This window comes from Crassostrea angulata, chromosome 8 (assembly GCF_025612915.1).
Source record: "Crassostrea angulata isolate pt1a10 chromosome 8, ASM2561291v2, whole genome shotgun sequence".
NCBI classification, from domain to species: Eukaryota; Metazoa; Mollusca; class Bivalvia; order Ostreida; family Ostreidae; genus Magallana; species Magallana angulata.
Genome location: NC_069118.1, coordinates 13,204,664 through 13,263,984, shown reverse-complemented (window position 1 = coordinate 13,263,984; position 59,321 = coordinate 13,204,664). Strand labels below are relative to the sequence as shown.

General features: G+C 33.1%; 5 protein-coding genes and 2 pseudogenes across 5 annotated transcripts in view; 6 read left to right on the top strand and 1 right to left on the bottom strand.

Moving 5' to 3' along the window:
• Positions 1-15,452: 15,452 nt before the first annotated feature.
• LOC128159428 (uncharacterized) lies at positions 15,453-21,189 on the bottom strand. Its single transcript, XM_052822522.1, has 4 exons — positions 20,780-21,189; positions 20,231-20,353; positions 17,465-17,692; positions 15,453-16,793 (listed from the first exon to the last, which is right to left on the bottom strand). The coding sequence occupies exons 1-4, from the start codon at positions 21,021-21,023 to the stop codon at positions 16,378-16,380; spliced, it is 1,011 nt and encodes a 336-aa protein (XP_052678482.1). The 5' UTR covers positions 21,024-21,189; the 3' UTR covers positions 15,453-16,377.
• Positions 21,190-23,486: 2,297 nt separating this feature from the next.
• LOC128161462 (uncharacterized) lies at positions 23,487-27,264 on the top strand. The gene is made up of 3 exons (XM_052824739.1): positions 23,487-23,673; positions 24,090-24,158; positions 26,804-27,264. Exons 1-3 carry the CDS (start codon positions 23,490-23,492, stop codon positions 27,262-27,264), a joined length of 714 nt encoding a protein of 237 aa, XP_052680699.1. The 5' UTR covers positions 23,487-23,489.
• A 2,447-nt stretch (positions 27,265-29,711) lies between these two features.
• Positions 29,712-33,371, top strand: LOC128161459 (uncharacterized). Its single transcript, XM_052824738.1, has 3 exons — positions 29,712-30,108; positions 30,333-30,401; positions 32,914-33,371. Exons 1-3 carry the CDS (start codon positions 29,712-29,714, stop codon positions 33,369-33,371), a joined length of 924 nt encoding a protein of 307 aa, XP_052680698.1.
• A 2,665-nt stretch (positions 33,372-36,036) lies between these two features.
• Positions 36,037-36,514, top strand: LOC128161460 (uncharacterized; annotated as a pseudogene).
• A 3,522-nt stretch (positions 36,515-40,036) lies between these two features.
• Positions 40,037-42,805, top strand: LOC128157982 (short-chain collagen C4-like; annotated as a pseudogene).
• Positions 42,806-48,217: 5,412 nt separating this feature from the next.
• On the top strand, positions 48,218-49,728 carry LOC128159315 (uncharacterized). Its single transcript, XM_052822371.1, has 2 exons — positions 48,218-48,396; positions 49,271-49,728. The coding sequence occupies exons 1-2, from the start codon at positions 48,222-48,224 to the stop codon at positions 49,726-49,728; spliced, it is 633 nt and encodes a 210-aa protein (XP_052678331.1). The 5' UTR covers positions 48,218-48,221.
• Positions 49,729-57,329: 7,601 nt separating this feature from the next.
• Positions 57,330-59,321, top strand: part of LOC128160427 (short-chain collagen C4-like) — a 4,683-nt gene continuing 2,691 nt past the window's right edge. The window contains exons 1-2 of the mRNA XM_052823744.1: positions 57,330-57,640; positions 57,872-57,940. Coding sequence (XP_052679704.1) covers positions 57,331-57,640; positions 57,872-57,940 — 379 coding nt within the window. The 5' untranslated portion in view covers position 57,330. The remainder of the gene's footprint in view (positions 57,641-57,871; positions 57,941-59,321) is intronic.

Sequence of the window (59,321 nt, the reverse complement as noted above, 5' to 3'; positions counted from 1 at the left end):
TAGCCTAATCGCATCTTAGTGATACACATTAGATAAATATCCTCGTTAAAAACATGATATTTGTTAATAGTTGATTATTGTTCTCATAAAATAAAGGCGTCAGTTTCATTTTAGCAAGTTTATTTTTTTAAGATGATGTTAGATGGTTGCGTAAGTAAATCAATTTTTCCACTTTAAAATTCAAAAAATTTGGTCAAAACTAATTTCTCCGATTTTAATATTTACAGTGCTTCTTCAGAAAGGAATTTGTTATAATCAACACTGCCACTCAAATTTTGGTTGATCATTAGAAATGCGTTACTGAAGCATTATAAACAATAAAGATAAAAAATAAATTTTGACTTATATCGTGACCATGCCCCTTTAAACACAGACTTTAGAAAAGACTCAAAACATACTTTTCTTCTAAAATGACAAAGTAATTTAAAACGTAGAGCCAGAAATATGCCACTATTCCCAGATATCCCGAAACTGTATTTAAAAAAACCCACACCATTTACCACTTTGACCTAATAGCCACTAACCAGCTGCGCCAGTTCCTATTCCCGAGTGGACAAGCAGACAGGTGAGCAATGACGATTGTATTGTGGATCAAGTTCACTTCTAAATAAGAATGCATTATGTAATATGTATTTACAATGCATGTTATAATGGACATTTAATTCCTATTCTGCACAGCAGTTAAGCGGATACAATACTCTGGGTATCCTCCATATGCCAAAAGCAGATGGCACTTAACGCATTGATTGGTCTAAGAGTTGCAGATGATAGAGCGATCAGGAACGTAGAGTCTCGATTCTTAATAAATCACAATGAAACTACATAACCTGTGGTGCAGGTGTGCCGGCATGGGTAATATTTTTTAAAGATTAAATGAAAAACTATTTTCTAGATTAAAGGAAAGGGGGCATTGATGTTTGTGGAAAAACTGTAGACGATTTTTTCAATGATGAATGAGATAAGTATTAAATATATTTTAGGTGTCAACCAAGCATTCCCTTCTTTCACAAATAAAAATCTTTGTACAAGAAATATAACTCCATATGTCATAAAAGAACTTGTCCACCCATTTATGCACTTGATTTTGTAATATACATGTATATCCTGTATTCAAAAACAACCATCCCACGTAAATTTTTGCTTTCTGAACTCAAGTGTTTAAGATACGTCAGCAATTTATTATTTTCTTTAAAACAGGTTTTAAAAATTCGAAATATTTAAACCTTCTATTCAATAAAAAAATATAATGCCTCTCGATTTAGTAAAGATATAAGTGATTAAATGTATTCATATGAATACCGTAGGTCCTTCGTTACACTGCACACTTATTAGCTGCGCGGATTTAGAGGGGGCCAGGGGGTCCAGACCCTCCTCAAAAAATTCAATTTTTTTTAATTACAATATAGAATTACCAGAAATATGCCTCGGACCCCCTTGGCCAACTCAAATAACCGTCGGAACCCCCCCCCCAACCTGGAAACACTTTCTGGATCCGCTCTCTCTCTCTCTCTCTCTCTCTCTCTCTCTCTCTCTCTCTCTCTCTCTCTCGTTAAAATTAGTACGAGAAATAGCCGCGTATTCTAGATATACATTTATGGAAATTTAATACAAGTTATTACTTTAGATGTCACACCCCTGTACTCCGTGCTTCAGTTTCGATACATCTCAAGATAATCATCTTAACGTCAATCTTAAGCTTAAAAGTATGATAAATCAAAGTACTTATAGTTCTGAAAAGCGCTATATATGTATATAACATTTCAGCTTCTGTATATTTCCTTATCAGTATGTGGCAGCTCCTGCAATGATGTATGTAAGTCCCCTACGTTAAATTCACAATATCCCGCGTGCAGTTATGTGCATAAACCCCTGGAACTGGTTCCCTAACCAGTTTAAATGATGTATACTTCTGCTCATAGGGCGCGGTTGTTCGATGCACCGAAAGTAGAAGTCCAACGACAATAAAGCGCCGAGCTATGTTTAGCGCTTTAAAAAGACAGCGATAATCGATTTTCATGTTATTTAAGATATATAGGTATATTTCGCTGGTGATGGAACAAAAGAAGTTGTTATTTCATACAAAGATTGTTTATGACCTGGTGTGGGTGTGTCATGACTTTGACCCAAGGTCATTTGGCAAGGTCAAGGTCATTAGCAGGAAAAGTACAAAATTCTTGTGCGGTCCATATCTTTCTTATGGAGGAGCATTGGAAGTTGTTACTTCATACAAAGATTGCTTATGACCTGGTGAGGGAGTGTCATGACATTAACCCAAGGTCATTGGGCAAGGTCAAGGTCACTGGCAGGAAAAGTACAGAAATCAAAGCATTCAAAATAGTGATTTACTTCTGTTTCATTAAGTGTACTTTAACTTTTTTAAATGTTAACTGGCATTGTAATATGTACAACAAGGAGAGGACTCTCTAAGTTTTTGGAACTTTTGCCTAATCCTTTTGGTATCATTAATCAATGAAATATGTTTAACTCATTTTCACCACGCGATTGAAGAATAGACTCACATCACATCATCATCGATGATGAGAAAATGCAAAGCTCATGCATTTAGGTAATGCATATTTGCATTTAATATTGTAGTTTGATTACTTTTTGGGAGTTTTGTTTTGTTTTTTATGTGGTTTTTTTCCCTTTATTTTGCAGTCCTAGAATTTAAATTAGCCTGGATGAAAAAGTTATGCAAATACATTTTTTAAAAAAATCAGATAAATCTTCCACACTTCTGTATAAATGTATGAACTTCTTTAAATATTTTTACATTTTCATCATAAGATAAAGTTTTGTTATCCCAAAGTATTAAATGTACATCAATTATATTTTAAAAGTTCAACGATAAAAGATAATACATAAATGATTGTCTTAATAATGAATATTTTTTATAAACGAAGAACAAGTTATGTGCATCTTCTAAACTTTCACATAAACACATTTGGCTATTATATTACATTGAAAAAGATCATAATTGAGAATACAATTATGCCTTGATTTCGTATGAATGATATTTAAAAATCTTTGGAAAACCAACAGAGAAATACTTAAGAGGCTTTGTTAAATCGCTCTGTAGGTGTTTTTTTTTTTAAAAATAACTAATGAAATAGCTTCCCTGGTATCAGTAATCAGACTATTCCACTTACGAATAGTGTCAAGAAAAATACGACTTGTTAAAGGGACATGGTCACGATTTTGGTCAAAAATTGTTTATCCGATTTGAATAATTACAATGCTTCAGTGAGGCATTCTTATTAGGCAAACAAAATTTGAGTGTCATTTATTGAGTTGTAAGCGAGTTACAGAGCTTACAATTCTTTGACATATAAACAAAGCTTTTGTTTACATTTTGAATGTTGAAGTAAAAATTTCAAACTTAAACCTAAAATGAATGTGTTAAACGTAAGAAACTGTTTATCTATGCTTAAAATGAATAAGAAGATAGAAAAATCAGCTTGAAAAAGGTTTTTAATTGGGAAATTGAACCTATGTAAACAAAAACAGGGCACGAGCCTTGTTTACATGACACAGATTTGTGAGCTCTGCATCTTGCTTAAAACTTTTGGAATGACTCTCAAATTTGATTTGATCATTAGAAATGCATTTCTAAAGCATTGTAAATAATAAAAATAGAAAAATAGAATTTGACGAAAAACGTGACCATGCCCCTTTAAAAACTTCTAATCTACATTTAGGCAAAGAGTAGTTTGAGGAGTTTCTAGTATTATAGTAGGAAGTGGGATTTCTAATTCCGAGAGTTATATCTTTTCGTTAAGAAGGAACATGATTATTGTGAATTTTGGACATACTTGTATCAAATCATGATAAGAAGAAAATGCAAAGCTCGTGCAATCAGTTCATGCATACTATTAATTAAAAGCAAATTCAATTATTTTATTTTTTCCGACACTTTAATAAATGTAAAAACTATATACATTTGTGGAATAATATACTTCGTGTAAGTAAACGGGTTCATGTAGTTTAAATGTTCTACCACTGGTCGCAAAACTAATATGTTTAATGGTGAGTAACTCAAGCATAGAAGATCAGAACGAAATGCAAAAATGTAGATAGTACTATCATAACGGAAATTAAACAGAAATTGGTTAAAGGACATGCGGTAAATAGATAACGTATGTTTATTTAGGTTCATGGAGAAATGTGTTATTAAGTCCAGTGATGAGCCTGTCGATGCCGGGTCAGAAATCTAAATAAAACGCTTCTACTGACCACGGTGCGTCAGATCATTAGTATGCACTTAATCGCATTTACTTATAAGGTCCGGAGATCGGAGGTAGTGTCCGTGCGTATAAAAAGGAGGTGCGGGGAAAGCGGCTCTCCAGTAGTCAACTGGAAGCTGTCTTTTGCCTCCTCTTTTTATACAGGTAAGATCATAGTAAGATACTTGCGCGGTTTTAATAAAAGTTAACAAAAATGATTCAGAAGGTTCAAGTAAATATAATATCTTATTTTCAGAGTTTTTGTAATCAGTGTTTATTGTTATTAATTATACATTATATTATATTGTGGAATTTGATTGGAATGTTTTATTAGTAAACTTGAATAAAAGAAGTAGTCAACTGGAAGCTGTCTTTTGCCTCCTCTTTTTATACAGGGAAAGGGCTACTCCCCAGGTTGAGGAGGAGAGAATTCTGGGTTAGATAACGTGGCACAGACAACGCCAGGTGTCTGGTCAAGGACGAATAAGATCCCGAGGATCAAATTAACGGAAATATCGTATTCAGCAAAATCCTAGTACGATATAGTGGTGGAAATCCGGTCTTCGTCCAAGCCACGGTAACGTCAATTCTTCCAGTTAGAGAACTTTGTTAATGGCCAAATTAACGCCGTTTCAAAAACTTAAAAGAGCTGTGTCGAGACTTTCGGTAACACCTGGCTCGAAATTTATTCAGCCTGATTTTGAAGATTCAGACATTGAATTTAACGCTAACACATATAGACCAGATTTCGTATCATAATCGAGACCAGATTTTGCATCAGGATCGAGCAAGAACTATAAAAACATTTTGCAAACTTCCCCGCCTTTGTTTTATTCTAATGATGATTTAAATTTCAACTATCCATCTGTGGTACTAAATCCACACGAGGCATCTTCATCCCAGGCGGCTTCCTTCGGAGGGACTACATTTCCACCCTTCGATAGACACGAAATCAGCAGAGGCCCGGACCCGTCGAACGCACACAACGCTACGGACGAATATAACATATTGGAGGATGGATATACACCTCTGCGATTTAGAAAAAATAAATTAAAAAAATCGGTGAGAGAACAATTAAGGTCATCTTGGTATGATCAACCTACGGATGATAGGTTTAACATTCATTGTGCTGTGTGTATGTTTGGTTGTCCAGCAACACAGCTGTGTGCAACAACCGAATGCTGTTTTGCACGGGTGCACAGGCAGTGTCTAGACAAAATTAACGCAGACACGCCGTGTGCATTCTGTGGGACAATACCCTTCTGGCACCTTATTTATCATGTGCCAAGGCCAATGCTCAGGACAACGATTGTTTTACACAAATCAGAGTTTTTAAAATATCATCCGGACACTGTTCAATTTCCTGACCTTGATCATTTTTATTTGGAAAATCTATTCACGGAATCTTGAGGACAAGATTTTTTTGTTAGTAGGGGGAATTTATCACAACGGAAATTATACAGAAATTGGTTAAAGGACATGCGGTAAATAGATAACGTATGTTTATTTAGGTTCATGGAGAAATGTGTTATTAAGTCCAGTGATGAGCCTGTCGATGCCGGGTCAGAAATCTAAATAAAACGCTTCTACTGACCACGGTGCGTCAGATCATTAGTATGCACTTAATCGCATTTACTTATAAGGTCCGGAGATCGGAGGTAGTGTCCGTGCGTATAAAAAGGAGGTGCGGGGAAAGCGGCTCTCCAGTAGTCAACTGGAAGCTGTCTTTTGCCTCCTCTTTTTATACAGGTAAGATCATAGTAAGATACTTGCGCGGTTTTAATAAAAGTTAACAAAAATGATTCAGAAGGTTCAAGTAAATATAATATCTTATTTTCAGAGTTTTTGTAATCAATGTTTATTGTTATTAATTATACATTATATTATATTGTGGAATTTGATTGGAATGTTTTATTAGTAAACTTGAATAAAAGAAGTAGTCAACTGGAAGCTGTCCTTTGCCTCCTCTTTTTATACAGGGAAAGGGCTACTCCCCAGGTTGAGGAGGAGAGAATTCTGGGTTAGATAACGTGGCACAGACAACGCCAGGTGTCTGGTCAAGGACGAATAAGATCCCGAGGATCAAATTAACGGAAATATCGTATTCAGCAAAATCCTAGTACGATAGTACTGCAGCCCTGTAACTTCGACATAAAATACAAATACGAATTTCAATTAATAGAAAGTAATTACTTTTGATTTGTTTTAAAAATTCAATGTCAGTCTACATATGCCGATTGATTCAGGGCGAAGTTCATTCGACAATAATATAAAATGTTCCCACGAAATGAAGGCATATTGATATCGACATGTTTATAAAGCATTAATTTTATTGTTTTTTATCTAAATTTCTATCTCAATATAATTAAAAACACATTCTTAAATCAACATTTCAAACGTCATAATTTGCGAAGTCGAAACGTAGAATGCAATAAAACTAAAAAAAAAATCAAAACTTAAAAAATCAACAAAGTGATTTCAATATATTTGCATAAATAAGAGGTCACAATAATTTATATGTTGAAAATACAATAAAAAGAAGGACAGTTTATAACTTGAAACACAACAAGTGTAGGTCCCGATACGCTTCCGTACTTATTTCTGAATTGATTCTTTAGATATATAAGTGCGTCAGTATCCGACTCACTCACCACATTTTCCTTTATCATATTTTTTTTTCAAGGTGTTTCCTGATGATTCTGATGAATTTACGTATGATATCTCCCTCCCATGAGTGTTTCTTTTCAAGATGTTTGGAACGATAGTTTCATTTTCGATGTTTATCATATATTTTTTAAAATTCATTTACATTTTGTTTAAAGGAACTTATTGCAAGTATTTATTTAGCACATTCTTTAAAAGAGATGAAGTACTTCGTTTCTTTTAATGTCTTATTAGCGGAAAGAGATAGAATTAGTTTGTGTTGTTCAGATTTACATTAAAAAAGCCAGATTATATTACGATAAAGAAATATATTAATAGGTCTAACGATTAAACAGATGGAATCTAAGTTTCATAATCTTGATATTTCTTTCCAAAAGTATATACATCCCCTTGGGTCAAAAAACGGTTCAATAAAATATTTTTGTGTATAGAATATAGGATAGACTCATCATTTGACTTGATCGATGATTTTAATTTATCACCATTTCTTCCACCTATGTAAGAACTAAGAATCTTTATATAACATCAGTTTCATTGTGCTCAGCAAGTGCAAGATTTTTGGCTAGCAATGAGAAAGGTGTGACGATCTATATATTGACCAGGTTAAATTTTTAAAGTACGAATGCTCAAAATACAGTTAGAAAGAATTGTGTTTATTTTTAAATGTTTGTCATAGATTGGTGTGGAATAACCATGATAGTATATGATGCAATACTAAGGGTTTTCCCTTCGTTTTTAAAAGATATATCAATATTAAAATGACACACCCACTCCATCCCAAAAACCATCACTTGAAACCCATTCTGAAAGTGACTTCTTTTAAGCTTCTTATCTTGACATAATAATAATAAGAAGAATCTATTTTGTGAAGAGCAGCGAAATAGCATTAGCATGTGGCTTATTTTAACAGTGAGAAAGAGGTGATTTAAAGACGTTATATTTTTCAATCAGAATTTTTAATAATAGAAATATAAAGTAAGGATGGCAATCGGTTACAAAATTACTAATCGGTTAATCGCATGACGTTCCGACCTATTAACCGGTTAATCGTATCAGAAATTACTTTCTGGAAAAATATCTTCGTTATTTTATGTTCAAATAAACATTATTTTTACGTGCAAGAGGAAAGTACTTTAATTTGTTCAATGATCATGTTTAGTGAGAGCATTTCCATAGTTTTTAAATGATAAAATAGTAATTCACATGTATTGAATGAACATGCATTAAAATCATGGGAAAATATTTTTTATATACTTAATTGTGCCAAATATACCAAAAAAATAATATTGGGAAATACCATCAATGTATAAATTTATACAGCAATTATGTGTAAACAGTGTCAAAGAACTCCGTAACTTAAGGAAGTTCTTGCGTCATGCCTTCAAACTACATGTACGTTATAATTGATATACTATTCAACAATTGTTGTAATTAAATCTACGTGTTGTACATTCTCCTATAATGATATTATTACTCTACTACACATTCATTGTTGCTATTACCGGATTGTTTCTAAATCCCAGCAATGTGCTGCAAATATTTTGTAAAAAAATATTTCATATGCAATAAGATGTATGTCTTACGCAATAAAGAAAGTGATAGTTAATAGTTGAATGGCAGGCGTTTAATCACTGGTAAATCATCCAGCAGAAACGGGAATGTAGTTTTGAATCTGTCAGTATATATCTAATGCTCCTTTCACACGTAGTTGTATTGTGTGGTCTATGCAATGAAGACTTGTCAAATTTTGAGATTTCAAGAATGAAGCATCCACATACATGTATCTAGCATTATCATATACAAAAGCAACGAATTTCCTATTAAAACGGCGATAGAAAGAATATGTACATGCATATATTACTAAATAGCGATTTCTTAATCATTCACGCATGATTAAAAAACGGTGGACATTAAGGACAATTTCGAGGTGTTTAAACAGCAATTAGCACCTTTAACTCCCGTTAATTAAGCCAGGAGGAAACAATTATCCCCAAATTAAAGCTCTTACTGATGTTTGAAAATGTTCAATCATAAACGTTCATAGTTCTTGGTGTTGAATTTTTATAACAGTGTCCGATTTTTCTAATTCGATTAACCGATTACAAAATTTGTAACCGGTTACCACCGTTCCAAACCGATTAATCAGTTAACCGGTTAGCAAATGCAATCCCTAGAATAAAGACACGTACTATTTGTATTCTTCTTATTTATCTTAGTTACATTTCAAGCATATTTGATTTTGCCTAGTTGGTAGACATCATTCTTTGGCACCCCCTTCCTCCCCCGAAGTGTTCAGTATTATGTACATATAATCACCCGGCCTTTGTTGAACCCTGCATTCTGTTTTGGCGACTCATCTCATTTCTTACATGTTTTACATTGTGCTATTAATGATATTTGTAATGGATATTTTTGGAATGACCAAAAAGCATATCAACGGAGAAGGAGGTGAAAGTATAAGGTTAATCTACCTTTTGATGGTATTATTAAGCTCTAGTAAAACCACAGTGATTGTATGTATGCTTTTAGTATGATATGTAGTGAACAGGTATGCTGTTTAATGATTAAAGCTAGCAAATAACGTGTATTTTTTTAAAATATCAAGTGAATTTAAACACTTTGAATTGTTAATTCCTTTGGACGTCACAAATGGTACAGTTTTGGCTGCTAAGTCTCTCTGAGTCATGCAAATGCAATTCCTGTGGCATTGTTTCCTCTTCTATCCTCAAATGCACAAGATCGCCGCACATCCCACTTAAAATATCAACGCCTGCTGGTGCTCACATAAATTTAAAGTTTAAAGATGTAAAATCTATTGTAAACCGGATTTTGCAAATAGTGTAAGAGAGGGTTTTTATTCTAAATTTAGTTAGAGTTGTCGCCCGAAGCGACGAAATCAAAGTAAGTAAATAAAATTGGAATTGAATCCTATTTTTCATTTAAATGCTGATACAAAACATTAATGATTTTAATGCACAGGGGGGGGGGGGGGGGTTCACTGGTCAACAGGTGGATGTTTATCTCTTTTTCTTTGCATGCAAGAATTATGTAAATGCAAGAAACAATCTATTTGAATTACTTTTAAATAGGCTTGGAGAATTAGTTTTAATCAATTCACATTTGCTTTTTGGGGGGTAGTGACAATTTGTCTTACAATACAAACTGCTTTATTTTTGCAACAGTTCAAAGGTTCATTAAGGAGTATGGAAGATTTAATAATTAATTTTATTTTTGCTATTGCTTTTTATACTGCATATCAACATTATTTACTATATACATGTATTTGCAATTACTTTGTAAACGCATATTTATGAATATTACTTTTGTAAAGTCAACAACTAAAAGCAACATGTAATATCATTTTGACATTTGTATGTATTATCATTAGGAGAGGAACGTGTAAGTTGTAAGAGCTTGTTTCGAATTCTTTTGTGTAATTTACCCAATAAAATATGTTCAAATCAAATCACTTAATTTGTCAGCAAATATTTTTCTTTCGTATAGAATAAAGGATTGGTCTCTTTATATAAATGGAAAGCAGACTAACTCTGTAACATAAAAGACCATTCCATGCTTTACAAAAGTTACGTCCTTGGCCGCCATATTAGGAGGGAAACCATAGGTCTGAAGTAGCCTTTAATTTGTAGGTAAGATGTCTGTAACTTTGTCGTTTGATAGAATAATCCTTTTTCCATTGTGTATTTTGATTACAGCAAGATGAGACAACCCACACATCAAAGGAATAAATTAAAGTCAAAGAAATTTTACCACAAGGCGCCCTTTTGCAAAGGATTGCATCAAGTGTATATGATGCAATAACGAGTTTGTATCAATGTGTCAAGAGTTTTGAATGCATTACAGAACTTAAACGCGTTGTTGGATAAAATAAATAGTTGCAAATTGATTTCTTTTTAAAGAAAATTTTTTTGCGTGCAATAAGCCCCTTTCACAATTGGCGCACGAGTACTTAACAACACTTTGCGATCGGATTTTTTTTTTAGATTCGCACGAGGTCTCTCATACGTTGCACGAGCTCTCGCATACGTTGCACGAGCTCTCGCATTCGTTGCATGCATTTGAGTGCTCGCATCAAGTCTCCTTAAAATAGTGGACATGCCAACTTTTTAGACGCGATCGAATGCGATCCAAATCATCGCAATGCAACGCACGAACATAAGTACGAACGTTTTACAAAGTTTTGTGTACTTGCAAGAGTGATGCACGATTTTTAAGGTCGTAAGATGAATATCAGTTATTTATTTATGCGCGTATTGTGCGACCATAAGACTGTTACTCAACATGTCTCATGTTATCTTGCAACGTTTTACTATCATTGCACGACTTATCAGTAAAATGCCATGCTTTGCCACTAGTATATATACCCTGTATAAGCATCTCTGTTTCAGACCACAAAATACATTTATTGCATGATGGTGAGGGAAATATGAAGATTTATTTCTCCAAGAAAAATCATATTTCCCGAGGGAAATTTGTTTTTCTGGAGAAATAAATCTTCTTATGCCCTGAACATTAATAAAATAAACGTTTTATTATACCGAAAAACATATGATTATACAAAATGCGTTGATTTCTAAAAATTGTTTGACTTTTTATAAAAGTAATAACGTCGTGATTGTTTGATTTCCAGTTACTGTCTCATTTTTTTTAATTTCAAATCATAGATAGTTAAGCTGGTTTTGAGATTTATAGAGAATCATAATGATTAAATATTTTTGATTTAATCATACTTGTCTACATACATCATATGCTCATATCAGCTTTTTCATTCCTATGAAATAGTCCTGTCACGTGACTTTCTAGACCAATCAAATATAATAGATTAATCATAATGAGGTATAATAATAAATGCTGCTGCTTCTCTGTTTCTTATGCGATATGTTCTCTCGCTTTCAACTATAAGTCAACTGAAGAGCGTCGGAAATGGGCAGTGTATATATACCCCCTCTGACTTGCACGAGCATTCCATGGAACGCATGATCGCACGTCAAATCGCATTGGCGCACGTTCAATCGTCCGATCACCTGGTCTCTCGCCCGATTATATCGCATAAATTTCAAAAGTCGCTTTCATTGTACAACAGTCACATATAAACACAAGATATATCGCAAGATTTAATGCGTTTACATCGCACAACGCTCGCTTAGATCGTGAGAATTTCGTACAAATACTTTTTTTCAAATGCGATTATTTCGACAACAGTTTACGAATCATATCTAATTTTATCGGTCGCACGAATATTCAGTCGCTTCTGCTCGTGCGTCAATTGTGAAAGGGGCTTTATATTTCACACTCTCAAATCCTTCCATCTGTATGTGCAACAGACACGAAATGTCCTGCCCCGTTTTGTCTTTAAACAATAAATATTATAGGTTTAAACACCTTAAGAATGATAACAATTCTGCTTAAATTCAGAAATAGACCACCTTGCAATAGGTTATAACACTAAAATCGCATTACGTAACGATATTCTGAGATTACAAATTGCAGTTTCAAAAGTCTAAAGTTCTGAATATGGAACGTTTGAGAAAGGATTTCCGGTCTATGAGTACGTGAAATTTTCTCAAACCATTCATTATAAATAAGGCACAGTAAAATAAGTAAAGACTGAAGACTGTAAGATTCGATTTTGGACTTAATGAAAGGTTTGAACATTGATAAATTTAATACACTTGTAAGTCTTAGACCCTAATTCACCTGCCTACGTCAGTGCTATTTTTGTTTCTCGTTTGTTGTTGTTATAATTATCTTTATTCATACAAGTTAATTAACGGATGCAATCTCTTCACGGCAATGGTTACCGTAAATGGATTTCACTTAAGAAACCGATACTGAAACTATTTCATGTTCTAAAATAGAACAAGCATACGGGATTTCTTCTGTTAATATGTCATTAAAGAATTGCAACAAAACAGAGACATTGTGTAATTGGAAATCCTTCAAGATATTTGCAGAAGCACATTGTTCTTGAAGAATACAGGATGAGTCGACGTCATGCTAAAACCACTTTGATGCTGTTATCATCCTTTAGTTTATCATAGAAAATTACTGAGAATCGGTTTCTTATTCAAAGACAAGAAACCCTTTTTTTTTTTTTTTTTTTTTACTAAATTAACAGTTCTTTTTTACAAGTTTAAGATATGAAAACTGTATGAAGGCTTTACATTCACTATTTTGAATCTTTTTTCATCGGTTTTTAGCTCACCGAGCTGAAAGCTCAAGTGAGCTATTCTGATCACAAGTTGTCCGTCGTCCGTCTGTCTGTCCGTCTGTCTGTAAACTTTTCACATTTTCAACATCTTCTCAAGAACCACTGGGCCAATTTTCACCAAACTTGGCACAAAGCATCCTTAGCCTAAGGGGATTCAAAGTTGTGAAAATTAAGGACCACGCTTTTTTGCAAAGGGAGATAATTAGGAATTTATGAAAACGTTCGAGAAATTTTCAAAAATCTTCTTCTCATGAACCATAAGACCAGGAAAGCTGAAACTTGTTTGAAAGCACCCTCAGGTAGTGTAGATTCAAAATTGTGAAATTCATGACCCCCGGGGGTAGGGTGGGGCCACAATGGGGGGTCGAAGTTTGACATATGAATATATAGAGTAAATCTTTAAAAATCTTCTTCTCAAAAACTAATCAGCCAGGAAAGCTGAAACTTGTGTGGAAGCATCCTCAGGTAGTGTAGATTCAAAGTTGTGAAAATCATGACCCCCGAGTGTAGGGTTGGGCCACAATGGGGGGTCGAAGTTTTACATAGGAATATATAGAGTAAATCTTTAAAAATCTTCTTCTCAGAAACTACTCAGCCAGGAAAGCTGAAACTTGTGTGGAAGCATCCTTCCACTGTAGATTGTAGATTCAAAGTTGTGAAAATCATGACCCCCGGGGGTAGGGTGGGGCCACAATGGGGGGTCGAAGTTTAACATATGAATATATAGAGTAAATCTTTAAAACTCTTCTTTCCATGAACCATAAGATCAGGAAAGCTGAAACTTGTGTGGAAGCATCCTCAAGTAGTGTAGATTCAAAATTGTGAAATTCATGACCCCCGGGGGTAGGATGGGGCCACAATGGGGGGGTCGAAGTTTGACATATGAATATATAGAGTAAATCTTTAAAAATCTTCTTCTCAAAAACTAATCAGCCAGGAAAGCTGAAACTTGTGTGGAAGCATCCTCAGGTAGTGTAGATTCAAAGTTGTGAAAATCATGACCCCCGAGTGTAGGGTTGGGCCACAATGGGGGGTCGAAGTTTTACATAGGAATATATAGAGTAAATCTTTAAAAATCTTCTTCTCAGAAACTACTCAGCCAGGAAAGCTGAAACTTGTGTGGAAGCATCCTTCCACTGTAGATTGTAGATTCAAAGTTGTGAAAATCATGACCCCCGGGGGTAGGGTGGGGCCACAATGGGGGGTCGAAGTTTAACATATGAATATATAGAGTAAATCTTTAAAACTCTTCTTCCCATGAAACATAAGACCAGGAAAGCTGAAACTTGTGTGGAAGCATCCTCAAGTAGTGTAGATTCAATGTTGTGAAAATCATGACCCCCAGGGGTAGGATGGGGCCACAATGAGGGGTCGAAGTTTTACATAGGAATAAAGAGTAAATCTTTAAAAATCTTCTTCTCAGAAACTAATCAGCCAGGAAAGCTGAAACTTGTGTGGAAGCATCCTTCCACTGTAGATTGTAGATTCAAAGTTGTGAAAATCATGACCCCTGGGGGTAGGATGGGGCCAAAATGGGGGGTTGAAGTTTAACAAATGAATATATAGAGTAAATCTTTAAAAATCTTCTTTTCAGAAACTAATCAGCCAGATGATTCTTTATAATTGTTAAGACTTTGGCTCCAGGACAATTCTTTGGCTTCACAAGAAGGTTTAGGGTTTGATGTAGGTTTATATCCCATATATTAACTATTGTTAAGGGTCGTTTTGAGAACTGCAATACTCAACATATGATATGACTATGAAATCACCCTGTTAGAAAAGGGACTAATGATTATAAACATATGAATATCCAGGGGGAAAATGGATTTTATTTATACAGGATCTACATGTATTATTGTACATTGTCCAGATAGTTTGTATCATGACTCCATTAAGCTGATTTTATCATACCTACTGTTTTTTTTATTGTGAAGATTACCTCTACTACAACATGAAATAACTGCTTTCAAGATTATTGTATAACAAATGATTTCTACTTAATCAATAGTCACCGCATGATAAACAAAATTATCCATGCAATAAAAAATATCCAATTTTGTTTTTGGATAATTTTGGATAATGTCAATTACTTTGCCCTGTTTATCATCTGACATGCTATAAACTCTTTAAGCCTTCCTCGGTTAATAAAAGATTTTATTATAAAAGAACTGTGGCTTTAACAATATCGTTATTACCAACGTTCGTGATTTTTGTTGTTGGTTTAAAGTAATTTCCTATTTTTTTTTTATTAATTATCTTTTGAGCAAGAATTTATTATTTCACTGTTCGGCAATGGTCCAGGAGTTGCATAAAGACAAGCAAACATTAAGGCAGAATAAAAATAAATAAATGAAATTTTATTTTAGCAAAATATGACAGACAATTTAACAAACGAGTGTGTAGATTTAAAAAGAGAAGCATGATTACAATTATAATGTTCAAATACTGATACTTTTTCCTTGCATAATCTATCTGATACAAAGTAATTACAAAGTAATTAAAAGAAAACAATTTGAAGCATGGGATACAATTAAAAACTTTCTGTACTTCATTTCTATTTTTCAGAATAACAATTTAAAAAAAAGAACTTTAATTTGCAACAAATTCCTTGTATGATTTATTCGGGTCTTTTTTTTGGATGCAACAAATAAATTCATTCTAATCATAATGTAAACAAGTTTTTCAGCTCACGAGAGATAAATCCTACCAGAATAAATAATGTAAGGTTCCGTCAAATTTGAGTAATTTCCTGCAAGGAAGTCTAAAATCATTGGCTTTTCAACTATACTTTTTAAATCAAAGTTTTGTTGAATCTTGAAACAATTGGGCATCGATTTTCTTTTACATGTTCAGTCAGTTAATTGTATATTTATAAAGCAAAACCACGAAATTCATAAAGTGTGTCCCAACCTCAGTATAAGATACAATTTTAACAATGATTAATATTTGGAAACATTCATAAAAATTGTAATAAAAACGCAAATGGAACAAATATGGATTTTTATGCTCATCAGAGAAATGTTAAAAAGCATAAATAGTCGGAATATAATTTTTCAGGGGAGGTCGTATAGTTAGCCTTATACAACATGAAGTCGCGTTCATCAGAATCACAACTTGGCATTAACACCTAACATCTAGTGAACAGATTTTATTATTACGCTTCTCTAAATTGCTGGGGTTTACAATATGATTAATAGTTGAATAATTTGATACAAAAAATTTTGAACTGATTCTTAAATTAGCAGATTGAAATTAAAACACTCATTTTTCTTTGCAGTTCTCTGTATCCTTGTCGAAGATCTGTCCCGCGGGACATCTTAACACGGTTGTTTCCCCTTTTTCGCACCGGAAGTAAATATCTGTCTCTTCTTCCCCTTCAGTGTAACTGCCGTCTTCGAGCTCTGAACAGTCGGGCATGATTCCTCCCTTGTCCTTGGGTATGTTGTACAAGCTCGTGCATTCTCCTTCATATACTCGTGACTCCACGTGCAAAATTGGATCCGGAGGACAAAGTCCATCAGAGACGAATCTTTCATCCTTGCAAACCATGAACCATGGAGACTCAGATTTGTAACCATGTTGATAGACGCCATCTTGTTTCCCTTCACAGCTAGGATGGTTAAGAGCACAAGGCATACAATGGGATGATGCTCCACACCGGTGCGAAAGATACTGACCTGCAGCAAAATGTCAGAGGTCATTCCATTTTTAATTACAAAGAATCTTTATTCATTTTTTAACAATGCATCATGATAATAAAACACTATCTTTACTTTTACGTAGAGTAGTTTCAATATCAACTCTGCTAATTTATTTTTTCTTTATCTTAAACTATTGTAGTCGAGAAAGATTCCAAATGTAATTAAGAAATAAGGAATCTTTCTTTGAGAATTATGAGGTGATAATTTTGGTCGGGACGTGATCAAATCCAATAAAGCCCGAAGGGCTTTATGATAGATTTGACCACTATCACCTCATGATATTCAATGAATGATTCCTTATTAATTATAATAATATAATTTTCACGTAATTGTACCATTAAATATTTAAATATAAATATACGTCATTTGAATTTATTGGACTGTATATCACAAAATCGATACGTAGTGTTAACACAGGCGAAGCCACTTAAAAATGTAAATATTATGCTTTAACATTCTATACAGAGCTCTTTTTTCTCAAGGAAAATAATAAACTTGACCACCATCCCTCTTCATCATACGTTTATGTGTGTTTGAGGAACATTCGGGATATTTATCGTTTAATGTCTGTAATATTTGAAGCTTACTGCCATAGGGCGTAGAACTCAATCTAAATCCGCGCACAATGGGAAAATAATCGTACTTACAAGCTGACTTATACTCTGTTCTGTTTCCACATTTCACTTCAGTGTAATTCTCGCATTTTAACGTTTGCTCCGAGAACAACAAAGGGTATTCGCATTCTCGCATGTGTTGCTCGAAGTATATTGGGACCCTGGTGTATTTGGTGGTACAGTCATAGTAGATCTGACAATACTGGGGGTGGGGGGCTCGGTAGTAGGACTGAGTCCTGCAGATTTCCTCTATTGTGAGCTCTGAAAAATCAATAATATATTAAGGTACTTCACCACATCAAGGCTTATACTTTTTATGACACTGTGTCTACAGATGGTGATTTAGACTTTTTGTAGAATTCCTAATATCACTATCATTATTATGGTTAAAATATGTGGCTTGTGAACCACAGATCATGAATTCAAATCCGTCTGGGGCTTTCTATTTATATTTACTAAATCATTTTATGGAAATCATAATTTTATATGCATATTTTTTTTACCTATTTGACTTTTATACTTCTTATTAATCATGCGTAAACAAGTGTGTTTCTGTTGAGAAACAATATCAAGGTCTAGTGAGCCTCCTTAAGATGGATTGCCCAAATTATACAGTTGTAGAGGCACATAGATTTTACTTCCGATCTATTGTCTTAACTTATAATCCCTGAAAATTATTAAAAATTGCTTATTCATTGGCTAACGGAATTTTAGATACTAGACCCGCTGCAGAGTAAATGGTGTGGGTTTTTTTTAAGGTTTGTTTTTGGCCCCAGACATCTCCCGGCTTGTTCTGTATATCGGGTCTGAATAAGAAGTACTTGAATATGCTTACTTCCTATTGTTTGGCATATTGTGACACGGAAGTTTGTTCTGTTAAGGTAAGTAATTATTTGCATTAGCGTGTATCATAGACTATTTTATATTTTACAAGTATATTAATTACCTCAACCCTCTCAGAAACTTTCAAAAAATTTTACACATTTAAACTCGTGTCCTCGCAACACTTTCTTTAGGTAATAAGCTTGATAATTTGATTTGTTGATAAATGTTTCTAACAAATCGCAAGGAATGACTATATCCACCTTAAAATTCGGAGAAGCATCCGTTGCGGATTTATTCTGAAAGTATTAGAAATAAAGAAAATTGAATTACACAAAAAAACGGCACTTGTGAATTTGAATATAATTATATTGACGTGATTTGATACAACACGGCAAAATCTCAAAATAAAGTCCGCGCATAAAAAAGGAAAATCAAGTAATTTTTTCTTGTTCATTACTTAAGAGTCATTTGTCGTTATTCATAACTGTCAGTAAAAAATATCTTAAAAGAATAATTACTAAGTATATAATTCAAAACACAATCACTGAAATAATTGAATTTTTCATTACACAAATGGTATAAAGGTATTCTTTATTTATCGATTTACAACGATTTCCAGATAAAGCCGTAATTTTAAGACCTTCCCCGTTTTTACGCATAGGTTTGCTTATTACAAGAAGCTGAACAAAGAAGAACTGTATAAAAAAAACCATTGTCATTTAGACACACAACAGCTGATGATAATGCACCATATTGGTACAAAAATCTTTTTTTAAACAGTTCGTGGTTTATTGGAGGGTTGATCCAAAAGTAATGTCACAGATGCGATAAAATCGTGAAAAATTCGTCCTTTAAGATATCTATCTAATTCAATTCAGACCTGAAAATGTAAATGCATTGTGATTATTATTTCTGAAGATATAAATATGTGTTGTAGAGCATGATGTAACGATAGTCGCCGCACGCTAGCGACATCATTTCTAGATCTCTGGCGTTCTGGTAAAATTGCGTAATTTAGTTCTCTATATAAATTCGCCACGATGCTCTATTATACATTTTTTTAATCAATTTTTTCATAAAGTAACTAATTAATCTGTTTTTTAATCGATGAAGTGGTATATTGGATTATTAAATGTGCGATCAGTTTGTTGAGGTCTCTTCAAGAAGCCATGAACATAGCTTTGTGATATAGACCCGCTTTAATTTTCCTTCTGAGCGTATGTCTTCTTTCTATCTTATTTTTTATTAATATGACATATGCTTTTATTAGATGTTGGAACCACATTTAAGGTACCCTGTTCACTCACTCTCAATTTTTGGTTGATATATCAATTCCAGTACATTTTCTAGTGATTTCTATCTATCGAAGCAAAAAATGCATCGTATCACTATTCGCATGTCCAGCCTTTTTATCCCTTGATCTAGAGACAAAAGGCATTGGGTAGATATCCGAAATGGACAATAACGGTCCCTAATTTTTCAAAACAGTTTACAACAGAAAAAGTTAATAATATATCTGTTTTAAAATATTGTGTTGTTTTGGGCATTTTCAAATTTTGAAGCACGTAATTTATTCATATATATAAACCTTAAAAAAGATGTAAATTCATGACGCGGTTATACAATAGCGCGTCATTGAGAAGCGCGGTCGGTGCATAGTGTGACATTACTTTTGGATCAACCCCTGTATATAAAATCGATTGGAGGTCTTTCTGTCGAATTCATACTTCTGTATTACATTCTTAACATTTCATGTACATATTTTTCAAATTACAAAGATTCCCTTTCTATGCAGTCTTCTAAGGTAAATTATATTTATATTATATTATTTTAAGGTAGAAATAAGTTAATATCAAAGGAAAAATATCAATAGATTATTTTAAAGATAGAGTTTTTATTAATGATATCAGGGGGAACTACAGTGAAATTTAAAAATGAATATCGGTAAAGGTAGATATGTTATGGGGAACTGACCTTTCTCGCACGTGGGCCCGCCGTACTCCGCAGGGCACAGACACGTGAAGGATTTGCCGTCCTCTGAGGTCTTACATCCTCCTCCATGGTGGCACGGTTGACTGGTGCAAGGGTCTTCCGTGGCTTTAAGGAACAATTTAATTTACAAAAAAGGAATACTTATTGATAAATATGTTTTACGATACATACATGTAAAAGTTTGCACCAATTGAGATTTTTTGACTAAGAAAAACGACCGATAATGCATATCTGTAGGTTGAATTCGTTATTCCAATAGGCATGCATTAAAATACTAAAGACTAACTGCTTGGAACATTGGTATGTCAAATTCGGAACATGAATATTTATTGTGTTACGTTACTTGTATATTTTTAATTCGTTCGTTAGTACAAAACAGTTTACTTGGTTTTTTTTAATAGGATGAAAAATTAATTTAAACTTCTAATATGAAAGATCTTATCAATCAAATCTATGAAATCTGGTAAGGATTATGAGGAGAAATGTGGGATCTTGTAAGAATCTGGTAAGGATTATGTGAAGAAACCGTACCTTTCTGGGTTCCGCAGTCATCAAACTCGCTGCCCTCGTAAACACACACCCCGAACTGTCGGCTGTAGATGAGCCCGGGGCTACAGTCTGGCATCCTCACTGGCTTACCCCACACACACCGGTGGAGGGTCTTACAATCGCTAGAGATAATCCTCTCAAAGTTGGAGGTACAGACCAAATCCTCCCCACTCACCAGCCCAGCCAGGAACACCAAAGCCGTCACCAACAACGCTCGTGGTACCATATTGTGTTTTCTCTTAGTGTTAAAAATTCAATGCGTTATAATGAGAGTGAACTATACGTGTTGTTTCGAGCACCTGTTTAAGCTAAGTCCGTGTCTTTCCTTCTAACTGCGAGACTTTGCGAGATTCGAGAGCTGTTAATAAGTTTATAGGACAAACACATCAGCAGGTTTGTCTGTTTGTGATCTGTCTTTCCTGTATTTGATTGGCGCGGATTCCTGGGTTATCTGTCCGAGGTTACGCTGATCGGCTGGATGTGCGCCTCCACATCCTGGGATGGTACGGCCCGCACTGACTAGTCTCCGGTAATCACTATTACATTCTAGTCCCCTCTGTTTGTGTACCGGGGATCAGCCTGACTTTGCCGGGAATAATGAAGTCGGAAAATCCTAAATATCTCTGTTTTGTTCACTTTTTGATGTTTTTTTGTGGTCTATGCAGTGCAATGAGTAAACCATTGCATGGGGCTTTTTAGTGTGTTTCCCAAAATAATCATTAAGAAACATGAAAGAAGATTTTTAACATCAATCCATTTATTAACTCAAATTATATCCGAAAACGGCACGAAAACAAATTGCTGTCTCAGTGTTGATAAACCAAATCTAGACTAGACTAACAATTTGCTAAGTGGTTTTTGTATTCAGATATCGTTTTAGATTACAAAAAAAACCCCGATGCATCAAATACAATTTTATGTACATAAGTATGTTTAAAATTACTTGTCATCGGTGTAATATAATGTTTTAACAAACTATTATGAATGAATAATTTTCTCCTATATTGAAGGAGCAAAAATATGTTGACACTTTGCATCACTTAAAATTGTTTACAGCATTAATGGACAAATCAAAGTTTGCAATCGTTAATTACGCATCATAACAAACAGAGGTTCTGCGTGCCGGAATGCCCTGGTTGTTAGGCGAACGGTGGCTGAGTGAAGGTTTATCTTATCTTAATGAGGATATTGATATATATACTATTGTCAAAATGACACCGGTCTTTTTCGCTCCTGGCATTCTTTGGTGATAAAAAGGAGGGACCATAATAGCGTATCTGTAAACACCTGTCCTTGTCCATTCATATAAGTGGCAGAGAACAGTCTTTTATGGTGGAAAATCGTGTTCACCAAAATTAATTTCGACAGATCGATAAAGGAACACTTTTGAAATACAATTCCATTGCTCAAGAACGGAGAATTTCGTTTTGGTATTTTTTCTAAGGAAATAGAAACATTGTTTTGGTTGCAAAGACACTTTAAAGTTTTCAATTTGTTGTTGTTTTGTATTGTTTATTAGTTAGTGTAAACAGCCATATAGCTCATAGAAATACAAGGCAAATTATATAAACAAGCCAATTGAAAATAAAAATTACACAATCATGAAGTTTTCTGATGAAAAAACAATTCTTAATAAATCTACCTAAATTGCACAAGGTTTTACATTTTGTGATGACTATAGTTGAGTTAATTTAAAGTCAGGTGGGTTCAATATAGTAAAACTTCTTAAAGAATTTTTTTCTCTTGACTGACAATAAAAGGGACATTTTAGTATAAAATGATATTCAGCTGTTGACAAATCTATAATATTTATATTTAATGCTTCGTTAATCGTGTCCAGAGGAATAATCTAGGACTGAACACTTTTCTATTCGAAAAAAATAGCATTAGAATGACTGAAAGCAAGGACAATAATTATACATGTATTAAGTTAAGTATATGAAACGATTAAATGCGTCAAATTTCCAAAATAAGTGTCTTATCCTTCCTACCCTTTCTCTATATAAGGAATAAGGAATCATTCTTTGAGTATTATGAGGTTATAATTTCGGTCGGGGCGTGATCAAATCCAATAAAGCCCGAAGGGCTTTATGATAGATTTGATCACGCCCCGACCGAAATTATCACCTCATAATATTCAAAGAATGATTCCTTATTACTTATATTTATATAATTTTTAGCCATCGTACGATTAAATATAAAAATATAAATAAGCAAACCCCGCTGGCGCCTCAATTTGGCGTCATTTGTATTATGGGTTTTATAATACAAAATCGATACGTAGTGTTATCACAGGCAAAGATACTGGAAAATGTAAATATAAACGAGTACATACCTCAGGCACCCACTGTCTTCATAAAAGCAATTCTAAAAATATCAAATAACTGATTTAATAAAATATATCTGTACGTTGTCAAATTGTTTTCATTTGAAGACAAGTATTAATATTTAATTCTTATTATGAAAATTGAACCTACATCATACCTTGAAAGGAAACATGATATGGATATAATTTTCTTGCATTGTAGATTGGTAGGGTTTATTCTTTGTGGATGATGGTCACGGGGGGGGGGGGGGAGGGGATACGGATTTGTAAAAACGAAATTTTAAGATGCACTTTACTCAGTCTATTTCCGTGTGACGATCAGCTGAATGAACATCTGTTACATGTATATACTAAAACATTACAGATATGGCTGCCTTAATTTTCCTGGTGATTTGCATTGTGCAAACCTTTGCAGAGAGACGGGTTTTACTGAATGATCCAGACTTACTCCAGTCTCAGATTCATGCACTAGAGAGGAAAGTGGAGGATGTTGTAGCTAAATACACAGACCTGTCGGCCAAATACAACACATTACTGACCAAAACAAGCGGTTTGTACACGTTAAAGATTGTTGACAGTCAGTTAACACATGGCCATACGACATAATTTTCGTTGAAGGCAATATTACAAATGAAATAAAAAGTAATAAAGTATGCATGAGAAGAATATATATAGTGAATAAAACAATAAAGGTTACTTTGGGATGTAGTGTACTGTGGTTTCATCAATATTCGTTGAATACCAATTTTCGTGGAATCCGTTATAAGTTGATCCAGGAAATTTAATGTTCATGCAACTTCTACAAACATGCGGCATTAATGGAATCTATCTATCCTTGAAACTGTGATTTTCATTGAATCCACGAAAATTGATACCCATGAATACGAATAAAACCACAGTATTTATTGCCCCACTAATTCAATGAAATGTTGTTCCTTTACCACTGTACCTTTATTTTCTTTCAAGCTGGTGGAATATTTGTACGATGGGGAAGAAAGGATTGTCCCGGAAACAATACAGAACTGATTTATTCGGGTATGGACAACTAGCTTATAATTTAAAAGTAAAAGACAAACAGACCTAAAATAATTCGTTTAATGTTAGAAAACGTTCTAATAACATAAAAGTTGGATGTGTATTTCCTTCCTCTGGCACTTTGCATAAAGTACAATATACTGCAACGGCATGCCAACACAACATGCGAACACAACACGTTGTCACGTCAACAACTCTTTGAATGATACGCCGTCGCGTTAACACAACCACCGTACAAACCCAAACGCAGGGAGGTTGACCAAAACTATGGGGGATGCCTTCAACGTATGGGGTGGGTGATTTTTTCAGCTTTAAATACGGGGGAATTTTAGGTCATGGCTTATCTTGGTATATATAACAAGTATTTCCGAAAACTATTATGTACCGCTCGAAGACAGCGATAGTCAAACTTTGTGATGGTAAATACTTGATCAGAGTGCTATATGCGTCGATTAGGCTCAAACTCTCTGAAACTATTTGGTTGATTTAAAATTCACTTCAAAATATGGATAATTGCAAACTCTATAACTTGTATCAGACCTTAGGCCGCTGAAACAGTTGATAATGATAAACCTTAAACGATGTTTGCCATCATATCCATATAAATAGTGCCTGTTTGGGAGGTAACAGTTGAAATTGACACCCCCGAGAAAGCCACTGTCAACTGACGCGAATCGGGGGTTCACATTGTTATTCGAGGGTTGTCAATTTTAACTGTTGCCCTCCCAAACAGACACTGTTTATTTTATTAAACTGAATGTCTTAATTCTAAAGAATTCAATAGCGAGTGGGTTAGAGTGCCCACGATACTGCAGGACCCTACTATTTATACACTTTGACCACATGACTCGAAATTGAATTAAACACATAAATTTTTCTATTTATAACTTAACGTTATTTAGAAATTTTGACAAATAGACAGCAAGAGCCGTTTACTTAAAGAAAAATTGTTGACATCCATGCAACCCTTATCGTTCCCATAAGACATTATCATTTTCCAAATTTCCAATTTGCCTAAACAGGTATTTAAAAAAAAAAAATTAAAAGAACAGACTGCAATTGCCAAAAAAAAATTAACATCAGCTTTGACAACAAATTAAACTGTATTTAGATTAACTTACAAACACCGTGCCGGATAATTACATGTATGCAAGAGCCGAGGTGGCACTTTTGCACCCCTCTAAGATGCAGTTTCGGAAAAATCCATATATACATGTACCATATGATAGACAATTGTATATCACCATTTTTGTTTTTAGTGTGTTTTACCTGACAGGTGAAATATTTACCTTAAAAAATAGATATCCCATAGGAAAATGATACTTCCCATAGGAGAAACGATTCTTCTACAGGAAATTATTGACAATCCTATAGGATTTTCTATCAATCCTATAAGAATTATATTTCCTGCATGTATATTTCCTGTAAGAACTTGATTCAGACAGGTAGTTTTCCAATTGGAGATTAAAAGTTCCTATCAGATTTTATCAAATTCTATCGGAATTGAAATTCCTATAGTAAGTACGTGTATTCCGATAGGAAATTTCTAATTTCCAAGAGGAATATTGTTTTTCCTAGGCCACACCAATATTATATACCTATTTACTGGCTATGAGGACGATAGCAAGTTTATTGTCCCCAAAGACAGCAACTATTTCACGCGGCGAAGAAAACTCTATTTGTTGGCGATATAGAATTTTTTTATGATAAACAAATTATAGTTATCGGACTTTGAATTTAATTTAGCGATCGGATAGGTAATGGAGGGATATCGAATGCCACCGCTGAATAGTTTCGATGACTATTCACCATATGGCCTCAAAGCACAGAAACGTTTTCACGGTTAGATAGAATAGCGTGTTTATTCGTTGTAATTTTACATAAAAACTATTCACAGAGGTATATTAAAATTTCTTGTTCGTCGGACCCCGGGCGCTTGTATTTAAATAAACTATGAATATAATATTTTTATTAATTTCCCGCATCCAGGAAATTCTGCCCTGTTTTCTGTTCTATTTCCACTCTTTTTTTCCAATTTTAAATAGTTTTAATTCATAAATAAGAAACAAGTAGAAGAAATATAATCATCCGCTCAAAATTATTGCTTTAAGAGTTTACGACCACTTTTGTTATCCTTGTATCTCACCTGTCAGGTTGAAATATTTACCTTTCAAAATTAAATTCCCACAGGAAAATAATTTTTCCATAGGGTCACACCAATATCATTTCTTGTTCGTCGGACATTTAGTAGAAAAGGATACGAGCGAGCGATTAAATAATAAAATTATTATAGCCATATAAAAAAATAAATTATTGTAGCCATAATTTTTAGGCGGTACATATATGGAATATTTGAATTTTTCGATATATGCAGCTCAGACAGGTGCAAAAATGCCACCGTGGCACTTACATAATTATGCTGCACAGTGATTACATTGAATAGTTCGAGCATTTATCTTGATAAGGAAGAAAATGATTTAGACTTGAGCAGTAGTTAAATACAAGGCACATTCAAAGATAGATATACTAGTCTTGTAAATGACAATGAAAACAAGATCACTGGGGATACTCTAATTATATTATAAAAGAATTACTTTCAAAAAAGATTAACTCAAATTAACCACCTCTTATTTTCGATTTTGAAGGATTTACTGGAGGTTCTTGGTGGGACCACACCGGAGCCGCCGCTGAATTCGTTTGTCTACCACGAGACCCAGACCTCACCACAAAGTTTTCGTCAAGCGTTGCATTCATGTATGGATCAGAGTACGACTCAAGTGCTGATTTTGGCCATGACACAGGCAATGACCTCCCCTGTAGTGTCTGTCGTAGCACGGTAGAGTCCAGCGTTCTGATGATTCCTGGTAAATCCTCTTGTTATGATGCCTGGAGCATGCAGTATCATGGGGACCTCATGGCCGGAGATTACGTACATAAGGCAGCGTCCCAGTATATTTGCTTAGATAATCACCCAGAAAAGCTAGTTGCAGGACAAGATGACCACGATGGAAAACTTTTCTACCCAGTTAAAGCAGTATGTGGGTCATTAGCCTGTCCACCATACCACAATGGCAGATACTTAACTTGTGTTGTTTGTACCAAATAAACAATACAAGCAAGTCTTTATGTTCCTTTGTTATTCAGACGCAAGACGACTACACTAGGTTTTTTGATGAATATAGAAAAACATAACACAGTTAAAAAATGAACATTGGCCATTTATTCAAATAAATGACAAGGATGTAAAAAAAAAAAAACCTTTTAAGATTGAGAGGGTCATACGAGACTAGCAAAACACTGCTGATACATTTTCAACATATAATATATAATCTGACCCACTATATAAAATCATAAAAAAAATATTGCCCTGATATGCCAATCATCAAAAAGGGTGAGACTATTAAGTGGTGTTTCTCATTCAGACGAATTCAACATAAAAATCAAACCTAAAATATACAACATGACTATTCAAAAAGTCATGTTGTATATTTTAGTTACACAAAATAAGTTTTATCAGGAATGACTTAGTAATTATAGAAACATCTAAAGCTTTCTCCGATCGTGATACAAATCATCAAGGTTTTTCAAAAATCATCAAGGTTTCTAAAAAAAAATCATACACGTTTCCTTTTTTATCTTTAGATGACTCATTCCAATTTATTACATACTAGTAGTAACAAAAATCATAGAATATGCCTAAGAGGGTTTATCTCACTTTCTCCATTCATTGCAACCTGGCAAAACAATTTGTCATGTAACCATTTGGTGAGCAACATCTTAGCTCCTTATCACTTGTTATTCAATTTGGGTCTCTTGGCTTTATTCTACCTTGCTAAACAATTTGTTACCTGGCCGTTGACCATCTGTATGCATATTGTCCCTTGGTCTATAAAAGCATTTCCGTACTAAATACAAATGTTTTTAAAAATATAGTTTACTGTTTGATAAAATGCTCCGTGTGTACAAAAAAGCACATAAAATGCCTTTTTCTATTCATTTTAAGGAAACCCTCATCTTGTTGCATTTATCCTTCGGACTAACATAATTCTCACTATGTAATATTTTGAGCTTGACCAAATAATTTCTTCTATTTTATATGCATTTCTATTGCCTGTTCGTCTTCTGTTGCCCACGATAACTATCCAGCATTCGTCCTCGTCGGTTTGACTGTGCGTCGGCATGTTGTTTTTGGATGTAACATTTTTCTTATCCTTCTGATGGCCATATTAGCACGACTTAAGATTTTCCTTACAGAAGAGCTGCAGACACATTCACGAAATGAAGATTTCAAAATGGAATGTCAGTGGACGGCTAAGCGATGTAGTCTAATAGGTAATCTAAGTGCACCTATATCTTTAAATTTTTCAATATATAATGTTGAACTTTTAAACTTAACGTTATATTATGTGAAATCCTTTTTATTGAGATATTTCTTATCAAAGGTACGATTGCATAGGAATATATTAATATTGAATAGGTATTCAGTCAATTTACTCTCCTTGAAGGAGGATTTCTTATTTGGTTCAAAACACTTGGCTGTACAAAAACTTGTATTGATTAATTTTACGAGAAACAATTTCTGACACTATATATTATACTTAAATTATTGTTACATCACTCTTATTTGTACGTCGTTTCATAATGTACTACCTCCATGTCTGGATAAACACAAAATAAAATATACAGTGTAATGGTCATCACCTTAGACTTGGGTAATACACCGATATTGATAAGTTACCTAATCTAATACAAATTTAAATATTTCATATCATTTTTATTTAACTCTTATGATGCAAAAGGTTAATCTATTCAACAAATGTTTGGACATGCAGGCGTCCAAGTGTTTTTACTTCAAGTATTTACTTATATAGGAAAATCTCATGGTGAGCAGGCGAATGTAAAACTGGTCGAATTTCAATGTCTCAAATTATCTTTCTTAAAACACAACTGTGTCTGGGCGAATTCAAGACGAGGCGAAGCTGTCTGCAAGTGTAGAGGGACGAAAATAACGAGGGGCGGAAATAACCTTGTATACAGTATTAAGGACAGCATATATTCAGAAGAACACATCAGAGACTATGACCCCTTGAACATGAATATGAACATACAGATACTGAAAAATAGCCCAGCTACCCCTTTGCAGTAATTAATACTAGTACTTTATTTTATTCAAACACTGCATGTTACGATTCAATATCTATACATAAAATAATTTTTATCATAAAATAATCAAACTTTTAAAGTGAAATAAATATATTATATGTCATGTTCCAGTATATAACAGATGTTCAATGCGTTGATCGTCGCACGCAAATGCACTGCGTAAAGTGCAATGGAAATTTATCAAAACATTGTGTTATTCATTTTTCTAAAGATAGCAATTTGAAATGAAACCAAAAAACCCATATAAATAGCTGGAATAAAATATCCTAATATAAACCAAAGGTATATAGCAAAAACAATTTTTTACTATATGATTTTAAAGAAATACTTTCATGAAGAGCGAGTTTCCGTATTGCTTTGTTAGCTTATACATGTATAATATAATATGATATGAATGCCTTGATATTCATAGTAATTCTTATTGTTCAAGCGATTGCAGAGAAACGGATTTTACTGAACGATCCAAGTTTACTTCAGTCTCAGATAATTCATGCTCTAGAGAGAAAAGTGGAGGATGGAGTTGGTAAATACACACACCTTTCTATTACATACGCTAATCTAATAAGCAAATACAAAGACTTGTCCACCAAAAACAACGACCAATCCGCAAAGTTCGCTGACCTGTCCACTAGATACACTGACTTAACTTCCACATACAACGACCAATTTTCTAAACACATCGAGCTGTCTACCAAACACAACGAGCTGTCTACCAAATACACTGACCTGTCTACCAAATACACTGACCTGTCTACCAAATACAATACGTTGCTGGCCAAAACTAACGGTTTGTTTTTACGAGTCACATTGAAGATAGTCACACTGCATGGAATCATACAATAAAGTAGCATTACGATATTAAGTTTTAAATTGCGGAACATTGTTAGTGAGTAACAAACAGAAAGTCAAAAGGTAATTCAGAATAAGACAGCTTGTATGCACCACGACAATGCCTGTAAACGCATTTCCCCCAAAATATCGAAAAGTGCACAGTTTAATAAATCTTTGTAGTTGGTGGAATATTCGTGCGATGGGGAAGAAAGGATTGTCCTGCAAACAACACAGAACTAGTTTACTCAGGTTAGTATGTTGACTGCACAGGGGTGGAGGTGGTCGCAGAACCGATCTTTAAAACATTGTTTAAAGATCAGTTTGCTTACCGAGAAAATGCATGCATGCACTTAAACTAGCTGTTGGCGTACTGTTCTCAATAAATAAAGTATATAACGCAAATTAATACGTTATATCGTCTTTCCAGAAGATTTCGAATGATTGGTAATTTACTATTTTTTTGAAGTTTCAGTTCCTTTATTAATATTGTGGATTGATTTTTATGGAGCAATTTTTCGTGTTTTATTTAATTTTTTAAAGTTTAATGTGAACAAAAGTTTGTGGAGTTACAATTTGTTTAAATTCCTTTTGGATTCAATGACATTGATAGGGGATCTACAAAATTTATACAAAGTGAACCAACTCAAATTTCAATGAGTCCACAGTATGTATCAATGGTAGTTTGCTGGCTAGAGCTGGTAGTTTGCAGTATTTTTTCTGTTGTATGTCATAATTTCTTTTATTTTTTCTCAAAATGCAATACCAAATATTTTTTATGAATGGAAAGACACACAATGTCTACAGTACTGATAAACATGTTAGTAAAACTATAAAAAGTTTATCAATGTATAAGTTATAAAACAAAGAATGTAGGCCCCTATACACTTTCGTAGAACTTTTAGAAAGGCGTTATATAAAGCGTTCTAGAAAGGCGTTACATATATAACGCCATTTAAAACGGCATTATAATTCATATTTTCGTGTTATAACGCTTTTTTGGAAGGCGTTACAATACATAACCCACAGGTCCAAATGGCTGGGTTTTTATGAATAGCAATAAGTTTTTAAATTATTATTTTCTTAAATTAATGTAGATCAACAATTCACACATAAAAATAACAGCTAGAAAGCTTTGAGCTAAAGGTATCTACATGTAAATAAGAACTGATTTGCTGTCCGTCCATTTGTTGCTTTTATGATTAATTTAATGTGTACGCGGTAATTCTTTTTCAATAGGACCATTTTTTGGTCAGAAACAACATTTTTGTCACGTTTTCCTAATTAAAGCAATATCACGTGAGGGAAAACATATTGGTATATTGCCTATTCGTCTACCGATTCTACCTACCTTTTTCTTAACAATTTTACTGGACTTGGTGCATGTAAAATCTAAAACTATTATCTTTTTTGTATTTCCGATAAGTACAAAACCGAATAAGCAATATGAGAAGAAAATTTATAAAGAATATCAGTAAAATACACGCAATTTAAATATGACACAAAACAATTTTTCTATTTGTTATGATTCACGGGAGGGGTGTTCATTTTATTTTTACATCAGAGCCGCTGATGTATTCGTTTGACCTCAACGTGACCCGCACACATAACTACAAAGTTTACCTTACCATTTTAGAACCCATTTGCATAGAAACTACAGCTGAAGGCCGTTCAATCAATTTTTTTCCCAAAAAGGTATACAACTTCCAAGGTATCAAAAGAAATTTAAAGTACCCCTGCAATGTGTTCGGAATGTTTTCTTTATCGTTGCTAAGTATATAATAAATCCAGAGGTGCTCGAATGAAAGTTCACGAGACTTCACCGAGATTTGTTCAGTTCCTGTGAAATTTCTAGCGGAAGTATTATAAGTGTTCGGATAATATTCTCAAAATACGTAAGTACTGGTCGTTTTTCATATAATAGCCTTCTTGGATTTATGTTAAAACATGAAAATCTATAAAGATGTATGTCTTATTTCACTAGCGGTTATTCATATTAAACGATAATATTCAGAACAGAGTTATCTATCGTGGTGTTCAACCACGTGTAGACTGGTTGAAAATATAAACATTGGGTTGCTTAATAAAATTATAGCCATGTTTGATGCTTGTGGTGTGCAATACCATGTTTTTAGAAAAATAATGAATGTCTTTTTTGCATAAAAACTTAGTATATCGAGCCATTTTCAAAGAACATTCTGCATAAAATAGTTTAGTCTGTTTCACTATTGGTGCTTCTACTAGGTCAGGCGCGGATCGAAAATTAATCCTCAGGGGGGATCTCTGCAAGCATGTTAAATATTGCAACAGCAGACAAAATCTATTTTTTGTATTGTCACATTTATTTCTAGAACACACTTTATCCACCAATTAATGAAAATAACGTTTAAAATCAATAAACCTCTAGATTTTATATTTGACTCCAAGTACCTAGATTCTATGAAATAGACTATAAACACGAGTCTTGATTTTTACTGCGAAACAGAAAGGGTCAAATAAAATCACGTGGTCTAAAATTTAAATGACAATAACATTCGCAGGGGTGTAAAGGATAGGAAACATTTTGAATTACGTAAAATGAAAATCATCCGGTCATTAACATATATTGATGCGCGAAGTAAATAGATACATCCTGCCCAAAGTCCAGATGAATGTTTAGTTGAAAAAGTTCTAATTTCAGGCTTTCTTGTATCAGTCAAATATGTGTATTAAAATATGGAATCAATTATTAATGCATTTAATTTATCTTTCCTGGGTTTTTCAGGGTTTGCTGGAGGTTCCTTGTATGACCACACCGGGGCCGCCGCCGAATTTGTTTGTTTACCACGTGATCCAGACTTAGTAACTGGGTTTACCTCAGGTACTGCATACGTGTATGGATCAGCATACGACACCAATGAATTTGGACATCGCAGCGGAAACGACCTTCCCTGTAGTGTTTGCCGTAGCACGGTACAGTCCAGTGTTCTGATGATTCCTGGTAAATCCTCTTGTTACGATGGCTGGACCATGCAGTATCACGGTCATCTCGTGGCGGGAGCCATTATTCATAAAGCTGCCACCCAGTACATATGTTTAAATGAGCATCCTGAAGCTTTGACTGCAGGACAAGATGACCACGACGGGAAATTATTTTATCCTGTCTTAGCAGTGTGTGGGTCATTAGCCTGTCCACCATATGAGGACGGCAAATACCTTACTTGTGCTGTCTGTACCAAATAAAAAAACCAAGTACATTTCTATATACATGTAGTGATGTTTGTCTATCAGACATCTTTTATAATGGTATCAAACAAAATAGTTCAGACTCAGACTGGCTATAAATTGTTCGACAAATATCAAATGTTTATGAAATACTTAAATTCGACGTCAATTTATATGACAGTACAAGTATATAATATTGGAGTGTTATTGGGCGTTAAGTATTCAACAACCAAACACAAAATTTTTGTCTAAGACCTCAATTGTAACAAACAACATAGAATATGAAAGACTCACGTTAAATATCGATAACTGATGAATAACAAGATCGCGTAAGACAACAAAATGCTAGATAAATAAACATTAAAAAAGTTGGTCTGATTGAAAATATTGAGTTACCGTTGCTCAAATATTATGCACTATGCCGGAACAATTATTATGAGTAAGAGAATTACTTTTGTGGTGAATGTATTAATATTTTGTCAGAAGTATGCTATATTCATTATCCCATTAAAAAAACGACAATGACCAATTTAGATAAGAAAATATTGAAACATTGGAAGCAAGCTCTATCATGTGGTATGCAAAGATATCTTCAGGTAATTTTGCAAATACATTCACATTTTGTTTTCTTTTTAATCTATTGAATTTCATTATATATAACAATACCCATACAATAAGTCATAAATTGTCGTATTATTTACATTTTAGGAAATCGGATGATGCAGCGTTATCATACATCGCACATATATTACAAATAAAAAAAAGGGACCCAAATAACAAAATGTCTTATTTTTACACTTATTAGAAATACATGTTTTCTTAGGTATTTTGCCCATCTAATAGTATTCATAGAAGCCTTGCATTGCAATCCATTCTATGAGGAGACGGGGTACATTAACTTATGTTTGGCTTTCCATGGTTTTTACAATTTTTAAACCTTTACTATAATTATATTCATATACAAGCTTTGGTGTAAATATTGACATTGGTGGTGCAGAGTTTTTGAGAAAATTATTTTTATAGAGACATAAACCCTTTTTTCATTGTTTTGTGATTATCTCCTTTTTGAAAAGGGTTTCGCCTTTTATTCTAAAAATTAGAATTTCCTTCCCCTTAGATTGCATTTTACTTTAGTTGTCCGGGTTCTTGCATATGGTGACCGTCAGTTTCTTTTGGTTATTCAAACATCTTTCATTTCCAAAAGTGGAAAACTGTCATTATTTGGTGAATATAGGTAAATAAAACATCAACGGTTTAATATATAGTTCAGTACACATACATTTTATCATCAAAAACATCATAACTAGAATAGAAACACACAAAAGTAATCTTATACTTTTTCTGCAAAATATCAAAAATTTGTACACTGCAAAAGTCAGTAACCAGGAGATACTTCTTCTGAAACCTCACGATATCGTCCTTATGTTTTCTGTATGTACTTCTTATTGTAATTGTTTAAAAGAGCACAATTATTAATCCTGTGTGTATTTCATTTATTCAAACTTTTTATTTAACGCTGGAGAAATATAGGTTCGATGGGGACGAAAAAACTTGTAAAAGAACTGGTTCATTCAGTTGAGTATAATTAGCAAAAGGTCGCATATAGATGGGCTTTTTGAAATAATGATGACAATGATAACACATTTGCATTGAGACCGATCTTAAAAATATTGTTTCTAGTAATGCTGTACATGTAATAACAAACAGTCAATCCGTCTGAATTTTGTCTGAAGAAAATTCATTGTTTTATCTTTATATTACTACGTTCTTCGCACATTTTTTTCTCTACGATAAATGCATTTATAAACTAAGTGTTTTATTGATTCAACAACCAAACTGGAGTTTTTATTATTTTGCAAGTTAACAAACGATGTTATACACAGCTACAGTCAACCCTGTATGCTGTAATAGTGGTATTTGTTTAAACTGAGCAGTAATTAATTGAAACATCGCACCATCACAAAAAAATCATTATTCTGGAAAAAAGACAACCTTATTGATTACGAACAACAAATTGACAAGACCTGTCATGTTTTATTTTTCACATTTTTAGCAGCTCAATGACATTAATATGCTTTAATTTTCTTTCAGAGGGAATAAGAAAATACAAACATTAATTCAACAAATTCATCACCATATCAGAACAGCCGCCAAGTTCGTTTGTCTACCATCTTACCCTGATCTTACTACAAAGTATACCTCTAGTAATGCATTCATGTATGGGTCAGAATATTTTTCAAATGAGTTTGGTCTTGGTGGTGGCAATGACCTTCCTTGCTTTTTTCAAATATATGAAAAAATAAGACAGACCCATATTTCATTACATCACTTTGAGATAGAATTTTATTTTAAAAAAGATAGTTTAATAAAAAGGTTCTTCTATTGTTATTGCAACACATTGATAAAACAGTCAATATGAAATAAATTAACAAATATATTACAATGTCTACTCATAAGCTGTGCCTACTAAACTGTTATTTTTATCTTCAAACCAGCGTCATTTTTTAAATATTAATGCAAGAGGTCGATAATTACTTTCTACCGGAAGTCAAAACGGACGTCTTGTTGAAATGGCTCTAATTTAGAATTTCTAATATCAGAAAAATGCGTGTATATTAGAAATTGGGCCTAAATTTTGCATTATCTATCATTGGTTTCTTTTTACCGATTACTATTTATTTTTTAAGGATTTGCTGGAGGTTCTTGGTACGACCACACTGGACATGCTGGAGCTGCCGCTGAATTTGTTTGTCTACCACGTGACCCGGACCTAACGACAAAGTTTAAAACAAGTGTTGCATTCATGCATGGATCAGAATACGATATATCTGAGTTTGGCCATGACGCAGGTAACGACCTTCCTTGCAGCGTTTGTCGGAGCACGGTAGAGTCCAGCGTTCTGATGATTCCTGGTAAATCCTCCCGTTACGATGGCTGGAGCTTGCAGTATTACGGGGACCTTGTTGCTGGTAGTGTTAATCATAAAGCTGCAACTCAATATATATGCTTAGATGAGCACCCAGAAAGTCTGGTTGCAGGACAAGATGACCACAATGTAAAACTTTTCTACCCAGTAAAAGCAGTGTGTGGATCCTTAGCCTGTCCCCCATACCACAATGAAAGATACCTGACATGTGTTGTGTGTACCAAATAAATAAATAACAAGCAAATTTATTTAGTTATCTATTTAGTTGTGTTTGTTATTTAAATAGTATAAATCAAAATTGTTCAAATTTGTGATACACTGTTTCACAAATCTCGAGTATTTTTAGTATCCTCAATGGAAAACTTTTAATCCATTGGCTTATTTTCTTTTTCAACAACAGATAAAATATGTATTACTGTGGAGAATCATTAATTTGACAGCCAATTTAATACTAACGGTATTTCATTTAGCTCAAAGTCACAAACCATATAAAATATTTAGAAAAATCTCAATTTATGGTCATGTTGAATATCGATATTTTAGAAATAATATTATGCAAAATGCAAGAAAAAACGATATACAAACAAATATTAGTCACTCCAAAAAAATGTTTAGAATTTGCTTTCAATGCTTTAACGTAATGTGGAAATTATATCGTGAAGAAAATATATATATTTTTATAGGAATTTGCTTAGTTTAGTAGTCAGTATAATCGATCCAAGAATATCTTATCACATTGTATAGGTATAAAACAATATCCTATTCACATAAAAAAAACCAAAACTCAATTTAAAGCCTTTCTTTTATTGTTATAATACAAAACATCCAGGTTTTTCAAAACTTCATTCACACATCCGGGGTTTTTCTATCTTTGTGTCGTTGTAGTGTTTCAATGTAATTCCCAAGCTAGTGTGATTACACATTACTTTTTCTTTTACATAATAACGAAAATTATAGAATATGCCGATGAAGTTTTCATATGTTGCAACATAGTAAGACAACTCGTCATGCATTCAGATTCATGAATATACGAGGGTTGTTCGGAAATTATTGAGACAACACGGATATTTCCCTTTCTAAGTAACGAATTAGGGTGAAAATTGGCATGAACATTGAAGAAACCTTAACAAATAATTAAAGAAAGTAATACTCAAAATATGTTTAATATTTTGTTTAAAACGGTAGTTAACAAATCGATGGTCGGGGTACCCGGCGCAAGCATAAACTCGGAGAGTAAGAAAACTAAAACATCGTCTATCTAAGTGTCCGCAAACTTACAGCTTATACTAAAAGAAATCAGATTATATATGTTCATTTTGCTATTTATTGTGACTAACTTTTGATTAAGTTTCATTGGTGTTTGAGTTGTAATACGGATATGGTACAGATATATTTACCAAGCAATAGGAATTTGAAAACGACGGTATATGGAAATTTGACGTCAAGGCGGCGCAGCGAATATACATCAAATTGATGGAAATTTCGGAAAAAGACCTTTTAATGCCACCCAATTGCTTTAACAAAAAATATACGATGGCAAGGGATAGAGAACTTCAGTTTATAGTCTTTTTTACTAATTGTTTAGCTAGAATTCAGACAAAGTGACTAAATATCAATTACTTCTTACACACTAACTGATGTCAATAGTTCTAAAATATGTACACAGAATCACTGTAGGAGATATTTCACAGTAATTTGACTTTCGGTTAGAAATGACCCGATTTTTTTCCACAAAAATCAAGAATGGAGGGAATATACGAATGTTGACATCTTGAAATGTAAACAAAATATGAGAAATGAAGAATTTATTCTAATTTCACTTTGTTTGTTAGGTGTTTAAAGCATTGGATCAATAAGAAGCGTTAAAATGACGTTGCAGTAAGTTTGAGGTTGCGCCGGGTAACTGGGCGATGACAATTTGGTCAGTTTACCAGGAATGATCTAATCATGCTATGAACAATAAATTTTTTACATTGGTAAACTCTATCCTGGTGTATGTTTTGGTGAAATTTCAAGGGTTTATCTTTTTTCCCAAGAAAATAATAGTAAATGTCTCAATAATTTCCGAACAACCCTCGTAGATATCTATATTCTAATTGTTCAAGGTTTGTTGTTTAATTCAGTCATTTCATATGCAGAACATAAAGATGAAAAAGATACATAATTATTCATCAGTGTTCGTATCTTTATTAGTTTTTTAATTAATTAATATATAACCAGTTTTATTACTGACACTCAAATTCAAGTAAATTTGACAGTTAAACCCTCAATTGCAATTATGACAATATTAATTTGTATAACACTTGACCCTGGAAAAAACCCAGATACATGTAAAGTGCATGATTATGTTATTTTTACAGAAAATCTTTATTTAATACTATGATATCTAAAATATTTAAAATGAACAAAATATACCAAGATACCATTTAGTTATAAGTAGGAATTAGGCACTTGTTTCCAATATACAATACAAAAACTGCCACAGTACAAAAGAGTGTTTGTACACACTGCCATCCCAAGACTCCTACCATGGTTTGTTATGATCAGAGAAATAAGTAAACAATGTTATTTAGGTCTCTGGTTGTGATGCTTCTCAGAATTTAGCAAAATGTCAGTTCAAGCTCTACTTTTGTACACACACATTTGGATATTATTCAAATCCATTGTTTCCATTTAGAGACGGACACCCTGTTTCATATTCTTTTGTCACAAAACAGATGAGTTTCGCAGTATCTTTTATTGGACTTCATCTAAAGTTATACAAGGGGGATAGTTTTTAAATTGTTGTAGCGACTTATGCAGCAAGAATGGGGTGCTCTGAAAAGTCTGTTTAAAAGATGGGAGATGGAATTAAGACGCAATTAAAAAGTTCATTAAACCGGATATTTCACTTGGGAATCTTCTTGTATGTTTATAGTGTTTTGGGGTGTTTTTTTTCTTCGGAGGATTACTTTGAAGGGATGGAGCTATCTTACTACATATATAGGTCAGAGTTATCTGCTGTATCAGAGTCTTAATTTTACTTATGTATAAATAATATACATGTTTGTACATAGATATTACTTTCTATTCAGTTTTGGGGTTTTTGGTTTGTGTTTATATGTGTATAATTTATTAGTTTATTATTTGTCGCCATATCCAATTGTAAAAATGTTCTACTCTTGGTGGTCACTATTAACGTGCCTTACTTCAATTTTGATCATTCTACAGCAACAATTCAGATATTAATATAATCTTATGCTGTTTCTAGTCTTTTCAAAATTGTCATACAATTTTTTCCGTTATGTGTAAGATATGAACCCACCCCCTTGTTACATCTTTCATTGATACATTATAGGTGACTCTTGAGCATTTTATTTCAAACAAACAGGGTTTTTACTTTTTGCTATGGTGTATTTCTTTTCAACAAGTTCACGTTGGGTGGCAGTGAGCACTAACGTTTAGGTTTTACTGTGGACGATTCTGTCTGCTACCTCTTTTGTACATTGTTCTATCATTTTGATAGCGGTTTGTTTTATTTGTATATTATTGTAATTTGATACACTGGGGAGGATAATGTGTTATAGTTTCATAGGCAATATATAGTGTAAGAGTGATCTTCCCTTTACTGATTTGTTTATCTATTATGAGTTCCTGTTGCATTTTAAATAAATGACAATTTCATTAATTTTCTTGGCGTTTGTGTAACGTTTTTGATAAAGGAACTGAAATATTACCAACCTTATGCACAAATGTTTCACTTCAGTGAACTAGTGAATTAATTACACTAAAAAAAACAAAGTGCAGCGGTATTTGTTGTCCGTGTGAAGATTACCAAACGTAAACAGCTGTTTTACCAAATCACAACAATGATGGTCTCGATTTTTCTGATAATATTTATTCTACAAGTGTTTGCGGAGAAAAGAATTTTACTGAACGATCCAGCTTTAGTTCAGTCCCAGATTCTTGCGCTTGAGAGAAGGATGGCGGATGTGGTGACTAAAAACTCTGATCTGGCTGCCAAATAAAACGATGTGATCGCCAAATACAACGATTTGTATACCAATATACTGAACAGTCTGGCAAATACACGGATCTGTCTACCATATACAATGATCTATCCACCAAATACAACACTTTGCTGACCACAGGCAATGTTTTTTTTAAGTATTAACCATTTCTTATAGTTTAGATTGGAATGCAATTTTTACAAATAATATGATTTGTATATCATTGTTGAATTATGTTGCGTTATTTATTGTCAAAGATCATATCGATAAAGTCATTCAAAAGATCAGTTTAGTATGTTTTATACGCAAAGATAGAAATATAAGTATTTTACTAATATTTCATAACTAATACACTCAGCAAGAGCTTTAAAAGTTGACAATCTTAATATGTATATTTTAAATGTTTTAATTGCACAAGTAATATCTTTCCAAAAAGCTTGCCTGACTACACAAAATTATTCAATGGAGGCATGCATGGATCGATGAGGCTACCTTTTAAGAAAAGAATTTTAATTTTCGCTGCTGATCATAAATTTATAAACGGAACGTTTATAATTTAAGAAGAAATCGCAGTCTTTTTCTTCGATAAAGTGCATGTACATTACTTGAAATTCATTAATTTCATTTTATTTTAGGAATGTACATGCGTGTATCATTAAAATAATTGCGTGTAAGCTTGAAATCGAAAGATATAACAATCAAGTTTTAAATTGTTTTGTTATATTAAGAAATATTAAGGAAACAAAAAAGGATATTCAAGTACGTATTATCTTCATTCAAAAATCCTGACAAGCAATAAAAAACATGCTTATTCTGATAACCAGTCATGTACGTGTGTTGATTTAAAACTCATCGTTACCAAATTTGAACAGCACTGTTACCGTGAAAGCGTATATGCCTATATCTTTGTTATAATCATTCCTGGGAATTGGAACAGCCAGCCTCGCCGTGAATGTTTATCGTTGATCTCAAGCAGTCGTAATCGTGAGAAGACTTAGTGAATTAAATAATGTGTATTGATTATTTCTGAAGGTTAAATTTTAATATGTTATATTTATAAAGTTGTATTTTGTTTGCTTTTGTTTAAACAGACACAACTTTACATTTTTTGACAGTTTTTATCTTGGAAATTCCCGTTCTATAAATAGTGTTAAATCAGAACAGCTGAGAAAAGTAGATCCGGCGAGAATGTTATTGATGCAGGTATCAACAATTTTTTTCGACCAATCAGAAGCGCCGATGTCTTATCAAAGTAATAATTATTAAACCATATTCTTGTCTAAATGACGGTTCTAGATTGATAACTATTTACTTTTTATCCGATATCTTTATTTTCCTTAGCTTTCTGTATCATAATGGCACATATTTAGCATATTGTTTAAGTTGGTATTGGACATCTGTCGATATTGATGTGGATAAAAGTTCATAAATATCAAAAAACTGTTACCATTTTAGAATTTTTAAATTTTACAATATTTGACCAAAGTTTGAAAAGGAAAAGATACTAAACCTAGTTGGTTCCGAAATCATGACTTAAATATTGGTACCTAACGCTCAAATCAATAGAACTTTCCCGTTAAGTAACATTGATAGCGGTAAACAGTTATATAATATTTTACTTGATTTTATCGTTTTTTTTTATAGGAAGTTGGTCACAATATGAAGGTGTCCCTCATCATTTTAATAAAGTTGTGAATAGTTAATGTATTAAGGTTTATAATTTTTAATCTTAAGCTGGTGGAATATTCATTCGATGGGGACGAAAGGATTGTCCTACGAACAACACGGAAAGTATTTACTCAGGTATATGTTAAAATTTAATAAAATTCGAACAAACTTGTTTCCTTGTTGTGCTGTGTTATCATGAGAAGTAATCCAAGTGGTTATCTAAATTTTACAACAAAAGCCTTATGACATGTTTTTATCTTAACGGAAACTATTCAATAATTTGAAATATTTGTTTATTATATTTTTGTTCGAAGTGAAACATTAAAACGTAGAAGTATTAAATCCTTCATATGTATTCATGTAAATCGGGTAATTTTATATTATTTTACGTTTCTCATTTTTGATTTATCAGGATTTGCTGGAGGTTCTTGGTATGAACACATTGGGGCTGCCGCTGAATTTGTGTGTCTACCACGAGACCCAGACCTTAATACAAAGTTTACTTCACATTATGCATACATGTATGGATCAGAATACAACTCCACTGAGTTTGGCAATCGAACGGTGACGACCTTCCTTGCAGCGTTTGTCGTAGCTCTGTTCAGTCAAGCGTTCTGATGATTCCTGGTAAATCATCTTGCTACGGTGGCTGGAGTATGCAGTACCACGAGTACCTTGTCGCGGGACATTATATTTATAAAGCTGCAACGCAATATATTTGTTTAGACGAGCATTCTGAAGCCTTGACTGCAGGACATCGTGATGAAAACGGGAAAATGTTTTACCCTGTGGAAGCAGTGTGTGGTTCATTGGCCTGTCCACCATATCAGAATGGCACTTACCTTACATGTGTTGTCTGTACGAAATAAGAATACTTTATGTAAAGTTTGTAATTTGTGGAGTTCGTCATTCATACGTATGTTTTTGTAATGGTATAAATCAAGTGGATTCGAAATCAGTAGACTAAGTCGTTTACCATTTCTGCCATATTGTATACCATATCTCTGATGTTCCTCACTAAATTTCAGTCACAATTTTCCATTCCAGAGACTAATTGTATTATTGTGAAGATTAAGAGTTTATTAAGATGGTATGGGACCCTTGTCGATATTAGTCTGGGTTTAAGTACACAATAATCAAAATATTTTCACCGTGTTAGAATTTAAAAATATTTAACCAAAAAATGTTTTATAAATTTTTGGAAAGGTAAAAACTATAAATGTACCATTCGAGCACATGACTTACAGATTCGTAGTTAACGATCTTACCTATTGCGCTACGCTGTAAAGAAACAATTTTAGGAAAGAAAAGAAATATAACATTTTGCTAGATTTTATTTTTTATTTTAATTGGATATACGACACAATATTGAGGTGCCCATTTCATCTTAAAGAAAAACTACAGTTTTTCAATTTAGTTTGTTTAGATGCGCAAAATTCACAAGACACGCAAAATGTTCAACAGATATTCCTATGAAAGGAATGATCAACATGCAATTACAATGTTCCACATGTAAAACAAACACATGCTTTAGATAAGGGATGTATTTTCAAACCATTGTTGTGTTGCTTTCCAAATTACTAACTATAAACTAGACGAATTGTGAGCAAGCTCACAATTGATACCCCCCGCTAAGAAAAAATCATAATTTATGTATTTTTTCCATTATAGAAAATATTGGATGAATCTATTTCACCGTCCATTGTCTATAAATAACACCTGCTCTATTTTTTAAAACTGTTAATGCTAATTTGAGTACTCAAACCAAATTCTATTCTTTAAATTCCATCTTATTTTAAGTTAAACGTTAATGCAGAGGACATTTGCATCCTATAGTTAACAAACGTGACTCGAATCAAAACGAAAATCAACATGTCAAACAGCCATTTAATATAAACATTTTAAATTATTGGTATACTGAGCACGATTTTTTTTAAAACAAATTTTCCACACATTTTTTTTTCCAAAAAATCAAAAAAAAATGGAGGAAGGCCATTTTCAGAGAGACAGGGATGAGAAGCTAAAAAAATATATTTTTCGGCCTGGGACAAGCAAGCTGTGGGTCAAATTTTAGCATCTAATTATTTCCATTAATACTAGACATGACACAGACAGGAATCAAGCATTTTTTAAAACGATGACCTTGAACTCTCTTAATTGACCTTGGGTTAAGGTCATGACACACCCTCATGTTATAAGCAATCTTAATGTGAATTAAGAACTTCCAATACTTGTCCTTTTTTTTCCTCCACACATTTTTTTTCCAAAAAAAAAAAAATCTGGAAAGCCATTCTCCTAGAGACAGGGATGAGAAGCTAAATAAAATACATTTTTTGGCCTGGGACAAGCAAGCTTTGTGTCAAATTTTAGCTTCTAATTATTTCCATTAATACAAGACATGACACAGACAGGAATAAAGCATTTTTAAAACGATGAACTCTCTTAATTGACCTTGGGTTAAGGTCATGACACACCCTCAGGTTATAAGCAATATTTATGTGAATTAAGAACTTACAATACTTGTCCATAAGAAAGATATGGACCGGATACGATTTTTTCATTTTTTCTTCCAGTGACCTTGACCTTGCCCAAATGACCTTGGGTCAAGGTCATGACACACCCTTAGGTCAGAAGCAATCTTTGTGTGAAGTAAGAACTTCTAATGTTTTTTCCATAAGAAAGATATTAACCGGACACGAATTTTGCACTTTTTCTGCCAGTGACCTTGACCTTACCCTAATGACCTTGGGTCAAGGTCATGGCACACCCTTAGGTCATAAGCAATTTTTGTGTGAAGTAAGAATTTCCAATGTTTCTCCATAAGAAAGATATGGACCGGACACGAATTTCAAACAGACAGACGAACGGACAGTCGGACGGATGGACGGACGGACAAGGTGATTCCTATATACAATAATTAGATCTAGAACTTGATTTCAAATGATATTCTTACGTATTAAGAAGACTGGATGGTCAACAAATTACCAATTCGTAAATAGAAATGAAACATAATTAAGCCTTACAATTTTAACATTTTCCTATTTCTTCTCTCTCTCTCTCTCTCTCTCTCTTTCTTTCTCTCATGCTTCTAATGTCGACAAAGCGTCAGAGAGTGACCAATTTTTATAAGCGGCTATAAACTAAACAAAAATATGTCTGTCTAATAGGAAAAAACTCAACAGTTGCTCCCTTGAATTTTGCAACAAGCGTTATAAATTCAATCCTCTTTTCTTCAATGCGCAGCAAAGTAGTTCATGGAAATTAATGCGCACTGTATGTGTCCAAAATGCATGGTCTTGTTTTTAAAACATGTAATTAATAAGAAAACTAAAAAAGATAGAGAATTCTCTCGAAATTAAAAAAACCCCAAAAACCAACACTTTTGACAAAAAGTGGCTCTTTGTGTAACTATTTGGTATAGCGGAAGCTTTTACTTTGACGCTGTTCGGTTTTTTGTTTACTTTTGAAGTTGTGCTATTTAAAGTTACATTGGCTATTTGCCTGCTTACAGCTAGGACTCTGCTTTCAGCAGAGCCAAGCTAAAAAGTAATAAATAAATGCTTGCAGCTCATGACAAATGCATCAAGATTATGCATGCTTTCTTACTCATCAGATAAGTTATAAAATATTTACATGAATTCGAAGTTGTCAGTAGATAGTGAAAAAAAGTAGTGCAAAGAGTAAAATTTCTAATATATTATGACATTTGTTGGCTGCCTTATTATATAAGTCAATTATAAAAATAACGGTCATGTTATACACAGACATTTTATCAATAATAGGCTCATGCAAAGTAGCGAAACTAGATATTTAAATAGATTGAAAATATTATATTTTCTGATTGAAAGTGTTTAAAATTAATCAACTTAAATGTATTAAGAGAACTATATGTTCTTTGCAAATCTGATTTCCAAAAATATAATTGAGTAGTATATGTTTTGTTGTCAAGTTCTTAATGTTTCAAGGCATAGTGAAAGAAAAAACAGATACCAAAATATAAAGATTGAATTATATATCTCCTTGAAATCCTTTTGTATAAAACATTTTATTATGTTACCCTTTGTTGTTTTCGACTTTCAATTATATCACATATTTCCTTTGTCAGTATTTGAAACCCTAAATCACATTAAAAGAGGTTAAGACACACTTTCTGCTAATAAGACATTCATTTTTTTTATAAAGCTGATGTAATCTCTCCATCACATACGCATCCCATTTCCTGGTAAAAGTTCAATAAATTAAATGAGAACCCCCAACTTTTCGACATTGTAAAAAGAAACCCTGCACCCAAGCCTTTTCACGCTTTCTTAATATTTTGATTGACTGTAAGCATTTTTTTAAACGATATCGTAATTTGTGTTAACATTCCTACCCTCCATATCTAAAATATCACTAAGAATGGAGTCAGTTATTTACAGTTCATATATATGTATTTAAAAACTAATAACAAGCAAATCTTGTTAGAATCGTTCAATTAATTCAAACTTTGATGATAAGTGATAGTATTTAGGGTTAAAATATTTAAAAAATCGACAGAATGCAGAATCAGACGAAATGTCGGTGTCAAGACACATAAAATCCGTTTAAATTCCATTTATCTTCTAATTCTAAATTCAAACATTGATGTGACATCATTTCCTTGTTCTTTAAATCTGGAAGATAATCTGGTACAAAATGAAAAAGCTCAATGTCGGTATAATATTAACTTTTTTTAAACTTAACAACAGAAGCTTTCAGTTCTAATACTTGGCCTTCATAATCAGATTATCTCAGATAAATCAACAAAAAACCGGATCAAATTAAAAAGTGATGATTTGTGTACGATAATGCTTCAAGCAATTACATATGAAAAACGCAGTTTCTATAACAACTGGTTACCTTTGTACAGAACGGCAATAGTGTTCTTTAGTATAAATAGCAAGTTTACTGAGACTAGGGAAGTGAGCAGGTATTTGGCTGTATTTGGCTGAACAATATATCAGTGAATACAAAACAATTGGTCAATAAATCAATATCAATCAATCACAATAACAATCAATAGAATCGCACTATTCAATCAACAAATAACCAATCAGTCATTATTCCAATTATCAATGGAGTCAAATAATAATCATTGGATCAAATATTGGAATAAATATTGGTCGGTCAGTTTAAATTAAAAAGAGTGACTCTAACCACAGACACAAGAATTGTTCTCATGGTATAAACATTTCCAGAAAAATAACTTGACTATAACATTCATTAAGTAAAACTTGTTCACTTGTAAGAATTTTCTATTCAATTGGTATTTAGTTTACCATATCTTTTTGGTGTCACTGATTACATTTTGTATATAAAGCATCGTCTAAAGCTACTGTTCTGTAGATCAAATCTGTAAATAGTAACCAAGTTATCGTATCTTTGCTAGACAATTATATCATTTGCACCAATTTTCGGTATTTCATTTCCAAAGATGAACATGTCTAAATTTAAGGATACATTTTAATTGATAAAGTGAATTTTAATTCATAGGATAATTGTAAGGATAACCGCCAATCATAAAAATATGTGTTCCATTTTATTGTACAATATTTATAGCCTTTAATATAGGCAATGGAAAATTTTTTATATATATCTAAAATATAAACTTGTTTCTTTCTGCAAAAGAAATCTAATGTTTAATGATTTCATAAATTATTATTTAAAGTCTCGCACGAATTCTTTGAATGGAGCTATACAATTTACATGCGTGTTAATTAAAGTCTTTCAATGTGTAACATAACTATGAAAGAAAATCACAACCTTGTTCAAAAGTCTTCTTTTATAACAATGTTACTAGCGAAATTTAAGTAGGATTTGTCAGTGCCCTTTAGATGAAATTCTGAGAGTATGATAAACTAAAACTATGCCAATTTTATTAATCCAAAAAACATACCATCGTGCCATGTTCTAACTATAAAGATAGACTGTTTTGTTATTTTCCTTTAGAATTTTAATTTTTAGCACTGTTCGTTATCACCACATGTCACTATAACTTTAGAATTCTTGGTCCCTAAAAATATTAAGAATAATCATCACTTATAAATATAAAATCTGTAATGAGATTGTTGACGTATAGTTTTGCTATGCACTTCAGTAGTTGACATTCGTGTGAAGGTTACAAACGTGAACAGCTGTTATATACTTGGTAAAAACAATAATGGTTTGGATTTTTCTAATAATATTCCTTGTACAAGTAATTGCAGAAAAAAGGATTTTACTAAACGATCAAGCTTTAGTTTAGTTATTCATGAGCTAGAGAGAAAGATGGAGGATGTAGTAACTAAAAATTCTGATCTGACTGCCAAATACAACGATGTGGTCGCCAAATACAACGATTTGTCTACCAAATACACGGAACAGTCTGGCAAATACGCAGAACTGTCGACCAAATACACCGATCTGTCAGCCAAACTGAAGACTTTGATGACTAAAAGCAATGGTTTGTTCACTTCATTATGACAATATGTTTTTATCTTAGATTGGATTGAATGCACTTTTAAAAAAAGGAAATTGATGATTTCTATATTTATTGTTTAGTTATATTGCATTATTCATTGCCATAGATCATATAGATTGATTCATTCATTAGATCAATTTTAGAAGATTTTATTCGCAAAGAAATAAGTCAAACAATTTTAAATAATCCTTTAATCATTTTAATACTATATATAAATCATGCATTCAGCAATAACTTAAAAATTTGAAAATCTTATGTTGTATGCGTTAAACATTATCGATTACATGCCAATACAAGGGTACTATCGAAGTGCTAAATTTCAAGTGCTTTTCTTGTGTAAATGACTACATCCTATTTGTTAGCTTTCTTAACATTTTTACATGTTTTGCTTTCTTAGCATATAATTAGTTTATCGTTCATAAAGTTCTAGACAATTCATGAGTATATGTTTATATTTTTGGACATAAAGCTGGTGGAATATTCACACGATGGGGACGAGAGGTCTGTCCTGGCAACAACAGTGAACTTATTTACTCAGGTTTATTTTAGAATTTAATAAAAGTCAAACTTGTTTCTTTGTAATGTAATGCTTTTCAGCATTTGTGAGTAGTCAACTGGTCAAAGATGAAGATATTAATTAATTCAAGTATACAATAAACGCACTGCATTATGACATGTTCTTGATCTAAACGGAAAATATTTGATAATACCGAAAGACCATTTGTCTATTATATTCCTTCTGGAAATTTTTATTTTACATGCATTTAAACCTTAAACAGCAAATGCATTCCATCATTTAATCTTTTAAAAGAGCAATTTTAAATTGTTTGACGTTTCCCATTATTTAATATATAAGGGTTTGCTGGAGGTTCTTGGTATGGACACCCGGGAGCAGCCGCTGAATTCGTATGTCTTCCACGTGACCCAGACCTTATTACGAAGTTTACTTCACATTATGCATACATGTATGGTTCAGAATACGACTCCACTGAGTTTGGCCATCACAACGGTGACGACCTTCCTTGCAGTGTTTCTCGTAGCACAGAACAGTCCAGCGTTCTGATGATTCCTGGTAAATCCTCTTGCTACGGTGACTGGAGTATGCAGTACCACGGGTACCTTGTCGCGGGTTATTATAATGCTAGCGCTGCTACGCAGTATATATGTTTAGATGAGCATCCTGAAGCCTTGTTTGCTGGACAACGTGATGAAAACGGGAAAATGTTTTACCCTGTGAAAGCAGTGTGTGGATCATTGGCCTGTCCACCATATCAGGACGGCAAATTCCTGACATGTGTTGTCTGTACGAAATAAAAATATATTATTTTAATTCTAATTTCTAATTTGTCAGTCAAACACGTATGTTTTGAAATTGCATAAATCAAAATTAGTTCGAATGAAGAGACTAATTCATATACCAGTTGGTAAATCCCTTATGCTCCCCAATAAAAACCAGCCATCATTTTATCTTACAGCGAAAATATGTATTGTTGTAGAGATTAAGAGTTAGACAACTGAAAGAATCCTACAGATTTTAAAGTTTTTTATGATTTAGTTTGTTTACATGCCCAAAATCCAGAAGCCATGCAAAATGTTTAAGATTAATTCCTTTTAAAGGTAAAGGAATGACCAACCTATGATAATCACATTCAGCATTTTTTAAATGAAGATTTGTTGCTTTCCACAATACAAAAAAAATAAATTCATAATTTGAATTGTACCTGAGATTAAATGATATTAAGAGTTTTTTTATCTCTCAGTTAATTCGATGCGCAAGATAATGCTCTACGTATGAACAGTTTCTAATGCGAGGCAAGCTACTCAGAAACAAGTTCATAGAACAGGATTTCCAACAGTCTCGACTGAAATCACCTTTTCGTTAGTTCTATGATCGATACAACGACCTTGTCAGCAACTATAATCTTACACTGGGTTGGATGCTGACTGACGTTCTTCATATTATTGTTAGATCCGAAATAAACACCTAATTGTCTACGGATTTTTCCGTTTTCCCGATTACGACAAAGAGCACACCGGCCAGCATAGAATGCTCAATCCTCCATGGCATCTGATCCTACCTCTTATATTTTTAGAGGTCCTTGTTTGTTCTGCTTCTGATTTGTATGCCGGTATGTTCTTTGGGCTTTGGATTTTGAACAGTGTTCGTTATCACCACATGTCATTCTTACGTATTAAGTAGACTGAATTACATATTCGTAAAAAGAAAGTAAACATTTATTAGCTTTACAAGTTTTGTATTCATTTATATAGCTTTTTCTTCATAAGAAAATCAATACAGTCTTAAAAAAAAAAGCAACGAGCATCCAGTCCTAAAAAGAAAAACTTCAGACTTCTGACCAACGTTAAAGATAATGCTTCTTTGTAGATAAGTTATTAACGATTTACATGAATTTGAAGTTGTCAATATACAGTAACAAAAAAGTGCAAAAAGTAAAATTGTAAATACTGTAGATTTCTCATCTTACGCGATCAATTGATTCAGCGATTTAACCGTTTTGCATCAAATTGTGAGAATAAATAATCGCATACGCTGAATTGTGATCACATCGTTCTATTAAGTTTACATCTGTCCAAAAATAAAAGGTAGATTTTCAAATCAGCGAGATGTATTTCTCGTGATTTTACGGGTGTTTTATTAGGAATCTACCGTATATTATGACATTTGCCGGATGCCTAATATAGTATAAACCAATTTCAAAAACTAACGATCATGTTATGCATCGACAATATAGCAATAACAGGCTCATGCAACATAGCGAAATTTCAAGTAATATAACTTGACTTCAACATTCACTTTGTAAGGCCTTTAAGGGAGGTAGGACGATGATCATGTGACTTTTGTTGATCATATGATATTTATTCTAGAATATATAGCAATAAGCAAAACACATTGTGGACATCAAGTTGTTTAAAATTTTTATGATATCTAATTTTAATGAAAGAAATCTCCATTTTGATTTGTGCCCCCTCCCCAAACCCCAAGTTTTACGAAGGCCGACATATTTGGACACTTTGCATTATACAATATTTTCTTATTTTAAATACATAAGCTGAGGGAATACAAACGTTTTCAATTTTAGAAATGTAGATGTACTCAAAGACCAATATAAATATATATTCTCTTTGATATTCTACTAATGTTAATATATAAATACAAAGAATGTTTCTTTTCATGTTTTTGAACAGAAACTTTACAAAAAGACAGAATTCCGAAAATAAGGGTAGGGGTGATTTCTATTGTAGTATCTCCGTTGAGATTTTTCTGTTTAAAATTAGCATAAAACCCCAATTTTAAGGGTTAATTTTATAAAACTTTTCTAAACATTGTGATGTCATTATTTTACAAGCTTAATGGCATTGTTACATCTAATTTTAAAATTCATTTCTATTCCTAAGATTATTGAATAAAAATTGCTAATAAATTCCTTTACGATAAAAAATTATTTTAGTAAACTTAAATTGTCAAACAAAATCATAATGCCAAAAAAGGGGGAGGAATAATTCATATTAAAATGTATCCCTTGCAAGATATGAAAATGACCGCAAATTTAATATATGACGTAGAGGTTATCGTAATGTTTATGAATTTAACATAAGCAAAATATATTATTGACATAATAATTTTACACTGCACTGTTCTACTCCCCCTTAAAGGTTACAAAATCTTCTATTTGTCCTTAGTTCACCGTATCTGTTTGTGTCACTCACCAATCACACTCTGTATATAAAGGAACGTGTATAACTATTGTTTTCTAAGTCAACTGTATAAATGGTTACCAGGTTATCGTGTTTTACTTTTAACATCATATCATTAACTGTTTACATTTTGCAATTTTGTTAATTTCGCAACTAATTTATGTATTAATCATACACAAGTTCTTTTCGTCCATTTTATAAAGCAAGTAATGTTCTAAAATTTGTCTTTTTATGTGTAACATTGCAATTTCAAAAATGACTAAAGTGTTCATATCAACGTTTAATGTTACTAGCGGCATTTAAATGTAAAATAAATGTTGAGAGTTCCTTTCAAATTCAATTCTAGCAATTGACTGGTATAATTATCAAAGTTCTCAGATAATTTGATTATTTTGTCATTGCATAAACCTTTATTCATCACTGGGAAAACAAATAAGGTTACCAAAAATCCGTATTCAAACTAATAGTATTACTATTGACTATAACTAAGGATTCATTGTCCTAAAGTAAAATTCGGATAATCATCACTTATCTATACTACTATATTAGAATAATAGACTCGAATTTTTGGTCTTTAATACCGAGAAATCGGAAGAATACTGTCTTTTGTTTTATACATTTTAAAAATCATTCGTACTTGAAGATTACCAATTTTTTTTTCATTTTTTCTCAATTAAGCTTCGATAGTTAATAATCAACGAAAATTCCTCAAAAAATCCTGGAAATCACCTGGATTTTTTGGATTTTACATTAACGCTAACGGGATCTTTAGTTTATGTTTCCACAAAATCACATCTGCATGAATAATTACAAATACTGGTAAATTTTTATTGGACTTTAGCTATATATTCTGTTCATATAATTATATTAATGATTTCTTATGAGAGAAAATATAAAATAACAAAAAAAAAAATACATTTCAACTAAGCACTTACTTTTGTCTTCGTGATGACAAAAAATATTTGATTATATGCAAAAAAGTTACATTATAAAATTATTTGTTAGAAGAGTGAAGATAGAGTGTATGATTTATCGTAAAAATGAATAATGTCCTACGGGACCAGTTTTACAAATAATACGTGTACGTTGGTGAAAAGGTGTTGAATTCTTCCATTCTATGGATTAAAATTTTTAGTTGAAAGGTATTTGCTGTCTCAAAATGGTTTTTTATTATTAATTCGACTGTTATTTTCAAGGCAACTTTATCAACTTTTTCCAAAATCGTTCCGGAGCGATTCTGCAATTTTCTGCTACATTACGGGTATATGGGAGGCATTTTAACTGTAGTGAGGGCATTTCCCGAGACACATTTAGATTATGCAAACTAAGGAAAGTGTAGTGAAATTAATAGCATTATAGTAGGCATATAGCTTTAATTGTTATTTAAATGTCAATAATAAGGTATGTCGATGTACCTATTTCGTAAATGTCCGATATGCAATGTCACCCCGTGCACGCACGGGTCAAAGCCTAGTTAATATAAAATACGCATTGTTCGTATGGGGTTTTCCAATGCACTTTACATGTAGTAGTTGACTTTCGGGTGAAGGTTACAAATATCAACAGCTTTTATATACAAGATAAAAACGACGGTGATCTAGATATTTCAAATAATATTTCTTGTTCAAGAAATTGCAGAGAAAAGGATTTTGCTGAACGATCCAGCTTTAGTTCAGTCTCAGATCCATGCGCTTGAGAGAAAGGTACTGGATGTTGTGTCTAAAAACAAAGATTTAGCTTCTAAAGCACGATTTGTTCTCCAAATTCACTGATCAGTCCGGCAAATACACAGATTTGTCGACCAAATACAATGATCAGCCCATCCAATTCACGGATTTATCTGTAAAATAAAACACTTCGCTGATTGAAATCAACGGGGTTAATTTGAGAGTGTTTTAAGCTATCAATTTTATTCAATATATCTTGAGTATTATGAAAGTCATGTATCAAATGATATCCTGGTTTAAATTATGCTTCTCTTTTGGTTGATATTATTTTTATTTATTTGGTTTCTAAACATTGTGAATCACTTTGAATGCACCTTTCAAGGTACACAATTACTATATCTACTTTTTAAAGCTTAGTATAATTCCACACAAGCTTTCCTGGCCATATGTTGTTGTTTTTTTAATTATAAAGATTTTTTTCTTTTATATATTCATATGTCAATTTTGAACACCCCCCCCCCCCACACACACACACACACACCAATTGTGGCCAGTAAAAAGTTGAGAATGTGAAAAAGTTTACAGATGGACGTACAGACGGACAGACAGAGAAAGATTTGTGGACAGACAGTCGAACGTATGCACGGACAGACAGACAGACAAAACTTATCTGAAAAACCTCACTTAAACTACCAGCTCAGTTGAGCTAAAAAAGAATTGCGTATATGTATACCAATGTGCTTTATGTCATCCTTTTTTTTTTTAATTTAGCTACCAACGATGCAAGCAACAGCTGCATACTTATGAAAAGATTTTGTGTCCGAGGAAGATGTTGTATTTTTAGTTCATTCCTTGGAAATAATAGTTTCGAGGATATGCAAATTCATGGACAATGATCGTAACAGAACAATAAGTATTGGAAATTGCATTCCAATTTAAATACTTGGATCAAGAACAAAATCCACAAATACTGGTATCCAACTAATAATATATAGCTTATGATCCCCAACGCCAGTAAGTTTCACATCCAGCTTTCAAAATGTATATCAGAACGATTGAAACAGAACTAGTTATCGCTTTTGGTTTTTTTAAAAATAAGATAAGATTGTCAGTTTTCGTAAAGACATATGTTGATCATCAAAGAGACGATTGTTAGTGGCATTGGATTTTTTAAATCCAATTTGCATGCAATTTCAGGTACCTACTAAAATGATGTGGATAAGAATAATATCATATAAATAATTCATAATTATCACTGTTGATGTTATTTAGAGTATTCCTTATAGGAACATTGGATGTACATGACCAATGCTAGAATAATATAGTAACGTTTTATACAGCACGCCCTAAAATCTGGGGTAAATCGTCACTTAAATTTTCTAGATATATAAATGTTTGAATTTTTCAAAGTTAGTCACAAAACAATATTTTTTTTGGGTGAAAAAGTAAAAATGTCCAAAGGTTTTCATTTTCTTTTTTGGGGGTGTAAGTCTTGTGCGTGAATTTTGACGGCGTAACCCTCTGGCAGACAAAATAATGGTCGCCTGTTTTCTTTTGTTACTTTTCTTTGTGAAAACAATAGCCAAAAAAGGGATTTTACTGAATGACCCTGATCTTATTCGGTCTCAGATTCATGCATTGGAGAGAAAGAAGGGGGATGTTGTGGATAAAAACACCGACCTGTCCACCAAGTATACTGATTTAACTACCAAATACAATGATCTGTTCGCAAAGTAAAACACCTTGCTGACCAAAACTAATGGTTTGTATATGTAATTGCAAAAGCAGACAATCTTCATAAGTTACCACTTAAATGAGCAAAATTCAAACTTTTTCTCAACAAATGGTTGTACGGAGGACACCACTGAACCTCCTTCAAATTTTTCAGATCATTATATCTTCAATATAAGTCTGTAGCTGCGCAGTTCGACAGCTGTTCTGGGTGATTAAAAAGGCATTGTCCTGTTCGTGTATGCATACTTTTCAAACAAAATGACATGTAGGACCTCATATTTATTGCTTTTATATCCTTTTGCAAATTTCGGGCTGAAACAAGCCAGTTCAAGAAATGTTTACATTCTTATCATCAAATGTGCAAGATGGCGGCACATCCACCTTAATTTACAAGCATATATTTTCTGACTTACCATGTTGCGTTTAAACTATAAATTAAATGCGAAATCAAGTAATCTGTACGCTGCAATCAGACGCTGGTAATTGGGGGTAGCGAAACGATTTCATGTCCATCCATCCTTTTAAAATAAACCGGTTGTTGCAATGCTTTCAATAGACAGAATCAATTAATTATCGTTGGAACCTGGTCAACCGTTTGTGACGTTCAACAAGCGTACATACCCCAAAGCCATATGCGAGAAAGCATACAATGTAACGACAACTGCGGTCTATTCATACAATACCGTTGTCTAGAATATTGAAACGCTGTGGGACCTAACGCAGAAAAATTGGGGGTAGCGAAACGATTTCATGTCCATCCATCCTTTTAAAATAAACCGGTTGTTGCAATGCTTTCAATAGACAGAATCAATTAATTATCGTTGGAACCTGGTCAACCGTTTGTGACGTTCAACAAGCGTACATACCCCAAAGCCATATGCGAGAAAGCATACAATGTAACGACAACTGCGGTCTATTCATACAATACCGTTGTCTAGAATATTGAAACGCTGTGGGACCTAACGCAGAAAAACAAACAATGGTATACAACGTAAATCGTACCACTGACGTTACAGATCGATTTCAATGGGTAGGCAAAAGATTTAAAATATGGGTTAGAATTGTACACAGGTTGTGTTTTTCGATAAGTCTAGATTTAATGTTAACAATGCAAAGGAATGATGTGAATATTACCATCGTTTACATGAACATCATGAACGCGAGTGATTTGGAGGGGGGGGGGTGTCATGGTCTTGGTGTCATTAACCATACTTTCAAACAAACGGCATTAACGTATTTGGTTGATCCGTTATGTTCCAAGACTTAGATCATTTAGATGCGAACGAGCATTTGTAAAACTATATGGGGAAGCGCACTTACAGCCACCTGCCTTATCCTCAGACAGACGCGGGCAATTTAATGTGCCATATATTAAATGTTGCTTAAATTTTCGCGGCAGTATCCCTCTATAACTATAAACATGAAGTCATTTTAATTGTAGATGTCACCAAGGAACGTTATTGTTATTTTAAAAACGTCTGAAGATTTTATGAAAACGCTAACGTTTTACTGTGTTGTCTTTCAATTTTTTTGATTTTCGTTATGTGAAAGCGGACACGGTGATTCTTTTGGATTTAATTAATAATATATATGGGGATATTTTTCGCCTTATTAAATTATGTTTTATTCGTTTATTTTTTTTTTCTTGATTTTCAGATAAGTGGATTTTTCTTTTATCATGAGGGGGTCTTGCATACTTCATATCTTTTACGACAATGCTCCCATGCACTTCATTCGGACAATTTCCGTGTGACGATACGCGCAATGAACATCTGTCGTATACTGGAACTTTACCGATATGGCTGCCTTGATAGTACTCGTGATTTTCATTGTGCAAGCAATTGCAGAGAAACGGATTTTACTGAATGATCCAGATTTACTCCAGTCTCAGATTCATGCGCTTGAGAGAAAAGTGGAGGATGTAGTTGGTAAATACACCGACATGTCCGTTAAATACGCTGATCTATCAACCAAATACAACGACATATCCACCAAAAACAACGACTTGTCTACCAAATACACTGACTTAACTACCAAATACAACGACCAGTCAATCAAGTACTTCGACCTGTCGGCCAAATACAACACTTTGCTGACCAAATCTAATGGTTTGTACGACCCACATTGTAGATAGTTAAGTTGCAATTATAGAGTCATCTAAACTTTTATTTTTTTAATATAAAATAGCATTTCGATTGCTTGTGTTGAAATGTTTAAAATTGATAGGAACAAAAGAGTACTTTAGAATAAAGCATTTTGTATTTTGGTCAAAATGCCTGTAAACATTTTCCTAAAAATTACTCAGCATATGTAGTGCACAGTTTAATGAATCTTTGTAGTTGGTGGACTATTCATACGATGGGGACGAAAGGATTGTCCTGGAAACAACACAGAACTAGTTTACTCTGGTAAGTTTGTAGACCCACAAGGGTGGAGGTGGCAGAAAAGCCGATTTGAATAACGTATCATAAAATGAGAAAAGTAAACGCCATAAAAAGACACAACAACGCGGAGAAATATAGGTCGAATAGAAACCGGCACAATGTTACGGCGTTTGCAACGCACACCTGTATTTCAACTAATTGACATGTAAAGGGGGTGGTCGTGACCAGACTTCTTTATGTAAAGCTTTATAAAAGTATTCCAATTTTATATCAAAAATATTAGAAATATTCGTTTTACTAAATAAAGGTTTATTATTTACTTAATTTGTTGATATTTCAGCACCCTAGACATTATTTTCAATCGATGGGGGGGTCGTTTCATCCATCTGACACAAACCTCATATTGCACGACCTTTTATTGCATAAAACTTCACCACATTGAAAATGTAATAGTGATAATGATTCCCAACAATTACCAATGCAGTATGTTAAAGCTTAGTAAGTAAAAAATGCATCTATTTTTTAACGTTTGAGTTCCAATATATTCTAAGAAATTAAATTTTTGTGGGATCATGGCATGTTTCGTGATGAATTAATTTTTTCAGTTAAATAGGTACAAGAGTTTGTGGAATTAATTGTATGATAAGTGCAAAAGCGTTACAATTTCCTTATAACACGCTGTTTATAAATAGCAATGTAGGTGAATTTTTCCTAACACAAAAATCAACAATTAACAGATAAAAAATTCCATCTGAAGAGTTATAAACTATTCCTAAATAAGAACTGTTTGGCCGAGCCGTCAACTTTTCTTCTATGTTATACATTTTTTCTAATTTTAATGCTGAAAATTTCTGCGTAAAATGGCTACTGGTTTTATTTTTTTCTAATCCAGCCAATTTGATTTATGAAACCATACTGGTTTTCACGTGGCAAAATTTAAAATTTACAATTCGACCACGCTGACAAAAGAATACAGTAGTTGTAGCTGAATATAATTCCAGTATAATACAAATGAATACGATAAACTTACCTTGACTAGAAATGCAGTTACCAAGAGCCTAAAACCTACTTCGCCATTGGCCTGTCAGACTGAGCCACGCCTGATACCTGGAAAACATGCGCTACCTCTTATATAGCAACACTGATTTTTAAAAATGCCCGAAACAAGGGACCTCCATGCAGGATAATGTACACAACTCTACCTGTACAAAATCGAGGCTCAAAACGGGATGAAACATCAAATAAGTTCAAACTTAATTGTGACACTGTAATGATGTCCTTTTTGGACTTTGTGGTGGTGTTAGCGAAAACGTCAAACAGTAAAAAAAAAAACAGAAATTTTATTAAACCAAAAATGAAATTAAAATAATAGAATATGAAGATACTCACACTCACAAACACACAC

Excerpts from the sequence above, each read along its gene's own strand:
- LOC128159428 (XM_052822522.1), bottom strand. The coding sequence starts at position 21,023 with ATGGTACCACGAGCGTTGTTGGTGACGGCTTTGGTGTTCCTGGCTGGG. Across the intron at positions 17,693-20,230 it reads CGGGCCCACGTGCGAGAAAG|AGCTCACAATAGAGGAAATC; the intron begins GTCAGTTCCCCA and ends TTGATTTTTCAG. Across the intron at positions 16,794-17,464 it reads AACAGAGTATAAGTCAGCTT|GTCAGTATCTTTCGCACCGG; the intron begins GTAAGTACGATT and ends ATTTTGCTGCAG.
- LOC128161462 (XM_052824739.1), top strand. The coding sequence starts at position 23,490 with ATGGCTGCCTTAATTTTCCTGGTGATTTGCATTGTGCAAACCTTTGCA. Across the intron at positions 23,674-24,089 it reads ATTACTGACCAAAACAAGCG|CTGGTGGAATATTTGTACGA; the intron begins GTTTGTACACGT and ends TTTTCTTTCAAG. Across the intron at positions 24,159-26,803 it reads TACAGAACTGATTTATTCGG|GATTTACTGGAGGTTCTTGG; the intron begins GTATGGACAACT and ends TCGATTTTGAAG.
- LOC128159315 (XM_052822371.1), top strand. The coding sequence starts at position 48,222 with ATGGAGGATGTAGTAACTAAAAATTCTGATCTGACTGCCAAATACAAC. Across the intron at positions 48,397-49,270 it reads TTTGATGACTAAAAGCAATG|GGTTTGCTGGAGGTTCTTGG; the intron begins GTTTGTTCACTT and ends TTAATATATAAG.
- LOC128161459 (XM_052824738.1), top strand. The coding sequence starts at position 29,712 with ATGAATGCCTTGATATTCATAGTAATTCTTATTGTTCAAGCGATTGCA. Across the intron at positions 30,109-30,332 it reads GTTGCTGGCCAAAACTAACG|TTGGTGGAATATTCGTGCGA; the intron begins GTTTGTTTTTAC and ends AAATCTTTGTAG. Across the intron at positions 30,402-32,913 it reads CACAGAACTAGTTTACTCAG|GGTTTGCTGGAGGTTCCTTG; the intron begins GTTAGTATGTTG and ends TGGGTTTTTCAG.